This window comes from Arachis hypogaea, chromosome 16 (assembly GCF_003086295.3).
Source record: "Arachis hypogaea cultivar Tifrunner chromosome 16, arahy.Tifrunner.gnm2.J5K5, whole genome shotgun sequence".
NCBI classification, from domain to species: Eukaryota; Viridiplantae; Streptophyta; class Magnoliopsida; order Fabales; family Fabaceae; genus Arachis; species Arachis hypogaea.
Window position 1 is genome coordinate 150776131 of NC_092051.1, and position 60416 is coordinate 150836546.

General features: G+C 35.4%; 5 protein-coding genes and 1 long non-coding RNA gene across 15 annotated transcripts; 2 read left to right on the top strand and 4 right to left on the bottom strand.

Annotated features, from left to right (window-relative positions):
* Positions 1-5471: 5471 nt before the first annotated feature.
* Positions 5472-8493, top strand: LOC140179750 (uncharacterized). Its single transcript, XM_072219494.1, has 6 exons — positions 5472-5862; positions 6353-6495; positions 6616-6792; positions 7025-7123; positions 7504-7749; positions 7997-8493. The coding sequence occupies exons 2-6, from the start codon at positions 6430-6432 to the stop codon at positions 8258-8260; spliced, it is 852 nt and encodes a 283-aa protein (XP_072075595.1). The 5' UTR covers positions 5472-5862; positions 6353-6429; the 3' UTR covers positions 8261-8493.
* A 291-nt stretch (positions 8494-8784) lies between these two features.
* LOC140179749 (uncharacterized protein At1g01500-like) lies at positions 8785-12340 on the bottom strand. 9 transcript variants are annotated; one of them, XM_072219490.1, is made up of 4 exons: positions 12217-12340; positions 11718-11754; positions 10608-11439; positions 8785-9336 (listed from the first exon to the last, which is right to left on the bottom strand). In XM_072219490.1, the coding sequence occupies exons 3-4, from the start codon at positions 11328-11330 to the stop codon at positions 9103-9105; spliced, it is 957 nt and encodes a 318-aa protein (XP_072075591.1). In that variant the 5' UTR covers positions 11331-11439; positions 11718-11754; positions 12217-12340; the 3' UTR covers positions 8785-9102. The 9 variants fall into 9 exon arrangements, with proteins under 9 accessions (XP_072075591.1, XP_072075594.1, XP_072075587.1 ...); XM_072219493.1 differs by having other exon boundaries at positions 10608-11442; positions 12217-12304; XM_072219486.1 differs by having other exon boundaries at positions 11864-12247.
* A 17278-nt stretch (positions 12341-29618) lies between these two features.
* LOC140179751 (uncharacterized) lies at positions 29619-31496 on the top strand. Its single transcript, XR_011873594.1, has 2 exons — positions 29619-30907; positions 31398-31496. It is a non-coding gene; the product is annotated as an uncharacterized lncRNA (long non-coding RNA).
* Positions 31497-42275: 10779 nt separating this feature from the next.
* LOC140179753 (uncharacterized) lies at positions 42276-45566 on the bottom strand. The gene is made up of 3 exons (XM_072219497.1): positions 43918-45566; positions 42783-43841; positions 42276-42685 (listed from the first exon to the last, which is right to left on the bottom strand). The coding sequence occupies exons 1-3, from the start codon at positions 44584-44586 to the stop codon at positions 42407-42409; spliced, it is 2007 nt and encodes a 668-aa protein (XP_072075598.1). The 5' UTR covers positions 44587-45566; the 3' UTR covers positions 42276-42406.
* Positions 45567-48045: 2479 nt separating this feature from the next.
* LOC140179754 (S-adenosyl-L-methionine-dependent tRNA 4-demethylwyosine synthase-like) lies at positions 48046-52089 on the bottom strand. Its single transcript, XM_072219498.1, has 8 exons — positions 50956-52089; positions 50581-50696; positions 49998-50173; positions 49555-49745; positions 49385-49471; positions 48950-49107; positions 48635-48845; positions 48046-48549 (listed from the first exon to the last, which is right to left on the bottom strand). Exons 1-8 carry the CDS (start codon positions 51799-51801, stop codon positions 48394-48396), a joined length of 1941 nt encoding a protein of 646 aa, XP_072075599.1. The 5' UTR covers positions 51802-52089; the 3' UTR covers positions 48046-48393.
* Positions 52090-52207: 118 nt separating this feature from the next.
* On the bottom strand, positions 52208-56908 carry LOC140179752 (probable methyltransferase PMT28). Of its 2 annotated transcripts, XM_072219496.1 has the most exons (9): positions 56539-56838; positions 55270-56385; positions 55035-55184; positions 54462-54732; positions 54268-54360; positions 53961-54135; positions 53625-53867; positions 53191-53391; positions 52208-52813 (listed from the first exon to the last, which is right to left on the bottom strand). In XM_072219496.1, the coding sequence occupies exons 2-9, from the start codon at positions 56134-56136 to the stop codon at positions 52615-52617; spliced, it is 2199 nt and encodes a 732-aa protein (XP_072075597.1). In that variant the 5' UTR covers positions 56137-56385; positions 56539-56838; the 3' UTR covers positions 52208-52614. The 2 variants fall into 2 exon arrangements, with proteins under 2 accessions (XP_072075597.1, XP_072075596.1); XM_072219495.1 differs by having other exon boundaries at positions 55270-56908.
* Positions 56909-60416: the final 3508 nt, after the last annotated feature.

Consider the following 60416-nt stretch of genomic DNA (forward strand, 5'->3'; position numbering starts at 1 on the left):
TATTTGTTTACGTTTTGTAGAGTTCAGTAATTTATGAGTGTTGACATGTATGTGACATCCTACTTCCATTGATACAAACTTAACTAAATCTTTAATATTAATCTATCATACAAATACTCAAATTATATATATGTGTTTGGGGATTTAGAAAATCTCAGTGCAAGCATATTAAAGATGATTTTTAAAACGGATGTCAGTTTGTTACTTCTGTCACATTTGTTGATGCTGAATTGCTGGTTTGTTAGTGCATTTATTATTTCTGTCACATTTATATTTATGCTGTGTTTATTTTTGTTATTATTGTTGTGATTTTCATTTGATATTTCCGGTCGCCTTAGCGTTATTTGAACTCAACATGTTATTTGAACTCAACATACAACCCGATCAATGATACGTGTGATCGAATTTGAAAATAGATTGAAAACATCTCCTACATGCTCATTTTATTGGTGATATAATTCATTTAAAATTGAACGAACTTATCAAATACTGATATAGAATGTCTATACAAAATACATGATATCCTCTTAAATATCTTTTTATAACTTATACATTTTAGATATTCAAAGATAGTGTGAAAAGAACAATAATATCAGACAAGATTTTTACATACAAATTTTACTTATAAAATCTGACTATGATTATATACTTTTAAAAAAATTATATCATTCATTTTAATTTTTTTACTCACTATGACTTATTTTCACTCATTTACAACAGAAAGAGAGATGAGAAGAAGTGGTAAAGACAAAAAAAAAATGATGAGCAATTGATAAAGGCATGTTATTGAAATATGTATGTATGTATGCACAAAAATTAGACCATTAGATTTATATTTTTTATTACATTAGTGGAACCCAACGTTTTAGATTTTCTAATTTAAAAAAGTTTGAAACACCACAATTCAGACTAGAAATGTCAATGGAGTGGGTGTGGGAAATGTCTCTCTGTTTTCTCTGTCTCCGCCTCATTCTCCACCATGGGAGAATAATTGTTTCCATCCTTGTTTTTCGTGGGCTCCATTCTCTATTTTTCTATATTTAACATTCATAAGGAAATTATAATAAAAAATATTAAAAAATATAAAAAAACAAATTACAAGCAAATCATAGCTCAAAAAATAAAATCTTAAATAATAGAGTTAGGTTTTTCAATGAGTGAAATTACTAAAAAATTTTTATATTAGAAATAAAGTAAAGGTTATTAAGTAAGTTAAAAAATTTGGGGAATTATCGGGGATGGGGTGGAAATCTCCGCTTGAGTCCCCGCGCCTGTCTCGAGACGCTCCCTATCTCCATCTTCACGAGAAAAAAATTTTCATCATTAAAGCCCTATTTGGAGCGATCTCTGCAAGAATCTCCGCTTCTTGAACATTTTTGACACCCCTAATTCAGACTAATTGGACATTTGGACTCACTAATTTCTGTATTATGTTAAGATTTAAAATTCTTCTAAAAAAATCGAAGGGCCGTTTTTTTTTTCATTTAACTACCATCAAATTGGACCAACCAATTTGATTATATATAATATAATAAAGTAAAAAAAAAAACCATACCCGAAAAAACAACACATAGGTCCCAATATCCAAAAAAATCAGCCATTGATAGATTGATAGACGTAGAATTCTAACAAAATCAGTCATGATGATTGTAAAGTCCTTAAAAATGCGTATGCAACGGATAAGGGGCACAACCAATTGCACAAAGCTGGTCCTGGTCCTAATTTTTTTAATGCGCTGATTGGAAATTAGAGAAATGTTTAGACTTATATATAACTAACTAACTAAGAATATTAATTTTGTAATATTTCTCAAACGAATAAATCAACATGTTCTTCAATAAATGCGAATTCTAATTGTCAAGATAGCCAATATTTTGGGTGCATGTTGTGGGGGAAGTGGCAGGAGAATGTACTTGAAGCAACCTACTTTAATCTAATTCATTTTATTTACTTTTTTTATTTTCGGGTCAAAGCCGCCTTAGTATTTCTCAAAACGTATTTTTTGGGGTTGAATAAATCAAACGCATTTTCTCAGATTAAATAATTCACCTTTCTAAATTGGAGTATTTTGACTCCGTGCTCAAAGGCAGTAGTCTTCAATTAAAAAACATATTATTCTCCAAAGAAATAAGAAAAATAAAGGTGAATTTTGATTCTTTTAGGATAGTGGTTAGATGACTAATGCCTTAGGTGAATTTTATATAGTACATACCATTCAATATGTCATCATTGTGGGTAATTCAATTGGTCATTGAATATTTATTAAGTGATTTATTTAGTCATTGAAATTAAAAGATGTGGACTAAATTAGTTTTTAAAACAAGTTATCTAGTGTAAATTTAAAGACCAACTTAAGTCATGTACAAAAATATATGAACAAAATATATTGTAACATGTAGTATAAATTAATATTTGAATACTAAAAGGCATGTCATTACTCTATTATATATAGACAAATCATAACGTGATACATGTTATTGAGTGACATAATTAATATGAATCAAGTTGATCAAATCTTAAAAACGCTTTTAGTATTATTGAAATTTTGAATACAATTTTACTATAAAAGACCAAGCATTAGTGGTGGTTAGATATTGCCAATTATGGAATTGATGGAGAATCCGTGATGGTTGAGTCAATTTGTTGATTAATATGGTGGGGTAATAATACAGTTGTAGTACTATATGAACATTCTTTGCGTGTCATTTATTCTTCATTTGTTGGCATGCAAAAGTAGAAGGAAGTAAATCATTTTATAATTATGACAAATGACTCATCAATATGACTACTTTAATTTGTGGTGGAAATTAGAATTGGAATAAGGGAAAGGATGGAAGATTTTTATTTGGTTGGCTTAGATTTTTTCTCATGACTTTGCCACATGTAAGTGGAATCAATGCCCCCATTTACCAGCCACTAAGATAGCAAATTTCACCAAATAATAATAATAATAATAATTGTTAGGGCAAAAACAAGAAAATAGAATTTTATTTTATTTATAATAGAATATTATAAGAATTTAATTTTTATACACTGAGAATGTAAAAATGTTTTACATTACCACTGTTATGTTGAATGACTGTTCACATAATTAATGTAAAAAGTAATTATTTTTGTTAATGTGACGTTAGCGTGCGTTTGGTTAGTGGGTGTGTCTACCCAAGACATAGATATGGAAGCACACGTTTTTCGTTTGGTTAGTTAGACACAAAATTTTGATAGACACGGGAATATACAAAGACACAAAATTTGTGTATAGCAGAAAGGGGTAGAATACTGAACTTGAGACATAGACACACTACTTTTAACATTTAATTTTCATAATTACCCTTCAAATTCTTCTCCTTCCTCAATTCTTTTCATCCATTTTCCCTTCCACTTCCAAAATACAGACTACCATATTTTTTTTGTCACTCTCACCTCTCCGCCCGTCGTACCACTAGTCTGCCGCCGCGTCTCTTCCTCCTTTCCTTTCATCAAAATCACTGCCGCCTTTCTTCCTCTTTTCCTTCCACCGCCTCTCTACCACCCAAACCACCGCCTTTCCTCCCTTTCTTTCACCCAAATCACCGCTACCACCCTATCCCTTCTTCCCTTTTCTCCTCCCTCACTTTTTTTGTCTCTTTACGATTGTCTCTTCGGTCGCCGTCACCTTTTGCGATTGTTGCCTCTGCTTCACTTTTTGTCGAGGACACTGTTCTCTCGTCTTTCACCATTTTTTCAGATCTTTCTCCATTCTTTCGCGCACTGTGTTTCTAGATCTGTATTTTATTACCATGTTCTAGATCTGGCACTATTTTTTTGTATAATTTAATTTTTTTTGTTTGAATTTTTGTTAAATTTTGATAAAATAATCTTGTATTAATTTGTTAGATTGATTTTTTTGTTGATATTTGTTGTATTAAATTTGTTATTTAGTTTTAGATTGTTATTGGTAATTATTTTTTGTTGAGATGGTGGCTGATTGTTAATGGTTTGGTTGAGATAATAGTTGTGTAGTGATAGTACTGGTAACAGATTGCAATAAGGGTAATATTGAAATTTAACAAGATTGTGATTTGTGTCTTGTGTTTTGTATTTATATACCAAACAAGTTTAAAAGATTTGGGTCATATTGTGTCTGTATCTTTAATGTCTATGTCTCTGTGTCTATGTATTAAAGGATACACTAAACAAACGCAGCCTTATGTAATTGAATACATGTGTAAAACGATTTTACGCTGATCGTACATCAAAATTAAATTCATATTATAATACAATAATTGTTATATTAAAAAAAACAATAGAGAAAACAGTAATGAAATATAAATTAAATTATTTTTTGGTAACATATTAAATTAAATTATGAATACTCTTTTTTAATACCCCCTAATAATTTCCTTTGGGTCAAGTAAAAAGAAAAAAAAAAGAATCATACACTAGTACTTGTCGCATTGTCACCTAATATTTCTCTTGGTGTTTTGTGAAGTGGGGGCTACTATTCATTTTTTTTTTTTATAGCAAGAGCAACCCTCTTCTTTGAATAACATTAATCAAAATTGAAAACTGAATATTGTCCAAAGTATCAAATAATTTTCTCAATTCTGAATATTACTTGTATAAACTGTAACTGTTTCAAGAAGCTATTGAAATGGGACAAAATGATGACACTTTCCTCAATCGTACAGCTTTGGGAGGCATAAATTATTAAATTGTGTTTGTTATATAAATGTACTAATACTATTAATTAATACAAATTTAAAAGGTACTATTTTTTTAAAATAAAATATTTTCATTAGCATGTAAACACATATTACATTAAAAATTAAAAGTTCTATTTTAATATCACTTTTAATATTTTTTTAATATTACACAATTAAATAATCAATGGTGTCAATTTTTTTTTCTTTTTTCCTTCAACATTACCATTGAAAAGTATATTTTTAATATTTTAAATTTAAGCAAAAAAAAAATTAATAATTCAATTTTTTAAAATAAATCACTTATTAAACTTGATAATTCTATCAAAAATTTAATTGTCTATTTACAATCTTTTTAAACCTTTTTTTTAATTATAATATTCCAGCTCAAAATTATTAAAAAGGTAACAAGTTTGTTTATTTCTTAAGTAATTACTTTAACAAAATTTAAAATAAATAATTTATTAACCAAGTTTGTAGAACTATATTAATCCAATTTTTAATAAATATAAAATTAACTTATATTTTTCATGGTTCTAAACTTATATTAATGATCACACCTTAATCTTTCATTGTTCATTGAGTAGTTGGTTCATGTCCATTCACTTATTCTGTAATTATTCTGTTTATATAAGTAGTTTTACTAAATTTATAATTATATTATATATTTTTTTAATTAATTTTTTACAAGACTTTTAATTTTATAATTAAGTTATTTTTATATCAAAAATCTTAAAATTAACAAAATATTCCTTTTAAATATTATATAGTCAAAGATCTCATTAAATTTTTAATTATTGATAGTTTTAATATGCGAAAAAATATTCTATTAGCTCTATATTTTTTATTCATTGAGTAGTTGGTTCATGTCCATTCACTTTTTTTTTCCTCTACATTTTATTTCCGTGTCTTTTGTTTTGTTCTTTTAATTTTTGTCATCAAGAATGTTGTTTGTTTTTGTTTGGAGTTTGTGAGAAGAAATCAGAAACAGAAAGAAAGATTCAAAGCTTTAAAACATACACATGTACTTAACACGTACACACTTACTTTTTTCTTTACATACTCACTCTTCTTAATCGGTTGTTGAATTCTGAATAAATAGTGTCTGCTTGCGAGAAAAAGTAGTTGGACTTGGATGCTTCCCAAAACACACTGCAATGAACAACAACTTCAAACCTCAAAGGTTCTCTCTTTTTTCTAGTTTTTGACTTTTTTTCTTCTCATCACTGTGTTTTTTTTTTCTTTGTACTTTTTGTAATTCTTTTCAGTTCAAATTTAACTTCAAGTTTGTAACTTTTTTTATATTGTTTCATACCCCATAATTTGTTTTCCCTTAGAAACTTTATGATCTCTGTTAATGTAAGTTTCAGCTCAAATTTTCATTAAAGTTCGTAACTTTTATTATGTTGTTCCATAACCCAGAATTTGTTTGTTATAAACTCTATGATCTGTATTAATGTTTGTTAGCATATGTGTATATATATGTAATGATATGCATTTTCTTTGCTTTTCATGGATCTGTTGTAGTGACCAGAAAAAAGCTAATAATCCTTATTCAATAGTGATGATGATTATGCAATATATGAACTTCCTAAGATTCCATGTTTTGTCCTTGTTCATGGTTCTTTGACTCTGCATTTGTTTGATTGTTGAATTGTTGCTTTTTTTCTCAGATAGATAGAGTTTGGTTGTAAAAGAAAACAGAAGCACTGGCTGGTTCCCCTTAGTGCATAAATCTACAGTTGCCACCATGTTTCACCGCCGGAGCAATTCTCATCAAGATCACGAAAACAGCGAGGTTTATGCCGAATCCAAGGTACTAATTTTAGTCAAAGTGACATTTATTTTGAAACAGTTAATCTTAACAAAATGCATAATCACCATCTGTGTAACCATTTTAAGGTTTTAATTGTGAGTATTGGAACTCTAAAAACAGGTTAAGGAGCTAAAGGGAGCAATGGGACCGTTATCCGGGCGCAGCTTGAAGTACTGCACAGATGCTTGTTTTAAGAGATATTTGGAAGCTCGGAATTGGAATGTAGACAAGTCCAAGAAGATGTTGGAGGATACACTAAATTGGAGATCAACCTATAAGCCTGAGGAGATTCGCTGGGTAAGGTTTTAAGTTCATCTACTTTAGACCTCAATAGCTTTGTTTAAGAGAAATTGCACTTATGAATTTGTCTGCATTAACTTGTTTTTGTTGCCACCAAGTTTAATGTGAATGTATCTTAGTACAAGGTGTTAGAATTATATGTATGCATGGAATTTTCCCTGTTGTGACTTTGGTGCATTAGTATGGTGACTATGGTTTGAAATACTGCTAATGCAATGTCATTCGACAGCATGAGGTTGCCGTGGAAGGGGAGACAGGGAAACTGTATAGAGCAAATTTTCATGACAGGCAAGGAAGGACTGTTCTTATCTTGAGACCTGGAATGCAGGTACTGTAATTTGGAATTTTAAGATTTTCGGCTTAGTTTCGGGTTAAATAAGTTTTCAGCTGCTGTAAAATTATTGGTTTATGGTTTTAGTATTTGTGAAAGTTTTAGTTGTGGTTTTAGTGAAAAATGTTCAAAAGTAAGTGAAATTACAAATTAGTCTCTATCGTCATCTAAAGTACCAATCAACTTTGCGCCGATGGTTCATCCGTCTCTAAGTTGATTTGTATACAAGAAGATGGTAGGGACTAATTTCGCTTTACCAGAACCATAAATCGTTATTTACAGGGATCAAAACCTTATTTAACTCTGTAGCTTAACTATGATTTGCTTGAGTTATTGATGGAGGTACTGAAATTGGTTATATTTTGATGTGGTTGAAGAACACCAAATCAATGGAGAATCAGATGAAGCACTTGGTGTATCTTTTGGAAAATGCAATGCTTAACCTTCCACCAGGTCAAGAACAAATGGCATGGTTGATAGATTTCACTGGCTGGTCATTGACGAATAGCGTGCCAGTTAAGTTGGCCAGAGACACCATCAACACTCTTCAGAATCACTATCCTGAGAGGCTTGCCATTGCATTTCTTTACAATCCTCCAAGAATTTTTGAAGCTTTTTGGAAGGTTAGTTTGTAATCTAAAAACATGCTACAATTTAGTATATATTTCTTTTCTTGCATCAATGTCCACTACAATTATATTCTGCAGGATCAATTACATTGCACAACTAATTTAATGTTCATTTTATACAAGTTCCAAATTATTATCCAAAATCTTTAGAAGATTAGTTGGAGGTTGCATATCAATTTCATGAATAATTAGGAACAAAGTTATAGTACTCATAATTACAAGTTCTTACTGTTTTATGCAGATAGTCAAGTACTTCTTGGATACAAAGACATTTGAGAAAGTGAAGTTTGTGTATCCCAAAAACAAAGATAGTGTGGAACTCATGAAGTCTTATTTTGATGATGAGAATCTTCCAAAAGAATTAGGAGGAAAAAGCACTATGAAGTATAACCATGAAGAGTTCTCAAGATTAATGGTTCAAGATGATTTGAAATGTGCAGCATTTTGGGGTCCTGAATCAGAAGTAGCTCCAGATCCAGATTACAATGAAGCCACCTCCATTTGAGGCACTTAACCTCTCTGTGAAGATATATAATATATGAATACTAATCAATAATTGTATAGCAATTAGCACCAAGAAAATTAGGACTAAGCATGGCAATGTTGCTCAATAAAAAAGTACTTATTCAACTATATTAAAAATTATCAATTCTAAATTCTAGGTAGAGACAAATGAATTAATTATTTAAGCTTGAAGCATGAATGATATATAGTTACTTAATGTGTGCTTGATTTGAACTTATTTTATTTACAAAAATAGATATATATATATATATATATATATATATATATATATTAAATAAAAAAATTGTTTTACAAAGTAAATAGGCAGACAAATGTCTTGTGTTAAGATAAAACTTCAGTTTTTCAGTTCACCAAAAAAAAAAAAAAAAAAGTGGAGACATGACCAACAATACAATTTTCTTTGTTACTTTCTCTACTGTCTTATAATTTATGTATCTTTTATCCTAAAACATGCATGAAGAATACAGCACAATTAATCATAAACTACGGTGACATTTTCCAAAGTAGGAAAGCATTTGATCATTTACATGAAAATGGAATTTCATACAGCTGTGTTCTTCTGCTTAAAGATACAAAATATTGCAATCATATCACAAATGTCATCCGACCCTAATAACAAAAGTTGAGCATCTACACAAAACAAAAATGTTTCCTTAAAAGCTTGTAAAGGGATACAAAACCTATTCAAAAAGGAAAATTGTGGGTGGAGAGGATATTATTTAGGTGGGGGGGATTATTGTCAGCTAAACAAAGGGAGAAGAACTAGTCACCTTAGAACTATAGAAGCACACAAATCTTTTCAACTAATATAAAAAGAGTTTATCATATGAAACGCCTTTTGAAATTTCTTGTAGTTGTTTGATATGAGCGAACTAATAGGCTGACACCTATGCCAACCCCTACACAGATTCCAAGACCAATTCCAACACCAACTCTAACACCAGCATTGAACCATGATAGTTCACCATCTTCTCCATCTAAATATGCTGTTCTTTGCCAATATAAGTTGTTGTAATCCTCTTCTTGTTCTGGTTTGAAGCTTCTGTATTCAGATACCTACGGCAGGAAATTTGAGGAAAAAATAATTTACACAATGCAAGTATTTCTAAAGATCAACATACATATGCCACATTATTTCTCTATGTAATTTCATGCAAGAATTATGGCCCTTTGACAATTTCTGATTAGCTGGTATTACTTTGTATTTCGTAAAATATGACACCAACATGAAATTGGACAAGCATTAGTATGACAAAATATCTGAAAATAATTCACATGGCACATAAATAAATGCTTCACTTGATTTAAAAAAAAAAGTTTAAATGGAATTCTGATATGGTACTGCATAATATTATTGCCAAGACCAAGAAGTAGTTAATGAAAAAGCATACTATGAATTCAGGTACCAATAATGTGTTCTTTTAGTATTTTGGTCTAATTTGGGTAATTTTATTTTCACTAAATTTCTTCACAAAAGTTTGACAAAATGACAAAATTTTGTAACTATTGATGAAAACAATAACAGGAAATAGACACTGGGAACACCAAACACCACTAAACAAGATTATGGAGATACATCATGCATAAAACAAATGAAGGCCATGCAGCTCCTATCATACACATACAAATGCAGAGTATTGTGCCTCTGCCCATAATACAATGACACTTCCAGGATAGGATTTTATTCAGTTGTTGGGACCAATGAACAAAGACAATAGTAGCAAACATAGAGGGACCAAAACAAAGATTAACTAGTGCAGAATTTATATTGTACTATCCATCAAAGGAAGTTTGAAAACTTTTTTTATTGTAATAATATTAAGTGAGAAATTGACACGTACTATTCTTACAAGAGAGTGCCATATGGGCATATAGTAATGAGGGTGAAAGATGCAAAAGTTATAATTGATATATGAATATACTAAAATAACAAATTTGCTCTAGCATGATACTCTCATGTTAGTCACAAGAATGGGAAGATCCTGACCCTACATCCCTAATGGACTGAAAGATATAAGCATCATAACATCATGCCAAAAAAAAAGGGTAAATTACACTGAACTCTCTTATCGCCAGATGATATTTCACACAACACCTTTCTATTTATAAAAGTAACACCACCTCTTTGAGATTTAGATAATAGGACACTTGAACTATTGTATTTTGTAAAATATGACACTAGCTTCTCTTATGAACGTGACACTAATCTCGACTCTGAAAAAGTGACAAGTAAACTATCATCTAACCTCAAGAACGATCAGTGTAATTTTCCAAATCAAACAGACAATTACTGCCTAAGTTAATGAAAAGTCATTCCTCATTTTTACCTGCAAATCGAGTCCTTGATCAGCCGCATCTTTTTTACACTCAGTACTTTCATATTCTGGAATAGCATCCAACATGCACTTCCTATTATGCTTCTTCCTGCAATTGAGCTGCAGTGTCTTGGTTAAGATTATTGGTTTTCCAGAGAAGCTTCCAGCAACATAAACCTCAATCTCAGGACAAGCTAATTCAGAAATAGCTGCAACATGTTTTCCCTTGAAGAATCCACTGCTAGCATTCATCTGTGTTTCACAACTCATGCTCCATTTCTTTGTGTTGTTCCTTGATTCACCAACAAAACCATTGCTATTAGACATCTCCAAAACCCCAGAGAGAATGCAAAGCTCCTTATCATAGACCTCGAACTTTATGCTTCCCGTCAAACGTATGCTATCTGTGCTCACAAAGATAGCTTCTTCGGATTTCTTATCGACACGGTCTCTACGGAGAACCGAACACACCCCATCAGAGTACATGCTGCTTCTAACACCATTAACCTCTAAAAGGGTGTCAGGGGATAGAGGAATATGATTGAGAGATAAAAATTCTGGGGTGGATTCATCCACCTGAAAGCCACTAACCCTTACATAAAAAACTCTTAGATCGAACCACGGAGATGATAGTTTTATGCAGGGTTTATAGGGAGAATACTTAATGATCTGAAGGGTTCTGTTGGTGACTTCTCCGTTGCAAGATGATGATTCATAAGGTCCTTCCATTTTCATATATATTCCACTCAATCACTCACTGAACCGTCCATCGAATAGATAGAGGGCATGTCCGAAAGTGTAGCCACAAAGTCTACATCAATCAAATTCACCAACGAATTGAAACCTGCTTCAAAATAAACATAGTATAATCTCACACAACCAAAGCAATAAATCTTAAACAAAAACAACAACAATCGATGTAACAGTGTCCTATCATACATCATGCATGTTTAAACCCGCTTCCAACAATAAATCTTACACATCCTAAAAGAATGGAAGAAAATCAGACAAAAAACAAAGGACAAAGAACATACATGTGTTGTGCCCTCCTTTTACCCCAAATCTAAAGAATATTGTGAAACAACATAAAGGGTATATATGATTTGAGATTTGAGAAAAAACCTCAGTTCAAAGTTGAGATTTGAGAAAATGAACAATCCTGAAAGAGGAGAAAAGAAACTCATATAATCAATAATAAATAACAATAATTACAGAAAATTTCAAGAGTTAAGAATGAAAACAGAACAAAGAGATGACTGTATAGTAACCTTTTCACAAAAACCAGTGTGGCAATTTAGCAAACAGAAGACATGCACTCAATAGAAGAAAGAGTTTATAGTACATAACAAGGATCCAAAATCTGTGTTGTGTTGTAGGAAGATGCATAACCACACACAAATTTTCAATCCCAATTTTTCAGGAGATAAACTCTCACCATGAAAAATCCTTACATCCACCAATAACAATAATAATAATATTAATATAAAGATTATATTTATATATGATATGATTATATATGGCAACACAAGTTGGTGTGTTTTTTTTTCTTTCCTCTTATGGTTTAATAGAAACCACAATTATTGTTATGCAATCAAATCAAATTCTGAAAAACCAATGTAACCTTTTTGAGATGATTGGATTGGCCACATAATGACATGCTCCAATCTTTTGATACAAAGCATCAATGTTCCTTGTCACGTGGCCGTTGCAAGCTGGCAATGCCACAAACAACCACTTTGTCTTATAGCAGAAAAAATAACATGATATTATATATATATATAAAGTTATCAAAAGATTCGAATCCGAAATTTTTAGACAAAAATCAAAAGATTATGCCATTTAAATTTTTAAATCAGAAAAAATAATTTGATATTATATATTTATATTATCTATATTTAATATATTTATCTCTATAGAGGTTTTTAGCTGAAAATATGGGAATTAAAATAAGTATATACTCTTAGCATGATTTTTATGTGCCTAATAAAAAATAAAATATTCTATTCATTTTTTTAAGCTATTACAGAATATTTAGATTTATGATAAAAAAAATTAGAATTTATTTTATTTAATATTTATTAATTATTATTAATATTAATAAATACTATAAAATAAATTATAGCTGATTATGACTGATGTTACCATTACACAAGTCACTTTATTATGTATCATGATAATTTGCATAAAAAGAAAAATTCCATTTTAAAGTTATTATTTGAAGTATTAAAGATAACAAAAAATTGTTACGTAGACGTGAAAAATTAATTATTAAACTAGTCATTATGTATTCTTAGACATACTAATTTACATATTTTTTAAAATTAAATAATCAAATCTGTAAAAGACGAGTAAATTAAACTTATTTACAATTAGGGGCCATCTAATGTATAGATGTGCCTGTACAGATTTTTGTCTTTTTGTGGCTAAAAAAGCGTGTCATTAAAAGTGTTGCTTAAAGAGAAAGTGTTACCCTTAATCGTTAACTTGGCTCTGATACCAATTTTTAATTTTTAAAAATGTAAAAATGTAATTTCTTTTTCAAAATTATTAACTCTTCATATTTTGCTTCAAATAAGTTTATAATTTGTATAAATTTGGTTGGTGGTACTTTATAATTTGTAATTTCATAATCAAAAGTATTGAGCATTACTAATTCTGATTTCATTTTTATAGTTTTTCAATCTTGTTTTAGTTTATAATATTGATTATTGTTGTTACGGTAGGTAACCGGAGATTAATAATAAGGATGGCGTTTGGCGGCCCAAGTGTATGATGGAGGAGAACTCCGGAAAGGTCCGCAACTTGGGAAGCTCCGTCCGACTTGTGCTCGCGTGTGAATGGGGGGTGGTACCTGCAAAGACACTCCGATGCCTAAGTTAGCAAGAGTGTAAGCAGGTCTTAGAGAGTATTGGACTTAGAGATACCTGAAGGGGTGTCAGGGTATTTATAGAGGCGAGCCAATAACCACCGTTGGTGTAGTGCCATATCTTTAGGGTGGTAACCGTCCCTATTATCTTGGGGAGGTTAAGATATGGCTTTATGAGACGGTTAGAGAGATTTTAGGGGCGGTTACTCATTTGAATGAGTGTTTATCTGCCAGCTAATCTCGCATCCGACCTCTTCTGACCAAGTCGTGGTTGATACCGACTTCTTATGTGAAGGCCGGTACTTAGCTAGGCTCTAATCCTTTAGATTAGGCCTTTTAGTTGGACCTGGGCCTTTATATTGGGCCAGGGTATGAACAATTGTATATAAAATCTTTTATCTGTTTTTCTTTTTCTTTAATATAATTTTTCAAATCCTCCAAAACTTCTTTTATTTCTATACTTTCTGTTGTTTCTAAATATCTTTTTAATTTTTCAACTTCATTCTCCATTTTTTCTTTCAACAGCTTTAATTCTTTTAAGTCATAATATGGTGTTCCAGGCATTTATAAATTTTTTAAGTTTAGCTCCAACTTGTTTATATTTGTTCTTATTTCTATCCTTTTTATTATAAGGTCATTAATTTCAAACTGAAGATTATTTAATTCCCTTTTATACTCCTTTATTTTACTTTTTAATTTTTTCGCCCTTTTTCTTTTTATTTTGTTTTCTAGTCTTTCGATCTTTGTATACTTCATTATTTATCTTAGAATTTCTGCAAATTCTATCATCGATTCATCACTATTTTCTAGAGATTCTATCAATTTTTCTAACTCTTCAACTTCTCTTTTCAATTTGTCATAGATTATTTTTAGAGCTTCAAATGCTCTTTGATTTATTTTAGAATTTTCTTCTTTAATCTTTAACTTAGATAAACTTAAAGGGCTATTAATTTTGGATTCTCTTATTTGAAAATTCGATGAAACTAATTTTCCTGATGGTTCTTTTAGTAAAAGAACTGGGTTTTCAATAGCTTTATATTTTGGTATTTCTGTTTTTACAATTTTCTGAAATAATTCATCGACATAAATTCTTTCTCTATTTTTAAATATTATACTATGATGACTATTTGTTAAAGCATAATTTATTGCATATGTAATTGAAAATGGTTCATCGTCTTGTTCCATTAGATTCTTTCTGTGAAATTTATAAGCCAAACTTATAGATCTTCCAAGATTTTCAGTTGATAAAGGTATAGCATATCCAAGATGGGCATTGAATTTAACATTTACGTTTGCCAAGTTTCCATGAACAATTCCAATTATTTGATCAATTGGGTCATCAGTAATTCTTTTGTCACAAATTGCTAAGCTTATTGGTGAATTAATTCCTTTCATATATGTAGATTTGATTAAGACTTGTATAGTACTAATATGAATCCATCCAATTTTAGATCTTTTTTGTTGATCCTTAATTTTCTCAATCTGTTTACTCAATTCTTCATCATTTATCAAGGCTATTTCAAGTTCTCCATTAGCAGATTTTATCTTTATAGGGGCTTCAAGTTGAATTTTTCCATAGTATATTATATTTTTTCTATTAAAAACTTCTTTTAAGAGATTTTGTTTATTAAAATTTTTATTTGATTTAAGGTTTAATTCTGTTTTTAGAACAGCCTGTTTTTCATTGTCTAATAAGGCAGATAATCTATAATAATCAGATTCTTCCGTTAATTCTAAACTTTCTAAATAATTCATAACTATGAGATTAAGATAAAGGTGTACCTTTCTGGAGAAAAACTTCCTTTATTTAGAATATTTTACATAAGATGTTTTTGTCTCCAGAGGGGAGATTGTAGATACTAACTCCAGAGGGGAGTTTAGAATTGGTTTTTCCTAAGGGAATTCTTCTTCAAACTATAGAATCGCCTCGGCCGCTTCCTCCTTGCTCTCCTAGCATATGAGTACTCTTAGCCTTCTGCTTTCTATTGTTTGATGCCTTCTACAATTGCCTAAGCAACCTATTTATAATGGTTGGGTCTGATGGACAATTCCCATCCTTACCCTTCTTATGACGTCATTGCTTACGTCATTGTTTATTATCTTGCACCAGCTACATTGTTGGTGCTCTATGACCTAAGCGCTTACGTCATTATGCAATAATGTTGAGAGATGCTTCAGATGTGCTGTCCTCCTCTTTCATCATGTGACCTTCAGATGCGTTGTCTTCTTCCTTTATCATGTGGGTTGATTCCGTTTTATTATTGCTTTCTTCAGATATCTCTGAGACACATAGCTGGCACTTGTGGTCTTCTCTGTCTTTTATTAAATAGCAGAGATTCCTCTTTATCCCTTCGGGGAGCTTTTCTAAGAGTCCAGATAAGTTGTAGAATGCTGATTCAAATTCCACTAAGAGTCTCATCTCTCTTTCTTCAATTTCATTCCTTTTACTGGACACAAGCAAAGTATTTCTGCTTTTATAGTTGATTCTTGTGTGAGATTCCCTTGTTATCTTTTGAGTTCTTTCGAAGACCCTTGCTAGCGTACTGGCTAGTCTTCCTTCATGACTGTAGATTGTTAAATCTTGAACTTGATCAATTGGTTGAAAATTTCCTGGGAAGACGGACATGAAGATCACTTGATGTGCTGGAACCAAGCATTCTTCTTCTTCATTAAAAATAGGTTGACTATTCGTAAATTTTAGGGATATATCCCTTGGATTTACGTTGTCAATCATATTTTTAAATCTCTTTACTGCATCAATAAATCCTGCAGGAAACTCACTAATAATTTTCAAATCATTAAAAATTAAAATTGTATCAATTAATCCATACTGGAAAAACTGATAGGTGTCAGATGGGGAAGCCTCTGGAAATATAACCAGCTTTGTTAGCTGTTCTTTGGCAATAGGATAATATTCCAAGATTGCCCTTTTTTCTTCAGTCCAATTTAGGACTATGTTAAGGGTTTCTCTGAGATTTGATCTACAGACCCTTTTCTTTTCCTTGATTTCGGCCCTTGTAGGAATGTTTCTTATTATTCCTGTTCTCTGGGTTTGAATTGGAGCTTTATCTACTCTTTTTAGGGTTTGCTCTGGATGAAGAGCTTCATATTCCGTGAAAGATTCCTTTGCTTCTTCCAGTGTTAAAAACCCTCCTTTATGAATTATCCTTGATTGATGTGTAAATGGTGCTGCTTTTTCCCAGGCATCATATACTCCTTTCATGGGGCCATTATAAATTACATAATATTTTTTATCTTGGGTGGATTTTTTGATAATTTCAGCAATTGTTTTATTTTCTGGAATTTTTTCTTCACCTGATTTGTCCACCATGCTTAGCTGGCTGAACTCTGATGGTTTTGGTTGTTGTGTTGATTTCATTGTTTCGATGGCCTTTTTGAGGGATTGGATCTGTATCCTTATTTGCTGACAATGCTTGCATTTTTCAAGTTCTTCTTCGTATTTCTGAATTTCTTGATCTAATGCGTTGTAGACGAACTCCATTCTCTTGTTAATGTATCTGCAATAACATTTTTGTCACCTTTAATATATTCAATTTTTATTGGATATTGTAACAAAAATAATTGCCATCTTACCAATCGTCCATGATTATAATCAACTTTTAAATTATATCGTATGAAACCTGTTAGATAACTTGAATCTGTCCTTAATGTAAATTCTCTGGGTAGTAAATCAATTTTCCATTTCTTAAGAGATTTAATCGCTGCTAGAGTTTCCTTTTCATGAGTGGTATATCTCCGTTCTGTTGGAGTAAAAGTCCCTGAAATATACCTGCAAAGTAATTCCTTTGGGGAATGTTTAGAATCTAGTGATTCTTTTTCTTGTTCCAAACTTTTTATAGCTTTCTTAGCTTTTAGACATCCTGACCAGGTTATGTCTGAAGCATCTGTTTCTACTATTAAGTAGTCATTTTCTTCTGGAATATAAAGTTCTGGAAGTTTTTCACATAATTGTTTAATCCTTTGAATTTGCATACTGTCTTTTTCATCCCATTTCCATTCTTTTTTAGTACTTATTTTTGGAAATAAGCTTTTAGTGTATTCTGTTATATTCTTTAAAAATCCTTGATCAGAAATATAATTTATACATCCTAAAAATCTTTGTAATTGTTTTCTATCTTCTATTTTATTAGGGAATAAATTTACCTTTTCTAAGACATTTGGCTGAAGTTTTAGCTTTCCTTGAGTGGATAGAATTAATCCAAGAAACTCTATTTCTTGTTTTGCTATCCTTGCTTTCTTTTTGCTAAGAACTAGTCCTTTTTCCTTGCATCTTTCTAAAACTATTAATAATTTTTGAAGATGATCTTCTTTATCCTGTTTTGTAAAAATTAGTATATCATCAATGTACACTAAAACAAATTCATTTAACTCTTTTAGATTTTCTTCCATAAATCTTTGATAAATACCTGGAGCTTGTTTTAATCCGAATGGTAATACATTCCATTCGTAGAGTAACACACTTGTTGATTCTTTTGTTGGGCAAGTAAAAGCAGTTAATTTCTTTGTTTCTTCGTCTAAACGAAGTTGCCAATATCCTGATTTTGCATCAAGAGATGAAAACCAAGTCGCTCCTTTTATTTTTTCTAAAATAGAATCTTTTCTTGGAAGTTTATGAGCATCACCAATAGTTGCTTCATTCATCTTCTTATAGTTAATAACCATTCTTCGTTTTCCCCTTTTAATTTCATTATTGTTTTCGACATAAAAGGCTGGAGCTGCATGAGGACTTTTACTTAATCTTATAATTCCTTTTTCCAAAAGATCTCTACATTCTAAAGAGAACTCTTCTCTATCTCTTGCAGAATAAGGAATCTTATTTGGAACATTTATCTCTTTTATAGGATCTTTTAATTTAATGCTTACTAATTCGTTATTTGTATTTTTAATATCTAACGGATTTTCAGCACAAATTTTATCCAAAAGTTCCTCTATCTTTATTTCAAGATTATTTTTTGGAATGTTTATCTGAAAGTATAAATTTAAATAACATGTTTCTAATATAGAAAATATTTTAAATTTTAAGATCTTATCTATAGTAGTAGTTGGTATTTTTATACGTTTTGATTTTTGAGTTATTGAAGAATCATGTGGAGCTTTTAAAACTATATATGTTAATTCTTGAATGAATGGATGATATAGTTTTAAAAAATTATTTCCTATGATAAAATCCATTCCAGAATCTAACATATATATAGATGGAACAATGAACCTATAATTTTGAATAAAAATTTCAGTCATCTCTGTTTTTTGGTCAATTTTATGTATTGATTTGTCAGCTATTCTAACTCTTAATGGTTTCTTTAATTTTTTCCAATCAAGTTTTATGTTTGAACTAGCAAAGCATTGTGTTGCTCCAGAATCTATAAAAGCATTTATAAATTTTTCTGTTATTTTTATAGTAATAAATGTGGCATTATTACTCAGTCTCTGAGTCTGTTTCTGAGACATATTCAAAAATATAGTCTAGGTTATCATCAGATTCCTCTAAAGGTTCCATAAAACAAGACTTAGCAATTTCTATTTGTTTAGTAAGATCTTTTTTATCCTTCTTTTTCGGACATTCATTTGCATAATGTCCTTCTTCTTGGCAATACCAGCACTTACAGTTTTCTTTTTTATTTGGGCAATAGTCACTTTTTTGCCTTTTGTTTTTATTATTGTTTCTTGTTCTAAAATACCTCTTTTATTTCCTCTCTTATGCAGCGGTTGCTCCACCAAAATTATTTTCAATTGTCCCTCTATTTATTTCTCTTATAAATCTTCCCATTATAAATTCATTAGCAGGATATGGAAGTTTTGTTATATACATACTAAGATAATGATTTTTATCTTCTTCTTTTAATTTGTAATAATGTATTCTATATTCACATATATAAGATTCCACATTACATAGATCATATATCTGGATATTAGCTAAATGGTTTTTTGCTTCTTGATATTCTTTATTATAGGCTTCTTGTTTATGATCTATAATATTTTTTCCAAAAAATTCTTTATATAGAATCATCATTATATATAATATCTTATCATAAGCTGTTATTTTTGTTGCTAAATCTTCTATTATTTGGTTTTCTATTGATATCATATAATCTCTTATAGTTCCTTTAGTATGAAATCCTATGTAATTCCAAATATCTCTTCCAGACAATTCACTAAACTTTGGATTAGTAAAAGCTTTTAATAAAAAGGAATTCAACCAATTTTCGAAAATTTCCTTTTCATTCTTTTTACAGTCTAAATCAAGCATTCTTTCTCCTTCCATTTCTTGGATTTTAGGAACGTACTTTGATGGTATTTTTGTATATTTTGAATCTTTATTTATAAACCCTTTTTTAAAAGCATAATTATCAAAACCTGTTTTCCATTTATATTGAGATTGATTATCTTTAGATGTTCCAGCTTCATTTTTTACTTGTATTGGAATTGCTGGTTCTTCGTCACTTGAATAATCTAGGATGTGTTCTTCATTTTCTATATTTTCAGAATTTACTAATTCTTCTTCTATTTGAAATCCTTGTTCCATAATATTATTTTCTTGAGCCATTTTTAATTGTTTAAAAAGCATTGTAACTTCTTCTAACTTTTCTTCAATATTCATAATTTTAGTGGTGGTTTTACTTTTAGATCTGTTATGTTGATTATATTTTGAAATTTTTCTTCTTTGGGATTCTCTTTTTCTTTATTTCTTTGAAATTTTATGGATACTAATATTTCTTCAAGCATATCTACTATAGAATTTAATTGTGGGTTAAAAGTATGATAAAGATGTGGGGAATCATTTCCATGATAACATTTCTTAGAAATTCCGTGTGAAAAATAAGTTTTTTCAGGTTTTTGAAGTCCTTCAATAAAACTTATAGTAAAATAAAGATTTTGAGAAAAATCATTTTGTATTGATTTTAAGAATTCGGTGTCATTACAGTTAACATTAGTTAAAATCATTAATTTTTAGTCTATTAATTTTGATAACTTGATTATTTCTTCTCTTAAATCTTCTAATTTACTTTTTTCCATTAGGTGACGCTTTTTTTTTTGTGAAGAATTACGATTTAAAGTGTGGCTTTAGAAAGTGTGGTGTAGCCAAATCTTTAAATCTGTACCAACTTTGATCTGTATATTAAAATTCTCCTTACAATTAACATAATAAATTTTTTATAATATATCAAATATATATTTTTATAAGCAATGTCTAATTGGTAGTTGAAATATTAAAACTTAGAGTAAAGGACAATTTTGTCCCTTACCTTTGTTACTGCGGACATTTTCGTCTCCGAGGATTAGGAAATACTTAAATGTCTCTGACCCCGTTAAAAAGTAGACATTTTGACCCCTCCGTTTGAGTGTCTCCGTTAAGGTTGACGGAAAACGGTGACGTGGCCCCGTGGCGCTGACCTGGCCTTAACGGGCTGCCACGTCGGATGTGGTTTTAAAAAGAGGACAACGTAGTTCCCGGACTCAAAAACGCTGCCGTTTTTCAATCATCCCCAACCTATGAAATCCTGGAGCCCTAATGCTTCGAATGCATTCTGAGGGTGATGTGGGAGAAGGAAGAAAGGGAGCAGTCCGACCATGGCATCCGAAGGTGTGTCCTTAAGCTCGACAAGAGGCCCAGTTCCGACTGCCAAAGATGGAAATGAGTGCGTGTCACCAAAGTGCTTCTGTGGAGAAAATGCAATCTTGTTCATGTCGAGGACGACCAGAAATCCGAAGAGATTGTTTCTGGGATGTCCCTTTTATAAGGTATGCAACGAAAATCTGTGTAACTCTGTTTATGGTAGGGTTTATCCTTAATTCCTGATTTTCTGAACTTTGAGGATTGATTTTGTGTAGGTTAGACAACCATGGTGCAAGTATTTTCTGTGGCTGGACGAGTACATAGCTGGTCTTGGTGTTGGTGTTACAAGGTACCTGGGGCATGAGCAAATTTTGCATGGTGAAGAGCATCACTGGAACAAAGACATGGAAAAGAGGATAAGGTTGCTGGAGAAGAGGATAGAAGGGTTAGAGGTTAAGAAAAATCCAATTGGGTGGAGCATATGTGTGATGTTTGTATTGCTGATATTTGCATTATTTAGTTATAAGAAATAATGTAAGACCGGCCAAATGGTGAAAATGAAATGTATTAATCATTTGTGTATCTGACATATGTTTGGGTCATTTTTGTGATTATGTATGTATGAAAAGAAAGTTGGAAAAGTAGCAGGAAATCAAACTGCCAACCATTAACATGTACATAAAGTTGGCAAAGTTACAAGAGATCAAACTTTCAACCATTAACATCAAAATAAAAGGAAAGTAGTATGTCTTTCTACCATTAACATCTTGTTACTTCATAAGTATTGTTTGAACCAAAATAAAGACCCAAACCAAAAAAAGGAAACAGTATCTAGAATTTCTGGTTATCATTTACATTGGGTCATAGCTAAACCAAAAAAAAAAAGCATAATATCGTCAGCCGTCAGTCATGTTGATTCCTTAGAAATTTGTTCAGTTGTTGTTATTGTTTTGGGGTCTTCCTGAGCTGGTGCTACTTGCGGTGTGCTAGATTGTCCTTGAGTCAGTGGTGCCGGTAGCCTGAAGATCTTCTGCTTTGGTCTGAATTTTGAAGGTTTAGGGCGAGAAGTGTTGTTAACCATCGATGGAACCTTGCCTGGAACTTTACTTGGAGGGGTTGTTGTTGGGGCAGGTGGCCTGAATGGAGTGACTGTTGCTCCCGGAGTTGGTATCACAAGTGTGGATCTAGTAAATCTGGATGGAGCTGGTGCAACATTTGCAGGGTTTGGTGCAGCTGCACTCGTAACCTGCACGCAATAGCAGACCAAAACATGGGGTAAAAATAAAGCACATCAACTGGTTTCAAACAAGTCATATATCTAATTGATCACAAAGACAAGAAACTAAATAGTTACAGTAGTTGGTTGTTGCAGGGGTGTTGTATTGCTTGGTTGGCTACTTGAAGAATCCTGGAGAGTTAATGAACATGATCAATAAGCATGATAATAAGATAGATGAGTCCCCTAGGTTTTCTATACTAAGACATATTGACCCTTGAGGAATTCTATACTAACTCAGCAATTCCACAAGAGTGTGTTATTCAAACCAGAAATAGGGAATGCAAACTTACCCCTGCAGTTGGAGCTGACTGTGACAAAGGAAGTACAACCAGTTGTTGAGAGCTGTCTCCTTCTTTCTTCTTAGGCTTCTTTGTTTTTTGCTTCCAATTGGGGTTTGATGGAGCTCCTTTGCAGGTATTGTAGTTGTGGCCCTTTTCACCACACTTACTGCAAGCCACGGAGAATGACTTCTTCAATTTTCCCCCTTGCATCAATGGCTCAGCAGGATCTTTCTGTCTGTTGTGAACTTTTGGCCGGCCAATAGGCCTCTTGATGATGGGGGGTTCTGGTTGTGAGTATTCAGTCCGGGGCCAGAATTCTGCACTGGGGACTGGTTTGATGCAATGTGAGTAAGTCCTCTTGATTGATTCCATACACAACCAGGGGTGCACGTAATCTTCTGCCCTGTCACGCCTTTTCATTATAGCAGCAAGTGCATGTGTGCATAGCATTCCTACCCAAAAAATGTATTCAGGCTTAACTCAGAGTATAGAATAGGTAAATTACATGTGAACAAACAGTTAACAATCATAGGTGAACAAACAATTACCAGTAAGTTGCCATCGATTGCAGGAGCATGTGTACTTAATCAGGTCCACATCAACCTTGACTCCTTTGCGGCTCACCTGAAACCTTTTTCTTTCATTATCTCCAACCCACTCTGCCACCCACTTTGTGCTAAGAGTCAGTAATTTTTCCATCCGTTTTTGCTGCACTGGTGCTAGTTTACCAGGGTGATTTTTCAACACTCGCTTGTGGTTTACCATCCTCCTCATCAGGTAACACCTGATCTCTTCACACATAGTGAGGATTGGCTTGCAGCGATAGTTAACGATTTTGGCATTGAACACCTCACACATGTTGTTGGTGAGGTTATCAACTTTCGGGCCATGTGAAAAATAAGCCTTGACCCATGTCTCTGGCTCAAACTTGGAGAGGTATTCCCAAGCCCCCTGATTCACTGTCTTCAGCCCTTCCATATAGTCTTTGAACTCTGCAACTGTTGTGCATCTGGCACACTCCCAGATAACCTCTCTTATGTATAGATCTTTGAATCTATTAACGAAGTTCTTCCACATGTGCATCACGCAGTTTCTGTGCCTGGCTTTTGGCATGACTTCCTTTAAGGCAGGGAGTAAACCCTGCATTGAACATGAGCAGCCAACATTTACAACTCAGCAAATATATAGTAAGTGTGCAAGAATGAACCAATAAAACATCAAACCTTTTGTTGATCTGAAATGAAGTTCCAGCCATGGTTTGCGTCGTCTCCTATGTCTGCCTGAAGGTTAGTGAGGAACCATTTCCAGGCATCCTTCGTCTCAGCCCTGACGACCCCATATGCAACCACATAAAATTGGTTGTTTGCGTCTTGGGCAACTGCTGATAGAAGCCACCCCATGTAGTATGTCTTGAGAAAGCATCCATCCAGGTGCAGCAAAGGCCTACACCCTTCCTTGAACCCTCGCTTACAGGCATCTGAGCATATGTATATCTTGTCGAAAACAGGGGGAGCTTCTGGAAGTGTCATAAGTTCCAGCCTTGTAGTAGATCCTGGATTAGAACTTAAAATATGCTCACAATAATCCCTTGTCCTCTTGTATTGTTCCTTCTCGTTTCTCATAATCTTATCCCTGGCCTCAACCACTGCTCTATACACCATTTTAGGATGGGGAGCAAGAGAAAATTCCTCCCTTAGGAACTCAGTTGCCTCCCTAGTAGTCATGTGTGGTTGGGTAGCCATCCTCTTCACAATTTTCCTGCTGATCCAATGCTGGTCTGCTGCGTTACTCCCTAAATCCCTTGCACAACTATGCTCTGGCTGGTAGGTCTTAATTTGGTAACATTGCAGAATTTTGTTATAAGAAAGATGAACCAAGAAATTGCATTCTTCATCCTTGCAGCCCACTCTCACTCTCTCCCTATCATCCTTGATCCACTTAACCTCCCTACCTTCAGCAATGAATGAGTCCTTCACCACATCTTTAAACCGTTCAACACTTGCAAACCTCATCCCTAACTCAAATCTGCCCTGACCATGAGCATAGTCATCGTCAAACTCTGGAAACTTGTGGCCTTCACCTTCATCATCGGATCCCATAGGTGTGTGCAAGTCCTCCGACTCGTACTCAAACATGATTTCCTCAGGCTCTGTGGGGACTTCACTTACATAGTATCTCCATGCATTATCTACTCCTGGCCTATTACCACCACCTCCTCCATCACTAGGCCCAGCAGCAGACCCTAAACCAGCTTCACCAGCTGTCCCCTTTTTCCCCTGACCGCTATCTTCTCCAGTTGGATGCTCCCTTTTACCATCTTGCACCTTCTTTGTGAATTTCTTCTTAGGGGTTATCACCTTCTTTCTTGGCTCCCTTACTCTTTTCCTCTTGCCACCAACAGCCCCTTTACTACTCTCAGAATCACTTCCATCACTCTCCAACCCAGCTGGTGGAGGTTTATATAATACATCTTCGGTGCTCTCATACCCATCATCCGATGAAGAGGATGTCTTCAATTCCTTTAATATTTCATCCACATCCACTTCATCGTCACCATCCTTGCCAGCATCAAATACTTCCTCCGGAGCATCAATGGGGTGGTCAAAGTAAATGTGGAACTCAAGACTCTGTTGGTACTTCACTAAGTTCTCCCGCATTGCATTGATCCCTGCGTCCCCGGTTAACTCGTTCAGCCCAGACTCAAGCAACGCACTTGTTCGATCATACCAGTATACTGCCTTGTAGGACTGGTATCCCAAACCCTTAAATAAGGTTACAAGGTCCCCGAAGTTCACAAAATCTAGGTCCATCTCCGGGAACCTCTCTTCTTTACCATTCTGATAAACAAGAACACCATCACTACCTCTCACGAAGCTACCACCGTGGTGAAAAACTGGCACCACAAAAGCATCCACCATCTGAAAATTACCAAGAAACAACTATGTGTGAGTACTACATTACATTGAAAATTTATTACAAAATCCCCCTTTGCCCTAACACAGTACCTCCTACGACTACTACTAGACACCATGCTCTAAAAACTATTTTTTGCCCTCATTACACCTCTGTTACATACACTGTCAACATGCACGCATGATCACTTCACCCTTACTATAAACTACAGAAACTTCAGGAGTAAGGAGGGCGATCTTACCTTGAAAGGAAGGCGGCGGTGCTAACCTCCACGGTAACCTTCTTTCTTGCCTCCGACCGCTCACTCACCGAACGCCGATTGCTCTTCCACGTAGTGCAATTTTTGGAGGGAGAAACAGGGGGAGAGATTTTGATCGTCTTGGTGTTATGTGTATTGCGTGGGTGAGTTGTGCTTAGTTTCGAAAGGTTGGGGAGAAACGGCTGCGTTTTGGGCTCTGGGGACATATTTGTCCTCTTTTACAAAGCCTAGCCGACGTGGCAACCCGTTAAGGTCAGCTCAGCGCCACGGGGCCACGTCACTGTTTTCCGTCAACCTTAAACGGAGACACTCAAACGGAGAGGTCAAAATGTCTACTTTTTAACGGGGTCAGGGACATTTAAGTATTTCCTAATCCTCGGGGACGAAAATGTCCGCGGTAACAAAGGTCAGGGACGAAATTGTCCTTTACTCTAAACTTATGATTGGATGATAGGATACTACAAATTAATTTGATCTCTTAGATTCAGAGTTTGTTTGGTTGCTATTTTTAAAAAAAAATTTAAATGATATTTTTTATAAAATTTGTTATAAAAATAAAAATAATTTTATATTTGAACATCTCATATAAAAAGATCTTTTTATCTATCAATTATATTTTGGGTAAAATAAGATAAAAGTATTTTTTATTCATTTATATGTGAAAAATATCTTTTTTTTTAAAAAAAAATCTTTAAAAAAAGATGTAAATTATAACTTCTAAAAAAATATTTTTTATTTTTTTAATGCTTTTACTTTTATTATTAAAAATTTGTCAAAACACACTAAAAAATAAATTTTTTTCATTAAAAAATATATTTTTTTTATCGATTTAATGGCGCCAAATAAGCACTAATATTGAAATAGAATACTACTATATAATCAAGTCATTTTATTAATCAAATTTAATTAAGTTAGTCTAATAACTTATTATCATAATAAACATCAATCGAAAAAAATACGCATTAAATATATTAATTAAACTTAGGATAAACTATTAAAAAATATATTTAAATTATTTATCGTAAATAAAAATATCTTTAAATTTTTTTATTAATAAAAATATTTTTACATTATTTAAAAATTTGACAATAATATATATTTGTGAACTAAAACCTTCTATGTTAATAAAAAAATGGTAATGTGACAACATAACTTCTTATGTGATAAATTAGATTTTAACATTGACATGTGAACTATATCACATTTTTTCATTAAGGGAGCAGGTTTTTGTGAAGAACAAAATTCTTTTTTAAATTATATGCGCCAAAATGTTTTTTTGACTAAGAAAATCCATTCTTATCCGATAATGAATTATGAATTTGCATTACGTCTCACGAGGCCGGTGCCTTTAAAAGAAATATCATCACGTTTATGGCATACTTTTTGTGAACAATATTTGAAACAGAAAGAACAATTGTCAATGCAATTAATTAGTAGTATATGGAATTAAATTAGACATAAATTTGTTTATTAATGTTAGGTTAGTTACACGCCATCCACCCTCTAATATGAATTAACTTTATATATAGTTTATACTATATATTCTTCCTTCACTTAAAAGATTTTATGTAATATATATTTATTTAACATTTAAGAACACCTGTATTGAGACAAATAATTGAAATATATATTGTCACAATTGACAGCTTAAGATCATCGTGATCCTAATAAGTCATCAAATTTAAGATTAATTTATCAAATTGATCTTATCATGTTACTATTTGGAGTAAGACAAGATGTTCACAAACGAGAAACTTAGCCACGCAGCCTTCCGTTTATGCCTATACTTTTTCTTCGCATAAGTTTCGATAAACTTAATTTAAAAATATATAAGATAAAATATATTTTTTATTTCTGAGAGTTTAAAAAAATTTAAAATTTTATTTTATTTTAATTTAATCTAAAAATTTTTTATTTGTATTAAATCTATTTTTGATGATTAATTTTTTAAAAACGGTAAGATTAATCTAATAATAATTTTATAAGAACGATTTTGAATACAAATAAATCAAGTATAATTTTTATATATTATTGTTAGATTAATTTTAAATTTTTTAAAAATTTAATCGTCAATGATATATTTAATGTAAATAAAAAAAAATTAGAACAAAATTAAAATAAAATAAAATTTAAAAATATTTTTAAAATTTTTTTCACACTTCGGAATTAAAATATATACTTTCCTAATATATATATATAACTTGTTAAAGAAATGTTTGTATCGATAAAAAAATATTAAAACAAGTTGGAAACAATATTTAAATCTTGCTGGACCCAAATTCAATTTCCATTATGTTCAATTTGTTATGTTTGCAAATCATATACGTATATATGTTGAATGAATAATGTTGTGCATGGGAGTATACACATCTTTAGATTAAAAAAGTGGTAGTTCTTTTTTGTTTTATTTTTTTTACATATGGTATCTTTCGAATAGAATTCAGATTCATAACAAATTAATTTTTGAACGGTCAAATTGAAAAATATGATGAAAAAAAAATTGTTCAATCAACTTGAGAAAGTCGTATTATAAAATTGGAGGAAAGAAAAAATAGAAAAAAAAAAAAACACAAGACAAGGAAAGTAGTGTGAGACCCCTAGTAGTGATTAGAACAACAGCCCAAACCATGGTTGATCCTTTTGGGTCCACCATCCTAACCATATGCTTTAGGGTTTACTTTTATCCACACATTTACCAAATTATTTTTTCAACACTTTTATTTTTATTATTAAAAATTATCAAATACGTTAAAATTAAAAATAAAAATATCTTTTTTATTAAAAAAGATTTTTTTTTATCAAATTATATAATAACACCCAAACAAACATTCAGAATAATACTTTATTTAAAAATAAAATAGAATGTTAACTTCGATTCAAAATAAGACATGCTTTAATTGATAAAATACTTCTTCAAGCACTATATATAAAACAAACTTTCAAGAGCAAAGAGGTTATCAACTTTGTCACAAAATCTCTCTATTAGAGACAAAATTTCAGTTTTTAGTCAATTCCACTCTTACTATGATCTCTAAAACTCATGTATTATTATCTGTTTCAAGTTTAATTTATTCATTATATAAATAAAATTCTGAGTGGCATTGCATGTAGTTAGATCTTAATTATTTTATTAACATGTTATTTTCTCCTCCTTTTGGTGGGAAGAAATAGTGTAATGTGGTGGTGGCAACATATTATAAACTTCAGGTTTTTGGTTTGATTCTTAAAAGAATTAACTTCAATTCAAAGAAAAAGTTAAATATATGCTTAAAAGGGAATAATTAGATTTATTAAAAAAAAATAGAAAAAGACACTTTGAGTTTGAACCTTTTTTACTCTTAAAATCGCAATTTGCAAACTTAATAAATAGAAAATATTTTTAGTGAAGTATAAGAATTGTCTTTGAAAAATATATCCTTAGCAAAAGAGAAAATTATCTTTAAAATAAAAAGAAAAATTACTCATACATCCAAAAGGCTTACTTTACTTAACAAGTGCAGTTCTAAAAATTGGCATTCTAGTCATCGAGATCATATATATTCTCTCATGAATAATTTAAATTTTTATTCTTTTACAGATAAATTTACAGTACTATATATAATCTTTTATAAATAATTTTAATATATTCTTATAATATTTAAAATCAATATTTTAGTAGAGAGTAAAAAAATTAATTAATATCTAATGCAAAGTATAAATAAAAAAAATAAAAAATATTAATTACCTATAATTTTTCTAATAGGCTTTTGTATTTTTTTTTTGGTGTCTAGTTTTTTTGTAGTATTGTCTCAAGCATTTTTAGCTTTTATGATTCTTTATATTTTATTTATTTTAGCACTGTAGTTGAGTAAGGGCCTAAGGGGGGGCCAGGGGTGCTTACTTTTTCAGAATCCTATAGAGTGAGAGAAAGAGAGACAAGTTTTCTTTTTCTTTTGTTTGTATCATCACAAAACCAAGAAGATGCACAGGATTTTGCTGTGCTGAAGAATCAATCTTTGATTATTTGTAAGTCCTTAAACGGATATTATTATTATTATTAAGGGATCTTTATTTATGGCCTTCTTCTTCAATAGGTTTCTTTAGAATATTATTAATTTGTAAAAGAAGGATTTTTTATGATTAATGATTGATGGGTAAGAAGAAACCACAAAAGATTAAGGAAGCTGAAGCAGCATCATCATCAAAAGAAGCAATAATAGAGCAACAAGAAGAACAGCTACCTAGGAAAAGAGGACGACCAAGGAAGATTATTGTGAAAATGGAAGGTGGTGGTGGTGATGATGTGGAAGAGAAAAAAGCACAAGCAAGCATGGATATTATTATTAGCTCATCATCAATGGAACAAGAACAAGGCAAAGAGAACAAAGAAGAAGAAGCAGAAGTTCCTAAAGGAGGGATGGTGGTTCCTTCTAGAAGCAGAGCTAGGAGGAAAAGCAGACCAAGAAAGAGCAGTTAGTTTATGTATTTATAATTTATGATAATTAGTTCTTTTCGATAATTTTTTTTTCTTTTTCTATATTTCTTCTCTTCCTCTCCATAAAAGAATTTGATCCAAAAATAAAAAAGAAAAACAAAACTTATTTTAAGCACACAAAAACTAAATCTATGCTCCTAGACCTTATGTTTATTTGTTGCTCTGCCAGGGGATGACTGCACTAAACAAAATATGTTTAGTTGGGAACCAAAATGTCAGTCTAACATTCTTTAAAGACCAAAATAGATATATACTCTTTTTTTAAATTATAAAATTTAAAATTTGAATAAGATAAAAAAAGCCTCCAATTTATTTTATATTTTAACTTTGCCGCATAAAAAACAAAGAAAGCTGGGATACAATCTAGAATTTACAGATGTATGTCAATGCTTTTAAATTATATGCACCAAAAGGAATGCATGAACTAAGCTTCTAAATTATTGACATCTGATTTAGAAACGCAAGGCTTGGTTGTTCTCACATCAGTGTATCTAGTTTTAGAAACGTGCAATGATTTCAAGAGAATCTGATACATTAGAACTTAATGGAATAAGTGTTGATCCCGATGAAAGTGGTAAAGTAATACCTCTCAGAACAAGCTTCTTTGTGAGGATACACTGTGCTCAAAGCAAGCCGTTGATGAAGGCGGCAGAACAAAAAACATGTGAGTTCAGCGTTTGGGTTTTAAATTGCTGATACAAATTTTCACTATAGTAGTCTTAAACCATTAAAGTTCTCTAGTCACAAAAAAAAAAAACCATTAAAGTTCTCTGCTGTTTTCCCGTTCGCCATTACGAACCATTGTTCACAATAGCTTTTGACATGCGGAATTTGTAATTTCTACATTAGATCAATTACTTGTGTTTCCAAGCTAACTCTTAAGTAAGGGCAAAGTGAAACACAAAAATGGAGGCAAACACCAGACAGCAATGAACACTAAGATCAGAAATGGAGGTAGACCTCCTTACAAATGAAAAACGAAAAAAAAAAAAGTGATTAGTTGTTTGCCCATTAGCTGAGAAAAGACTATTTATGGCCTTCTTCTTCAATATGTTTTCTTAGAATATTATTAATTTGTAATATATATATATATATATATATATATATATGAGAAAAGACTGATTTTTTATGATTAATGATTGATGGGTAAGAAGAAACCGCAAAAGATTAAGCAGCTTTCATCAGTAGAAATAGCTGAAGCAGCATCATCATCAAAAGAAGCAATAATAGAGCAACAAGAAGAACAGCTACCTAGGAAAAGAGGAAGACCAAAGAAGATTATTGTGAAAATGGAAGGTGGTGGTGGTGGTGGTGATGTGGAAGAGAGAAAAGCACAAGCAAGCATGGATATTATTATTAGCTCATCATCAATGGAACAAGAACAAGGTAAAGAGAACAAAGAAGAAGAAGCACAAGTTCCTAAAGGAGGGGTGGTGGTTCCTTCTAGAAGCTGAGCTGAGCTAGGAGGAAAAGCAAACCAAGAAAGAGCAGTTAGCAGTTAGTTTATGTATTATACATGATTATTATTTATAATTTATGATACTTAGTTCTTTTCTTTATTTCAAAAAAAAAAAAAGATTGGTTCAATGGATAGTTATGTTTAGTTTTTTTAGGGATGATATCAAAAAGTGATATTATTATTGGAAATTAAACAAGAAGTTTCAGTTATCAAGACCAAACTCCTCTTCAAATATATATATAGAAGATTAATCTTTATCTATCTTGGAGGGTTCATAAGTATTCTAATCCTTGTTTGAATCATATATTATGTTATAGCCTATGAGTTCATAAATCTTATTAGCTGTAACTTTAATTGAAAACATGAACTTGAATGCTATATTTGAAGTTAACATCAAATTTATTGGGGTGGTGATGTTCCTCAAATGCTTTAATTTGAACTATCAATTACTTTGTGCATATATAATGATATATTGTGGTATATATTTTCTTAAATCTTTCAAACATGTCTTTTTCTTTATATTTATATCTGATTACTACTGTTCCTACCCTGGCCCAAGGATAAAGGCCCAGGTCCAAATAAAAGGCCTAATCCGAAGAATTAAGCCTAGCTAAGCACCGACCTTCATATAAGAAGTCGGTGTTGACCACGACTTACTCTAAAGAAGTCGGACATGAGATTAGCTGGCAGATAAACACTCATTCAAATGAGTAACCGCCCCTAAAATCTCTCTACCCGCTTCATCAAGCCATATCTTAACCTCCCTAAGATAAAGGGACGGTTAACACCCAAAAGATACGGCACTACTCTAACGGTGGTTATTGGCTCACCACTATAAATACACTGACACCCCTCAGGTATCTCTAAGCCCAATACTCTTTAGACCTGCTAACACCCTTGCTAACTTAGGCATCGGAGTGTCTTTGCAGGTACCACCCCCATCCATTCGCGCATACAAGTCGGAAGGAGACTCCAGCATACGAACCAGCTCGGAGACTACCATCCGCGGACGATTGGGCCAACTAGCGCCATCTATTCTATTAATCTCCAGTTACCCACCGTAACATTGGCACCGTTGCCGGGGACCTGAGAGATCATCCATCGATGGCGGACAGATCCCACGAAGAAGGCCATGTGGAGACAGATTCTGAACAAGAGAATCTGGACACAGGCAATAACGATGTGGACCTCGCCCTCCACCAGGAAGTTGACAATCAGCATAGAGAGGGCACCTCCGGGGTAAAAAACCCGAAGGTAAACTCCTCAGAAGGGCGCGAGTAAGAAAAAGGAGGACCATCCCACGTAACTGAACTCATAGGGTTAGTCCACAGCCGCCTGGAACAGTTAGAACAAGAGCGGGAGCGGCAAAAGGAAACTGAAAAGAGCCTAAAAGAGGAGATGGAACGACGAAAAGAGTTGGAAAGAAAACTCTTAAAGTTAGAATCCTCCCTCAAAGGTCGTAACTCCCGTGATGAACAAGAAGAACTACCTTTAGATGGGGAGGATCCTTTTAGCGAGGACATAATGAGAGCAAAGGTTCCGAGGAACTTTAAAAGCCCTGACATGGACCTCTACGATGAAACCACGGATCCAAAGCATCACCTGAGTAACTTCAAAAGTCGGATGTACCTAGCCGATGCTTCCGACGCTACGCGATGCAAAGCTTTTCCGACCACTCTATCAAAAGCAGCAATGAAGTGGTTCGATAGCCTCCCCCCGAGGTCGGTTACTAGCTTTGAAGACCTCTCAAGGAAGTTTCTGATGAGGTTCTCAATCCAGAAAGACAAAGTGAAACATGCACCGAGCCTCCTGGGAATAAAACAGGAAGTCGGAGAACCTCTACGAACCTATATGGAAAGGTTCAACAAAGCATGTTTGGAGATTCAAGACCTGCCCACAGAGGCAGTCATAATGGGGTTAGTCAATGGACTCAGAGAAGGTCCCTTCTCACAGTCCATATCTAAAAGACACCCCGTTTCTCTAAGTGATGTACAAGAAAGAGCTGAAAAGTACATCAATATGGAGGAAAATGCCAAATTAAGAGACCTGAGCTGGCGACCTAGGGCCCCTCCCTCAACAAAAGAGAGGGAAAGGGAAACCAAGAAAAAGGAAGAACTCGGTCTCGAAAGGCCAAGGAAATATCACTCTTATACTCCCCTGAAAGTTTCTATAGTGGATGTATACAGAGAGATTTGCAACACTGAAAGACTGCCACCCCCTAGACCCATTAAAAATAAAAAAGGGGGGAGCCGCAGCGATTACTGCGAGTACCATAAAATATATGGTCACTCCACAAACGACTGCTACGACCTCAAGAATGTGATAGAAAAGCTGGCTAGAGAAGGTCGGCTTGATAGATATCTCATAGAAAGGTCGGACAGTCATGGAAAAAGAAAGCGAGATGATATGGATAGAAGAGACCCACCACCGCAGACTCCAGAGAGGCATATCCACATGATCTCAGGAGGGTTTGCAGGAGGGGGACTTACCAAATCCTCTCGCAAAAGACATCTCAAAAGAGTCTACCAGGTCGGGGAGGAGACACCCGACCTTCCCACCATTTCATTCACAAAAGAAAATGGGCAAGGAATAATCCCTGGACACAATGATCCAGTGGTAATAAATATGATCCTAGCAAATGCCCATCTCCACAGAACCCTAGTAGACCAAGGAAGCTCGGCGGACATTCTTTTCAAGCCTGCTTTCGACAAGCTAGGGTTAGATGAGAGAGAGCTAAGAGCCTATCCCGACACCCTATATGGATTAGGGGACACGCCAATAAAACCACTAGGATTTTTGCCCCTTCACACCACTTTTGGAAAAGGGGAAAAATCAAAGACTCTGAGCATAGACTTCATAGTCATTGATGTGGGGTTAGCTTATAATGCTTTAATCGGCAGAACTACCCTTAATCGGCTCGGAGCGGTGGTATCCACTCCCCACCTCTGCATGAAATTCTCGACCTCAGCGGGAATAGCAACGGTGAGGGGAGATAAAAAATTGGCGAGGAAATGCTACAATGAAAGCCTAAATCTGAGAGGAAAGAACAGAGAAGTTCACACAATAGAGCTCGGCGGTACAAGAGCCAGAGAAGAGCTGCGACCACAACTGGGAGGAAAAACCGAGGAGATACAGGTCGGTAAAGAGGAAGGGAAAAACACTTATATAGGAGCCAACCTAGGGGAAACTCTAAAACAAGAGTTGGCTAAACTCCTAAGAGATAATTCCGACCTCTTCGCCTGGAAGGCCTCTGACATGCCTGGGATTGACCCCGAGCTCATGTCCCACAAGCTCTCGGTTCATCCAGGGTCCCGACCTGTACAACAAAGAAGACGCAAGCTCGGCCCAGAACGAGCCCTAATAGTAGAAGAGCAAGTACAGGCACTCCTGGAAGCCGGCTTTATCAGAGAGGTCAAGTACCCAACATGGCTAGCCAATGTAGTGCTAGTCAAAAAACAGAATGGCAAATGGAGAATGTGTGTCGACTATACCGACCTAAATAAGGCATGTCCTAAGGACCCTTATCCCCTACCAAGTATTGATACCCTAGTGGATTCCAGCTCGGGGTACCAATACTTATCATTCATGGATGCCTACTCGGGATATAATCAAATCCCGATGTATGAGCCAGACCAGGAGAAAACATCATTCATCACACCCAGAGCTAACTTTTGCTACGTGGTCATGCCATTCGGATTGAAGAATGCAGGAGCCACATATCAAAGGTTGATGAATAAAGTGTTTTCCCCTCACCTGGGGAGCCTAATGGAAGTATACGTCGACGACATGCTAGTGAAAACCAAGAAGGAAGTCGACCTCTTGTCTGACCTCTCACAAGTCTTCGACACCATAAGGCTGCATGGGATGAGACTAAATCCCGCAAAGTGCGCCTTCGCGGTGGAGGCAGGAAAATTTCTAGGATTTATGCTAACACAAAGAGGGATTGAGGCCAATCCCAATAAATGTAGAGCCATCCTAGAAATGAAAAGCCCGACTTGTTTGAGAGAAGTCCAGCAGCTCAATGGCCGACTTGCAGCCCTCTCCAGATTTTTGGCAGGATCGGCACTAAAATCCCTTCCACTATTTTCCTTATTAAGAAAGGGATGCCAATTCGAATGGACTCCGGAATGCGAGGAGGTGTTCCAAGAGTTCAAAAAGTTTTTAAGCCAACCTCCTATCATAACCCGACCAGTACCGGGGAAAGACCTCGTTCTGTACTTATTCGTGGCAAACAGGGCTGTCTCGTCAGCCCTGATAAAAGAAGACGAGGTCGGACAACATCCAGTCTACTTTATCAGTAAAGTCCTACAAGGCCCTGAACTAAGGTACCACAAACTAGAAAAGTTTGCCTACTCCTTAGTAATAGCCTCACGAAGGCTACGACCTTACTTTCAAGCTCACACAATAAGAGTCCGTACGAACCAACCCATGAAGCAAATCCTCCAAAAGACGGATGTTGCAGGGAGAATGGTTCAATGGGCAATAGAGCTCTCCGAGTTCGATTTGAGATATGAAACTCGGACAGCAATTAAAGCCCAGTGCCTCGCCGACTTCGTGGCAGAATACGCAGGGGATCAAGAGGAAAAGCCGACTACATGAGAACTCTATGTAGACGGATCCTCCAACAAAACGGGAAGCGGCGCAGGCATAATATTGGTAGATGAAAGAGGAACCCAGATAGAGGTTTCCTTAAAATTTGAATTCCCGGCTTCAAATAATCAGGCAGAATATGAAGCCTTGATCGCCGGACTAAAGTTGGCAGAAGAAGTCGGTGCTACAAAGGTGATGATATACAGCGACTCACAGGTGGTGACCTTCCAGATAAGTGGAGAATATCAGGCAAAGGACCCAAACATGAAGAAGTACTTGGACAAAACTCTGGAACACCTTGGGCGCTTTGCAGAAACCGAGGTCAAATACATAACTCGGGATCTAAACAGTAGATCGGATGCCCTATCCAAATTAGCAAGTACCAAACCAGGAGGGAACAACAGAAGCCTGATTCAAGAAACCCTCCAGGAGCCCTCAGTAGCAAAAATAGAAGACAAACATGAAGTACTTGAGGTAGTCGGTCTAGACCTCGGATGGATGAACTCCCTAGTCGAATACATGAAATTTGACGTCCTCCCTAAAGAGGAAAAAGAAGCTAAAAAGATCCGAAGGGAAGCACAACACTACACCTTGGTAAGAAATATCCTCTACAGAAGGGGGATATCGACACCGTTGTTAAAATGCGTACCGACCTCAAGAACCGCCGAGGTACTGGAGGAAGTACATAGTGGTATCTGCGGAAACCATCTCGGAGCAAGGTCACTAGCCAGGAAAGTAATCCGAGCTGGATTCTACTGGCCGACGTTACAGAAAGATGCCACAGAATTTGTGAAAAAGTGTCAACCATGTCAGATGCATGCAAATTTCCACGTAGCTCCACCAGAAGAGCTCATCAGTATCACTTCTCCATGGCCTTTTGCAAAATGGGGAATGGATTTGTTAGGTCCTTTTCCCCAAGCGCCAGGACAAGTCAAATACCTGATCGTGGGGATAGATTACTTCACAAAGTGGATAGAAGCAGAACCATTGGCCACCATCACCGCTCAAAGAAGTCGCAGGTTTCTCTACAAAAATATCATCACAAGATATGGGATACCTTATTCCATTACTACAGATAACGGAACCCAATTCACCGACGCTACCTTCAGAAGCTTAGTAGCCAGTATGAAAATCAAACATCAGTTCACCTCGGTGGAGCACCCACAAGCCAATGGGCAAGCCGAGGCAGCCAACAAAGTCATACTGGCAGGGCTAAAAAAGAGATTGCAGGAAGCAAAAGGAGCTTGGGCTGAAGAGCTCCCTCAGGTGCTATGGGCTTATAGGACAACTCCCCAGTCCGCCACAGGAGAAACACCTTTTTCGACTAGTTTATGGCGTAGAAGCCATGATACCAATAGAAATCAATGAGCAAAGCCTAAGGGTAATTCTCCATGATGAGGTCGGAAACATACGGGGACACAAAGAGGAGCTCGACTTGCTCCCCGAAGTCCGAGAAGATGCCCGGATAAGAGAAGCAGCATTGAAACAAAGGATGACTACAAGGTACAACAAAAAATTCATTCAAAGAACGTTTGCCCCGGATGACTTGGTCTTAATCAGAAACGACATTGGAGTCAACAAATCAGGAGAAGGAAAGCTCGCCGCAAATTGGAAGGGACCATACAAAGTCAATGAAGTTTTAGGAAAAGGTTATTATAAATTAACCGACCTGAACGGCACTGAATTACCAAGGTCGTGGCATGCTTGTAATATGAAAAGGTACTACAGTTAAAAGCGAACTCTACTCCCTGATGTACTCTTCTCCCAACTTCATGATTTTTTCCCAAAATTAAAGGATTTTTTCTGGAGAAGGGTTTTTAACGAGGCATCATAATAGAAGCTAAGGGAAAATAGGCTATAAAAACCCTTAGTAGCAAGAAGGTACCTCTCCAATAAATAAAGATCTTTTTCATCTACAATATCTCTTATAAAATCCTTTTTATTTTTTTTCTAAGTCTTTCTACGAAACGCGCCGACTTAAGTTCGACAAAACATGAAAATCCCATGAACCGACCTAGATGGTCGTCAGGATAAAACGACGAGGTACAAGTCGGTGTAAAGAGGTTATATGAGTTGATCGTAAAAACTCGGGAACAATCCGACTCATAAGTCGAAATGAGAACCCGAGTAGAAAAGCTCGGAAATACTCCGACCCGAAGATCGGAGCGAAGAACCGAGTAGAAGAAAAACGCATCGCAAAAATAACCTAAGTCATAAGAACTCGCTAAAACAAAGTCGAGTATAGGGGATAACAAAAAGAGATTGGAAAACCTAGGAAAAAGTTTAAAGGCTGTCCCAAAAGTCCTTGAACAAAAAGCTCAGAAAAACAAACAAGCCGAAAGGAAAGGTTTTCAAGAAAAGATCAAGGAGACTTCAAAAAACCAAAAAGCATACACGCATAAGGTAATCTAAACCCTTATCCAAAAAGGGTATCCATTTTGTTAACTTAAAAACCCTTATCAAAAATGATATTTTTTAATATTTTGTTTACGGCCTGGGAAGGCCAAAAGAAATTGTTCAACCAACACCACCAAAAACAAATAAATAAAGAGTTTAAAAACCGGGGGGGGCCCCAGGCCGGACCCCCAAATAGCCATAGATCATTTTTTAGGAAGAAGAGTAGACGGATCACCACCACCGGAGTCAGGAGGAGCGCCACCAGAAGCATCCATGGGAGATGAAGAGGTCGGAGGAACTGCTGAAGAACTCGGAGCGTCTTTAGAACGAGGAGGAGACTCAATAATCCTCTGCCCCCGAGTCTTCAACTCTGACTCAGAAATGACTACGGGGGCAGAGGATCTACAATGGCACCATCAATAACAACTTTGTCAGGATGTAAAGGAGAAAGATCCAAGTCGGGAGCAATAACTCTAACATGCTCCAGAAAGATCCTCCAAGACTCATCGGCGCCATCAACAATAGAGTCCTCCAACTCATCATATGCTTTCCAAGAGTTCAACAGCTCAGTCTTCACAGACACAAGATCTTTGAATAAGCTTTGATAGCTGGCCTGTGCTGTTTTCCTCAGATCCATCTCCATGTTGCATTGGGCCTGCAAAACCTTCCCTTTCTCCCGAAGGGTATCTCTTTCCTCCCTTAGCTTGGCGATTTCCTTCCTCAACTCTCCCTCATGCTCTTGATATGCACGAAGCCTTCCTTCCAGCTCCTCGACCCTCGAGGTCATCCCTAAGGAGCTGAGAGGAGCCTTCTCGAAAATATCTAAGAGCTTGCCACAGAACCCCACCGCTTTAAGACTCTCCTCGATCATAGTGGTAAGGTGGCTCCGAACAGACATATCATCCATGCCTATACGAGCATGAGGATAGATATTCTTTCGGACGAATGCAAGAGCATCCGCCTTAACCTCACCAGAAGAACTAGACTCTAAAGTCTTGCACTTCTTGGGATCAGGGGAAGGTCGGACGACGGGGGGCGGCTGAGAGGGTGCTGAAGAAGAAATCACCATGGGATTGGAAAGAGTCCCAACGTTCCGAGGAGGAGGAGGAGGAGAGATAACCCTGGCACCACCAGCTCGAGCGCGAGACTTAGCTTTAGCCTCCTGGACCCTCTGGAAAGATTCTTGAGCATTTGTCTTTGCCATTTCTGAAAAAGAAAACAATAGCTAAAGAATCAGTCAAGTCGGAATTATCAGTTAACAAGTCGGGAATCTAACAGACGAGAGAAAACTACCTAGCTGTGATTGGATAAAGGCCGAAGACCCTTGGAGAAACTTTTTAGTATCCAAATATGGGGCCCTCCCCCACACTTCTTGGAGGAACCCCACAACGGCAGCCTCTACTTCATCCAGGTCATTCAGACCATATTTCTCACAAGGGGAGGCCTCCAACCAGTATAAGGGAAAGCGAGGAGAAGAATTATCATCTAGAAAAAAGGGGTGATGACCCTCTACAGCTTGCACTTTGAAAAAGAAATTTTTAAAGTCATGAAAAGATTCATCAAAAAGGGTAAAAATCCTCCGACCTTGTATGGCTCGGAAGGAAACCCATTGTTGTTTATTGTTCAGTCCACTAAAAGGCTTGGTCATATGAAAAAGATGGAAAAAGATTTTCAGAGAAGTCGGGAAATCCAGAGCATGGCTAATAAATTGATAAATTTTCAAGAAACCCCAGGAGTTGGGGTGAAGTTGGGTAGGGGCAACCCGACAATACTGCAGAACAGACACCTCAAAATCTGAAAAGGGTAGAAAGACGCCCAGGCGGGTGATCATGCACTCATACATAAAGAAGAAATGGGGAGCCGTTTCGTTGGCTCTCTCATGACAAACTCGGTTCTCTGAACCAGGGACAAGCAATTCATACTTAGGCTCATCCTCATCCGAAGTACAGAGCCGGTGGTGGGTGCGAAGATGAGTAATAAACTCCGCATCAACCAACGGCTCCTCCCCTAGAACAGTAACATCGACCCAGTCTACGGAGGCCATTTTCTTTCTCTAAGGAAAAATGAGGAAACCTACAAAGGAAAAAAGAAAAGAAAAAATAAAAAACAAAGGTCTCTAGAGAGGAGAAAAAGGAACCAAGCCAAAGTCCACAAACCTATTTCTCTACAAAGTAAAGTCATACAAAAAGCGCGAAGAAGAAAAAAGAAACTAACCTCTTTCCGAAAATGAAGGTTGTAAGAAGTAGAAGTCTCCGAACGCAAGAATGCAGCACGATCAAAGAAAGAAGAAGTTTGAAAGATTGCAGAAACGGAAAAATAAAAGAGAGGGAAAGTATTTATAAACATGCTAAGGGGCATAATGGTAAAAACGGAGCAGTCATTAATGAGAGTGCACCGTTACCAAAGCCATCAATCCCTAAATGCACCTATAACGGACACGACGCTTGAATAGACGTAACTGTCAGAAACAAAAGGTCGCAAAAATCACGTCGGTTTAAAAACCCGTGTTTCCTCCAAGAAAGTCGGCTACGAACCCGAGTTAAATACTTAAACCCAAGCCCTAAAGAGATCTTGGGCTCAAGTAGGGGCACTGTTCTTACCCTGGCCCAAGGATAAAGGCCCAGGTCCAAATAAAAGGCCTAATCCGAAGAATTAAGCCTAGCTAAGCACCGACCTTCATATAAGAAGTCGGTGTTGACCACGACTTACTCTAAAGAAGTCGGACATGAGATTAGCTGGTAGATAAACACTCATTCAAATGAGTAACCGCCCCTAAAATCTCTCTACCCGCTTCATCAAGCCATATCTTAACCTCCCTAAGATAAAGGGACGGTTAACACCCAAAAGATACGGCACTACTCCAACGGTGGTTATTGGCTCACCACTATAAATACACTGACACCCCTCAGGTATCTCTAAGCTCAATACTCTTTAGACCTGCTAACACCCTTGCTAACTTAGGCATCGGAGTGTCTTTGCAGGTACCACCCCCCATCCATTCGCGCATACAAGTCGAAAGGAGACTTCAGCATACGAACCAGCTCGGAGACTACCATCCGCGGACGATTGGGCCAACTAGCGCCATCTATTCTATTAATCTCCGGTTACCCACCGTAACAACTACCATGTCTTGGCCTCATTAGTTTGATGTTTGCATACATATTAATAATTGATTATGGGGATTCAATTTGATTGCTACTAGTGTCAATTCTTGGAATCATCTTCAAAATATTTAAATATTACTTATATATATATATAGACACAAAAAGAGACACACACACTTTATGATTGTTTTAGTTTCTTGACTTTGAGGGATGATTGATTACAAAATAATATATATGAGAACTTGAGGAAAGTAGAGAGAAATTATCAATTGAAATTAAAGAAGAGAGAGGATATGAATATATTTTTTTGGTTAGGTAGGGTTGGCTCTATAATATAAAACATGATAATATTTCATTCTATCATAAGTCATATCTATAACAGATAATTTAATTCTCATATAATACAACATTGCATAATATATTATATCCAATAAGGACATATGGTATATGTATTAAGGCTTAAATATATAGTACGAGAAATATGAAAGTAATGAAGAACTCAGAAATTGATTGAAGTTTTAATTGTGTAATTCTCAGTTTATCAATTCTTATGCACATAGGGGTTTGAGAGAAATTTGTAAAGAAAAAACACTGTGCCAACTAAAGCTTTTCTCTACGGTAATGCTACAGTTGTTGTGTCTCCTGCAAGCTCATGTTCTCCAATGCCAAATTTGGTGCCCTCTAAGGTTGCGGCATTGGCCACAAGATTTCCATCTTTAATCTTGACGGGGCTAACCTCAGAGAGAAGGTCTAAGCATGGTGCTGGTATTTCACATACCCCTTGAAGCAGGGAGTGAGCATTAGAATACCCTAAAACAAATTGTTGAGTGACATCACTCGATGGATCATAAGCTAAAGGAGGCCCAGATGTCGACGGATAATAAGCTGAAACCTGCATCATCTCAATCAAACAATTTAACAAATCAAGATTGACATCAATCAATTGTACTAAGAAAAGATCAACTGAAACGGTAGATGATCATACATACAGGATATCCAGATAATGATGGTTCATCAGGTTGGGGAACACGAAACTTCAATTCCAAGTCGAGAAACTGAAAATCTAGGACATGGATGTAGTATCGTGACACGTCAATGGTGCCAGATGCCTTGCGAGACTCAAACATGGCCAGTTGATGGAACCAATACGAAGCATCCTTTAAGGCGTCCATGGCAAGGCGACGGCCTTGGACGGTGGTGAGATCGCAGGAGAGAGCAATGTAGGTGCAGAGGGCTCCCAGGTTGAAGAGAACAGAGGCCTTCTCCAAATGGATGTTATGCTGAGAAGAGTGCTGTTGAGGGTTGATGGCATTGTACCAAACAAAGATAGGTGGGTTGGGTGAGGCATTCATAGGGAAGACAGGCTCAATCATGCAAAGGCATTTGTAATAACGCATGAGGCAGTCACGGCGAAGGGGTAGCGAAAGGTCATCACGCAGCATCTCATTGCGCAATTTGTGTAGCATTTCCAGAAGGCCATCTACTCTCTCTGCCACACTCTCAGAGTATTTGAGGACAAAGTAACTGCGCAGGGACTCATAGAGATTCAAGGGCTCACTCTTCTTCAAAGGAATGAATGCAAGAATATCTGATGACAAAGAAGACAAGGAAGATGAGAGGATTGCCGAATCTGTTGGATAAGGAGGAGGCATGTCCCATGGGTAAGCCACCAGCTTTCCATACTTCATCATCTTGAAAGGATTGTACTCCGAGAGGTTGAGGTCAATGTACCTTTGTTTTCGTGTTCGTTTTCGTTCTCCGTACATCAGCTTGTGTTTCTTCGAGGGCCTGCAGCAAATCCCTCTAACTAATATCTCAGGGATACATTCTGCATCATGATCAAGAGCACAAGATTCGACCTTTGAGTATACTCCAGGTCGCTCGGATTCGGGTAGGATGGATGATTGCCTCTGACGAGCCTCTGCCTGAAAGAATCTCTTCTTCTGGTAAAGATGAGTTACCCAGGTTGGGTCAAAAGAGCGGACATGTTTCCGTGCAGCCGAATCAGTAGGTATCAGTGCATATGCTCTACGATAAAGCTTATAAACCTAAACATCATCATCATCAATTCATCATCATTAGAATGAAGAATAAATGTAAAATCAATCAAGAGTGAAGACTGACCGATATAAACGATAGGGCACATCGGTGTTGTTGGAGAGCGTAACTGGCGTCGTTGTTGTTCAGTTCTTCCCGTAATTCCAGCTCGGAAGCCTGAGCGGAGAAGAGGCGCTGCAGAAACTCCGCGAAGACGAGAGTCAAATCGAGGGTGGCGACCACGTCCTTGGCAAAAACCTGCCAGAGTTGGAGGAAGAAATTGGCGGCAACTTTGAAGGCTTCCATTGCAAGGTGACGGCCAAGGGCGGTGGTACGGTCGCAGGAGGCAGCAATCTGGCTGTAGATGGCTCCGAGGTTGAAGACAACAGCGGCCTTCTCCAATTGGATGGCGCTGCGCTGTGAGGAGACCCCATCCTGATGGTCAGGGTTGAAGGCGTCGTACCAGACAAAGAGAATGGGGTCGGCGTCGGAGGAGAGAGAGGTGAAGAGTGACTCAACCATGGAAAGGCATTTGAAGTAGTGGAGGAGGCAGTCACGTTGCATGGGAAGGGAGAGGTCCGCTCTAGGCTCCACCATGTCCCGGCGGCATTTGTTTAGGGTTTGGAGAACGCTTTCAACTTTTTGTGCATCGCTCTCGGAGTATTTTGAGGCTACCAACTTACGTAACGGCAGGTACAGCTCCACCGGATCAGTCTTCTTCAGTGGGATTGACAGCACCCGATCATTGTTGTTCATGGCGGCGTCGAATTATGATACGATTAGGAATCACTGAAATGGAATTGGATATGGATATGCAAATTCCGCACCCCTCCCGTCCCCCTTTTAACTTTGCCGCATAAAAAAGTGCCTTGTGTTTAGCGTATTTATCTCTTCTAATAAGTTGTTAAGGAGACCTAACCTCCCTCAAATCTGATGAGTGTTGACAAATCAAGTTTGGAATTTAAAGCAAAGTATTAAGGATAAATGATAGGTCGATAATCAATTCCTCTGCATTTCCCCCGTTTTCATTCCATAATCCTTCTGCAGTAAGGTCGTCTGTAAAAAACAAAGAAAGCAGGGATACAATCTAGAGTTTACAGATGTCAATGCTTCTAAATTATATGCACCATGACCACAAATTGCAGTAATAGAGGTACTGATTTAGAAACGCAAGGCTTGGATTCGTGTGGCATTGGTTGTTCAAATGCAATGATTTCTAGTTTTCTACAGAGAATAAGTAATCTTCTGAAGTGGATAAGCAGTTGAGCAAGTATCAATGCCATGAAGCTTGCAAGGATGTTGTCCCGATTCATCAAGTTAGTGAAAATCTAATAAATATCTTCATTCTTCACTCAATTCTATTCTTTACCAAATAAATTTTTGGAAGTGTCACATCCCACAGCATCTATAAAAAGATACATTTGAAAAACCAAAAGCTCATGAGCTTTCATCATTTTTTTTTTTTTTGTGTTTTATAAGTCAAAAGTATTCAAAGAATATGGTAACCTTTTGTTGAGTACTTTAGTCTCTGTTTTATTTTCTTAGTTTTCTACTGTAATAAGATTTACGTTTAATGTGTCGAGCTCTCTTTTTTAAAAAAAAAACAAAAAAAACAAAAAAACAAAAAAACAGAAAAACAAAAAAAAACAAAAACCTTCTCTTAGTTTAAATTAAAAACTTACCTATTTAAATTAGAACATATTCTCTGACCCAAAAATGAAAAAAAAAAAATAAAACACGATTAAATATTTTATGATATATCTTGTAAAAAATAAGTGTCCTATGAGTGGAGTCTTTTCATTAGAAAATATTAACGTATTCAAAATTTCAATTATTTTTTTTTTTGTGTCAAAATTTTCAATTATCTGAACTTATTATAGACCTGATGTAAAAACTTTGTCGTCATATATTATATGTGTTTCAATTCCAAAATTCCCCAACAAAATTCTAGCTTTTTGTCTTATTCTTATTGGCCGGAATATTCTGTGTACCCAATCAAAATCCAAGATAGTCAACCAAATCATACATAGGTAACATAATAACATCTTGTATTCTATTTATTAAATTAGATTAAAGGTCTGATTAAGAGTTCAAATGGAAAAATTAACTCTTGCATCATCTTATTCACAAAATTGAGCATCGTCAGCTAAGAGAGAACCGAATTACTGAGTTGGTAGATCCGTAAAAGAGTTTTAAAATTACAAGTAAGAAGACAGCCCTAGCTCAATTGATAAAACCATATGCTTTTTAATATGCTGCACCTAGGTTCAAATCTTGGTGAATGTGCCAAGTGTTGAATATGAGCCTTTTAGTGTTGTATGGGTGTGTGTAGCGTGAGTGTGTTGTGATACCTAAGATTGGAGGTTATCCAATCTATCTGACCACAAAAAAAAAATAGGTAAGACGGCCTTACTAAAAGACTATTGTCTAGGAACTGCAGTGAAAAATGAAAACCCTAATACTGCAAGTAGAGCAAGAAGTTCTACAAGAATGTGAGCCGGATGCTCAATGATTACTGGCATTTCCAGATTATTATTTACCGCCACGTGTCTAGAAGGAATCAACTCGATATTCCAAAAGGGGCGAGCCATAGCCAAAAGATCGCGTCTAGAAGAAGAGGCACCATAGCCTTGCACCCACAAGTACCTAAGATAAGGCGCATTGCAGCAATGGCTAGTGCACGCTCACTGAAAAAGGAACAGCCTCTCATTTCGGGTTTCTGGAGATTCGGACAGCCCTCTATCAGACTGTCCGACATAGCCAAGTAACATCCATCTGACATTTTGGCTGTATTGCCCAATGTAGCCAGCGACGCTGGTCGGTAAAACCCCGGGTTGGAGAAAAAGAGCAAATCTTCTAAAGCTTGGTTTACTTGTATAGTTTCATGTTACACAAATGCTTAAACCTAGTGTCAATATGATTGCTTGCTACACAAGGTCATGTATTTGGTCCTAGTTTATGGTATCTTTTGCTAGGTTTAGTAAGGTTTGCAATTTCCATGCACTACTTAAACAAATAAATCAGAAATAGACACAATAGATTGTGTTAATAAAGACAAGCATATAACATAGCGTGTGAAAGAGTAGTGACCACTTTTCTATAAATTTTAGATAGAAATGGCCCACCGTGCAATTTGTACATCGAGGGCCATAAATATTGCACTAAAACTTTTCCTCCATCAAGGGTTTATTCTGTCCAATCCATTTCTATATTGTTTTGCTTGTTTTATCACTCTCGATATATTGAGAATGACTAATAAATGAGTTTAAGTATAGACCACCATTTACAAAGACATGCTTCTTAGATTTTGAGTGTTTCAGTCAAAAAAAGAAAAAAAATCTCAATCCTGTGAAAACTAAAAGCAGTATGATTACCAATTGAATCATTTTACACAGTTTTCAAAGAATTTAATTTTGATTGTCTAATAGTATGAAATATTTTTCACAAATCACAGTCATCTAATTTTATCTATTTTTCAAGGATCAAGATCCTCCAAGGTAAAAAATTAGTAAAGTGGTAAAATGAAGAGTTAATCACTCTTAAATTAAGATAGTATGGTACACATTTCATGAAGTTACAAAATCAACGGTGATTAACCCCTAACTTTACTACTTTATCAATTTTCTCACTTTAAAGGATATAAATTTGTTTTTTAATAACTATTTATGTGAAAAATAGTTATTTTTACTAATGTAATATGAAAATCAAATCCTTTTCCAAAATATTAAAGGAAGAAATAAATGGCAACAATGTTTTTTAATCTTATAAAATAACCAATTCTTACTTGGTAGTTAGAAAGATAAATCATTTCCCAATTACCCCCATAAGAATTTAAGTGAAAAGCAAACATGGAGATTACAAATTAGTCTTATAAACAATTCAAAAATTCAAACAACTCAAACATGGGAAGAGAGCTTGTGCTCGTGAATTTACTGCCCTTAATTGGGGAGGGTAGTTATTGTTATGAGTACTAAAAAAGACAAAATAATTTATATTCGTAGCTAATTACAAAAATAACCTTGATTTATGTAGGTTAGCACACAAATCAGACAAAGTGGTCCTAACACTTGTCTTGAGCTAAAGGTTAAGATGGCAGATTAATTAAATTATTGATAGGGACTACTAAGGAAAATTCCCAGAAAAGATGGTGCAATGTGAAGGCATGTTTTAGCGAGAAAAAGGTAAATCTGACTTCTAACATACGGCACTTGCAAATAATTGAAAAAGCATTCTATACCACTGTGGTTTCAAAGAATACAAAGTGGTAAAATTTGGATACAAGACATAAACACAGTCATTAACTGCAAGTGATATAGCTTACCACTAATATGTGATAATAGTAATATATCAAAACTAAAAACATCACTTATGAAATTGGAATCTAAGAAAATGATTGAGTGGAGAAAATCAAAAGGGGCAAAAATGGGAAAGCTCAACATATCATTCCAATCTCAATTTCAAAAACATCACTAGTGCAGGACTCTATATTGTGACATTTAAGGTATTAAGGCTAAATACACTGCCAAGGTTGTTTAACCTATGTATACGGGCTCCCCGAATTTTCTAACCTGATTGATTGCGACTTGATTTATGATGTCGTCTCTCTTTCCTATATCTTGATTGTTCAGGATCGAAACCACCTTCCTGTGCTCCATAGACAGCCCATGAAGGTGTAGCAGTCATGTAATCTGTGCTGTCAAAAGTTCTTCCAGACGCCACCTGATTTTAAATGAAGTTTCATAAATAAAATAACAACTCAAAGTCGGTTCAGCATAGCAGGAAAGCCAGGAAAACAGACACCTACCAGGTCATGAAATTTATCGTAGTCTATCCATGTATACCACTTGTCATCAATCTTGAACTTCTTAGTCTTTGCTAAGAGAACACAACATGAATGAGCATGTTCACAAGCAACTTCATACTCCCCTTGGCTTTTCAGAGCAAGGGCCTCTGAAAAAGCTTTCACATCAGCATGCCAAGGCACATTTTCCATCGTCAATTTTGATGTGGCAGAGCTGCAAAAGAAAATCAAGAGATAATTGTCACTGAATGGTGCTTTTGACAAACGAGAAGATATCTTGAGCAAAGAGGGTGCACAGAAGAGAAGGAAGAAGCATACGAGCCACAATATGTAACTCCCTTGATTTCAACAAAGTCAGGTTCTCCAATACTAAAGAGCTTGTAATAAGCATCAACATCTTCAGTGTTCCAACCTTTCACCAATGTCAAGCGGTATACAGTTCTTTGATGTTTTTCCTTCAGGGCTGTCAAGGAATCCTGGCACATAATAGACCAGTTGATCAAGAGAACATAGAATATATCAAATGGCAACATAAAATAAACTGATATAGGATAAAGGACCATATACTAAGGATCCTCAATTTGAATCCAAACCAGAGCTTGGCAACATCAGGCAGGAAAACTACATCTCTATAAAACTGTAAGTGAAATTACACATTTCACATCCTATGCTTATTGTTATTGATTACTGTGATGATTTGTTATCAGAATATAATTTCACACAGTTTTTCACTGTCAATTAAAATGGACTCACAATGAATCGTTCCCAGAAATCTCCAAAGAGTGGCCTATCAATTGCCTTCAAGGAGTCTTTTGTTGCAGCATCTACACTGACATATAACTGCAAGACACAAACAAGAAAATTAAGTTTGGCTCGTATACAAGCATGTTTTAAGATGTGAAACTCTGGAAGCTACACAAAACCTGGGTGAGAGGCTTCATTGACTTTATTTTATCTGGAAACTGTGCATTTGTCACCAGAAAAGTGGAAATTCTCCTTTTGTGCAGTTCATCCACAAGTGTATTTATCTCTGGATACATAATAGGTTCCCCAACAAGAGATAATGCACAATGTCGTGGTGTAAGACCTTCGTTTAGTCGCTCCAGGGTAACTCCTACGATAAAGTTAGAGTGGATCAATTAAAGTGATGACAAAGATATTGATTATCCCACCACAACAGCACACATGCATATATTTGGAGGTGAGTCCTAAAACTGAAGTCATTACATGCATAAAAGTGCAACCCCTAGCAAAATATTGAAATAGGAAACTTTTTTGTCAGCTCTATTGTCTAACTGTGTGGGTTCATCAATCAGCAACATAGCTTCATACTATGAAATTATCAAGCATAAAAACATAAATTTACCAGGAACTCCTTTCATTTGTTTAATCATATTTGAATGCATCTCTATTGCAGAATTTACAATCTCTATTGGATCATCCATCTTCCATTGCCAACTTTTTCCCACTGGATTTGTGTGATGTCTCCAACAAAAAACACATTTATTTGCACAGGCCAGGCTAGGGGTTGCCTCCATGCACCTATTCATTCAAAAAAAAAAAAAGGGGGAAAACCAAAAGCAAATGTTTAGTGAAAATGATTCCAAAATACCAATGACTGGATAATAAAATTAAGGCTACTACAGTATGCCAAAGTAACAATAATATACCACATGTTTTTCTTCCATATATTTATTTATTACCTTCTCTTCCTTTTCTGTTAATTTTTTTAAAATTATTGATACACTACAATGTGATGAGATTTACTCTTACATTACAGAGTGCAGTATTATAAAAACTATGAAGGTCAGGCATAATGAAACTAACGTAGTGAATAAATATCTATAGTTGCCATCTAAAAGAAATCTAAAAGTTGTAGCACCTCAAGCATAATGAAACTAACAGTACCTAAAACAAATAAAAGAGCACAGTAAGGCAAGTTACTTTACCTATGGCTCTCAATACCATAGAATGAATGCTTGTAGCAACCACCCCGTCCTCGAAGCTGTGACTTGGTCCATCTACAAATCTTAACACCGCTATGCGAACCAATAATTTTATACCCCTGCAAATTGACAGTGAACATCAATAAACCAATATATGAAACTCTAAAGTCTAATATGCTTGCTTCTCTAAACCAATAATTTGCAAATAGCAAATTTCTGCACGGCATTATATCCATAGATGTCATTATATAAAGCACAACCTAATGGTTTTTAGATCACATTCCGCAATTTTTAGCAATTGTAGTAGTTACAATACCATAGCAACACCAACTGTATCTGCAATTTGAAACCAATACTATTACAATGATGATATTATACCTGCTTCTCTAAATTAGCTCTAATAACTGGAGTCACCATTTCCCTTTGGCCATTCACTTTTCCATTTCCATTACCATTACTCTCAGCTGCCGCTGCCGTCTTCTTCCTTGGTGGCACCTTCCCAGCAATGTCCTCAAGATCAACAATTTCCTCTTCCTCCAAATCACTCTCTCCTTCAGATTCCTCCTCAGAATCATAAACCCCACACTCCAAATTACCATTAACCCCATTTTCCAAAACCTTGCCTTTCAAAAAACCAACAACCTTCTCACACCACTTCTCAAAATCCAAATCCAATTCACCACCATCAACATCACCTTCCCCTAAAGGCACAACCTCACTCCCACCCAAATCCCTAATCTGCTTCACAAAACCCTTAGCCACCGCATTGAACCTCTCTCCATAAGCTCTACTCCCCACACCAAACACCCCGAACCTACAACCCTTCAGAAGCAACGCCCCAACCCTAAAATCCTTCACGCTCTCCGCGAGCCACGTGGCAAAAAACCGTGCTCCAGAAGGTGGATTCCCATCTTCCCAAGTCGAAGCAACGATGAGAACTAGGGTTTCTTTCGGTAAGTCTTCGGGCTCGTAGCTCTGAGCATCTACGAGGTCGAAAACGACGCCCTTTGAGGCTAAGAGATTGTGGAGGCGCTGTGCTAGGTTTTTGGAAGTTCCGGTTTGTGAAACGAATAGGATTTTGCCACGTGTAGTGTGTTTTGAAGAGAGAGTGAGGGTTTTGAGGTGGCGCAAGCGGCGAGACTTGTAGAGGAAGTAGAAGGTTGTGGCGGAGAAGAGAGCGAGTAGCGTCACACGCGCTGGGAAAGAAGACAATGCAGAGGGCATTTTAGGTATTTCCTTTTTCTCTTGCAGCACTGAAACAAAGGAATGGGGAAGAAGACGACGACGTCATAAACGAATCGTATGATTAATGGGCTTTAATTTAAACATGATAGCCCAATACATTATGGGCTCCTCTTTAATGGGCTCATTGCTTTTTGGGACTTGTGTTTTGGGCTCAGTTTACCATAAACAAAATCAAATACCAACAAAAAAAATTCTGTCAAAAAGAAAAAAAATTAAATTAAATTACCATGAGATTATTTGTTCCTATAAATCTACTTCCTCTTTGTTAGTGTCCAATTTTATTTTCTTAATATAAATTTCTTTATATATTAATTATTTTCCTTTAAGAAAATATCATAAAATAATCTTATGGTTTATAAGATTTAAACTGGCTTACAAATTGGTATACACTACAAAGCTTGAAGATAACATTAAGCCAATAATAACTACAACTATTACAAAATCTAATATACAAATGGAGGTTGGAAAATGTAAAAATAAAAACAGGTATAGAATCATTTGAATTTGTTAGATGAAGAATGACTATGGAAAAACTCCCTCGTCAATTTTAGTAATTATTCACATGCAGTTGTCTTTATATGAAGATAATAGTATCATCTAACAATTTTTAACTTGTCATCTTCACACAAAAATAAATGCACGTGAATTTTCACCGTCAAATTTTCACTCTTTAATTTGAATGAATGAAGGTCTTGATGATTTAAGCCGAATTGGCTATTTTTGTGATTTATATGGTGTGGTAGAAGGAAGAAACTTTGATGCATGATGCATATAAGGAAGAAGATTAATAATTTAAGGCCTCCATATAGTTTTCTGTGCACATAAGATACCCTCTTTGTCTTGAGCAAAGGTCATTCTTATCTCCCATTTCATGCTTCTAAGTATTTCTTCCAATGGATTAAGAATTTCAACTTTGTCACGTATGATACTCCATCCTCCAGGCCTTAACATTCGATCCATCTCAACAACAATAGATACAGGTTGCTTGCACCTGCAAAACTCAATCCTTAAATTTATTATTATTTTTCTTTTAATATGAATGCTGCAAACAAAAAAATACGATAGAATTACTCGTATTATATCAATTATAATATGGTATCAGAGTCTATCCTATGATAGTTATTGAGTGGTATGCAGATGTTCGGTCGATTCTAATAATGTCATGAACCATCACTATCTCAAAACTTAATCTAACTTTGAATTCTAAAAGCTCTAATACCATATCATAAGTTAGTATTTTGTGACATATAATTCTAGGTGAAAACTCACAATAATTCTAACTTCACTATGAACAAGAAGTGAAACTAAAATTGATGTCATGGAATAACACTTGGAAACTGAAACTTTAGGAAAATTGCATATTGATACCTGTTTTTGAGCCGTGAGAATAAATGATCAGCATGCAAAAGATCATATGTTCTTGGGTAAGTACCAAATGACTCGCACCAATCATGGTAGACACCAATTAGGCCGCGTTCAAAAATGATGGGAAGTGTGTCCGGCGCGTGAACAGGTACTACATTCATCACCCAGACATTCGGTTGAGACCGAGAGAGGGCAGCAGCGAATCTGTGTTTTTGCAGCAGAACAAATTATCATCAACCATGTTTCTAGCATATTTTCATGTGCATTCAAATATGTATCAGAGAAAAAAAATATGCAGCTCCTTAAGTATATTTAGTGCATGTATGAATGAGAATTTAAATGTGCTATAGGAGCATAGATAGCATACAAGTATTTCTGTACTACAAGCTCTATGACTTTCACATCAAGTAAAAAATCGAGTTGTTTCGCAGGCCTACCCTCCATAGATGGTTTTCATGTCCATTACATTTCGGATGCTCGGCCAGTTAATGCCCAATCCATTGAGATAGGACCTGTTAACAACAGCATTCCAGTGGTTCATGTCAGCAACCAATTTCTCTTTGCTGCTTATCCAATCAGGATATGATTCAAGCCTCTTTGGCCATTGCTCGGGCCACTCTGCTCCATGTTGTTCAATTCCAATTGGAATGCTGTGCAAACAACTCTTCATTCGAACATACCTATTTAGATAATAAGGTAAGTCATATGATGTAGAAAGCCAAGTTGGATAAATCATGAAGCAGTTTTGGCAAAATAATGTAACAGAAGCATACCATGCTGCATCAGGATTTTCACTCTCTTTGCAAAGTGGTGGAATTTTCTTCCTCCTCAATTCATATATCTCATTTCCTTCAGGCTTTTGATATATTTTAACTCCAACTTCACCAACGTCGTCACTTTTATGTGCCAGAACATTCCAACAAATAGATGCTGTCAATGAAGTCATGGCTGCAAAAGAAAAAGATGCATCAATGTTACTTGTATAGCAATGCAAGAATGTACCACAAAAAAAGAGAAGATGGGGGTGAAGAAAATAATGAACTGCAAGAAACAGTTTGATTTAAAGTGAGACTGACCAACCTTCTTCTTCTTCAATGCTGTCATGTTTAGTCGACATAATAAAGTATCCACTCGGTCTTAGAATCCGATTCATCTCGAACAGAAGCTTACCCCCTAAAACAGGGAGAAAAATTGAGTTATTGTTGTAATATGATAAGTAGAATTTGGAGAACAGAACCATTACTTCAAAAAGGTGCAAAGAAATGGACACAAACCATTCGAATGCCAAGGGATGCTGCAACCCCCACAATGAATAGCATCAAAAGCTTGACTTGGAAAAGGAAGCCTTCTTCTACCAAAAGGGCTAACTACTGCCGGAAAGCCACGTTCGAGTGCCACCTGAGCTAAGTCCACTAGATCATGCTTCAAGCCTAGGGTCAATGTTAAAACATCTCTATCAAGAAGCGCAGCCACGAAACTTGAATCTGAACACCCAATTTCAAGGACAACACGAATGTTTTTTCCCCACTCAATGTCTGGTACCATCTGTAATATTCAGAACAGTATTCAAAACGTTTCCAAAATAATCATGTTGTTAAAGGCACAGATGCATTTCTATCCTATTGTTCCTAAAGAGAGCACCTTTGTGAATGTGAAAATATCACTGATCAATGAGTGTGCTTGTGTAAACAATAAGTGGAAACATATTTAAGATGCAACATAAACACCAAGCTTGAAACTAGATGCTTCCTAGGAAAATGCAAAACGCATGTCCTCAAATTACTAACAATATATCATGTTTGTGAAATAAAACTCTAGCTGTTGCAACACCCTAATAGAACACTTACCTCTTCAATTGACTCAAGATAGTGCTGAATCCCACCTTTGAACTCAGACTGGTTTTGAGGAAAAGTAAGATACTCGCCGGACTCCACCAACCAACTATGCTTCTTCATGTAAGCAGCGAGTCTCGGGTGTGCAACATTCTTGAACAATATCTGCACTGACACAAGATGTTTATACCATTAAGGAAGATACACTTCAACTCACCAACACTTAATCTAACTTTTTCAGTTCATGTACCTTTGATTTGCTCTCAGGCCATGGTTGCGAATACCCGTATCCACCATGAGGAAGAGGAACCAAACACATTACTGGCGCCCTTGGACAACTCCTCTCAGTATGACGGTAACTCTGAACCTTTCCACCACCAACTTCAATATCAATACAAGGAATATAGTTATGCTTGCTCCGAGTACTACACGATTTCCACTTATAGCTAGCATTTGGATCAAACAATGGCCCTTTAAACTGTCCCTTGCTTGTTCCCACACCTCCATCTTCAAACAGTTTAGAATCCTGATCCAGAGATTCAGCTAAACCACTGTCACCACCATCATCCATTTCAAAATCCACACCCACTTCACCATCACGATCAGACCCTTCTTTTTCACCTTCCAACTCTCCTTCACTCTCCTCTTTCTCTTCCTTATCATCTGATTCATCATTACCATCAGATTCAGACACTTCATTTGCTCTCACTTTATCTTTATCTCTATCATTCTTATGCACCCTTTTATGTGGTGCCACCCCTTTGTCATGTTCTGGAGGTACGGTGGCAGAACTATTACCCTTCTTTTCATCCTCCCCCAACACATCCTTCTCCTTATTCGACACGCCACCAAAATTTTGCTTTTCCTCTGCCTTAGTCTCCTCCTTCTTGTGTGGTAGTTGTGTTTGTGTTTGAACCCCTTTAGAAGAAGTAGAAGAGGAGGAAGAAGGTTCTATAATGTCTTCAAAGCTTTCCCTTTGTGTGGTAATAGACGAAGACGAATTCGAGAACACCCCCCACACAAAGATGAAGCACAAACCCAACATTGTCACAGCTGTCATCTTCACCCATAACCCATATGGGCGTTTCACTTTCCTAGCCAACTTTGCAATGGCCATCAATCACTCACTCTAAATTCACCACTATCCCAAAATCCTCTAGAATTCAACTAATCTTGCACGAATCGAATCGAATCGAATCAGACCGAGTCAAGCCACTATATCTAAAATCACAAATCCACATCCACTACACTCTAGCTAATCTAATTGGGGCAAAATCAGCTAACAATGAAGTAAATTTCTCAGTTCTCACACACCCTTAATCTAAAAATCTGAAGTTCAGCACAAGCTAGCTTTATTCATCTACATCTAAGTAAAAGATTAAGAAAATGTTGAGAACAAACATAGCAATATTCACTCACAACCTAATAGGCACCAAGCTAGATTTATCATATATGAATCTAATAGGCACTTTATAGTGAAATTTTAAATGAAATTCTCAAATCTGAGAAGGCACCGTACCTGATGAAAGTGAAGATAGTTAAGGTGTTACTGTTGATAGGAGAAGTGTCAGTTTCAAAGTGACTCAAGAAGAAAAGAATAGAAATAAATGAGATTTTGGCAAAAATAGAAAATGGGTGTTTGAGTTATTGGAGGTGGAAATCAAGAAGAGATTAAAAAGATGATTTTTTTTTCCCCTTCCTTTTTTCGTGCTAATATCAGTTTGAGATTCGATTGAGGAATGAAGAGAAGTACAGAGACAACTACTGTTTAGTCAGCGCTTTCAACTGTAAGAAAGCAAAAGCATCAACTTTGGTGGGTTTTTTTTTTTTTTGTCAATGGAAGTCTTTTACTCCAAGTATTAGATATTTTTTTTTTGGGTGTTTACATCTGTTGTAAATTTTCTTCTCTTTTCAATAAATGAATAAAAATAAAATAAAAAATATTGTTGGGTTTGTGTCATTGTGTGAATGTTTTACTCTCTATAAAAATTAATGATATTTTTAATTATTAATGTAATTTTATATAAGATTAAAAATACTATCTTTTATTGTTAAATATATTTACTGTGAGATAAATAATATTAATGTTTTAAAGAAGAAGAATGTATCTTTATTGTGATATAAATTCACAGGGAAAATTAGTGCATATGCCACAATGCTTAAGAGGATTTAATTTACAATAATACACTTAGCTAAAGAAAGTTTGAGCAAATATTCTTCACACTTTTAAATTCTAATTCCTCAAAAAATTGTAACACCCCGTTTATCATTTCATTGACCTACAAGGAGGGGTGTGGTACAAATAAGCAATTGCTAGTGCACATAATTTAGCACCACCATGTTGTTTGATTGCTTGAGCATGGGGGTGATGACAATGTGTCAAACATACCAAAAGTCCAAAAGGATCCAACCAATGTTCTGTACAAATAACATTACTCTTGGTAATGTGGCTTTGACTTGCTAATAACAAGCAATTGCTATGGTACAAACAATTATCAATCTCATACAATTAAAGAATAGGCAAATTCATCACTTCCTTTTTGCCTCATCTTCCCCCACCAATCTCCACATCTTGTGTTTCCAATGGTTTAGGGAAAACTTCATTTTAAACATATATTATTCATAAAATATTCACTAAATAATAACTCATGAATAAAATAAAATGTAACAAATTAAATTATAAGTTAAATTTTAAATTTAATAATTAAATAATAATAAATAATATAATATATGATTTTTTATAAAAAATTTCAATGAAAAGATAGTCTTAATGTACTATGATTATTTATAACAAGTTGTGTGTAAAACAATGCACGTTTGTGCTTAACTTTAAAGAAATATTAGAGATTAATATTTTGAGCTGATATTTTTTTTATATTATTAAAATTTTATAATGAAATTAATACTTAATGTTTAAAGTGTAAGCCAAATAGTCACCAAAAAAAAGTGTAAGCTAAATATTAAAAAAATAATAAATTTTATTGGTTATTGTTTCTGTCCAGGAATCTGAGTCGAGGTATAACTCTTTCTAGTGCCGAGATATAACTCCTTCTTCCGTGTGTATGGAGTTTTCTGTCCTAAGAGCACATATGCCGAGCTATACTTCAGCCCGTCAAGGAATACCAGAGGAGGTTGGGACCTGCAAAGAGACTCCAACGCTCAAGTTAGTAAGAGTATAAGATAAATATCAAATGACTCAGAATGAATAGTGTTGTGTACCTAAGATTGGAGGTGGACGTATTTATAGAATTGTTGTAGTACGATTACTCTAATATTGTGGAGTTGTTACTTAGTGGGATAATTATGTGATAACTGCTCTAGTGAGTTTGTTTAGAGAGATTTGTGGAGAGATTCCTGTGCCATCTGGGTTGGCACGTAGTTATTTGATTGTATATGATAAGTTCGTTAGGAGAGCAAAACACGTACTCTCCACGTACTCCTCCATGTGTGTATTTAGTTTTAACCAAGAGAAAAGTATACGTTACCAAGAGAGAGTCTGCCAACTATTACCAACATGTGATAAATTAGGATTAAACCATGATTAACTTAGATGTGGCTTTATTTAGTAGATAGGCTTCATGTCCAGTCCAACTCAGTTGGCAGATTTTGGCAGATAAAAAGTTGGTAACGTAACACTACTGATATATAAAATTGTCTCTAACAGTTTTTTGCTAGTATGACATAAAAGCTACTTATTTCCTAGTGTATTAAACTAAACGGCACCATCTAGAATTCCTCACAATTTCACATTCACTCTCAACTCTCAAGTCAAAAAATATCCACGGTTCGTCGTTGCTCTCAACCCAGGCGCTACTCAAGGTATGAAATTTTTTTCGTAACCTGATCCGTCCGTTGGCTATAATTTGGCTCACAACTATAAATCGAAATCAATCTGATTAAAACTAAATACACACGTGCAGGCTCAAAACTATAAATCGGAATCAATCTGGTTAAAACTAAATACACACATGGAGGAGTACGTGGAGAGTACGTATTTTGCTCTCCTAACGAACTTATCATATACAATCAAATAACTACGTACCAATCCAAATGGCACAGGAATCTCTCCACAAATCTCTCTAAACAAACTCACTAGAGCAGTTATCACATAATTATCCCACTAAGTAATAAATCCACAATATTAGAGTAATCGTACTACAACAATTCTATAAATACGTCCACCTCCAATCTTAGGTACACAACACTATTCATTCTGAGTCATTTGATATTTATCTTATACTCTTATTAACTTGACCGTTGAAGTCTCTTTGCAGGTCCCAACCTCCTCCGGTGTTCCTTGACGGCTGAAGTATAGCTCGGCATCTGTGCTCTTAGGACAGAAAACTCCATACACACGGAAGAAGGAGTTATATCTCGGCACTAGAAGGAGTTATACCTCGGCTCAGATTAATGGACAGGAACATAACCTATATCCTATAATTAATTGCAAGAGAGAATGAGATTCTTCTAGTTGTATTTTGTGGTTTATGGTTTAGCATTATTTTAGGAATTTGGTTAGGGTTCAAGAACTGTCATCAGTGGAGGTAAACATGAATTAATCTATGGAGTGTATTGTATAATGTCTCCATCAATTAGTTGCTTGAGTTTAGGTTAGTCCATTTTGGTTTCCAGGCTTCCATTTTTTTAATCTGTGATGAATCTTGTTCCCCTTTTCTTTCTAATAATGTAAATCTTGTTATTTATTGCATCTTGTGTTGTCTGTTGATTAAGCATGCAAAATGAATGCTGTGTCTTGATATGTGATTTTGTTTAGCAAATTTCTAATAGAGAAAGTAAAAGCATTGGAAATTATGTTTGAGAATAGAATTTACATCTTTTTTACGAAGATTTTTTTTATTCAAAATGCAAAATGCAAGGGTGGAAATGCTGGTTATCATAGATCATGACGCATATACTGCTCGGTACATGGTCCGCCCACATCTAACTGTGGGCCATGTAAGATTTATTATGTCGGAACTCCGCGGACTCGACCAAGAAGATATATATGATATATATGGTGGCAGAGATCCGGAATGCAAATGACGAGCTGTTTTTAACGCCACATGTCAACTATCCAATATTGTTTCATGCCATATTGAGGCATGAGCTCCACTTCCGCCGGCGTGTCCCCCCAGCCGCCAACGACAATCATGATGGTGATTCGGATGCTGGGAGTAGTGGGGTGATCCAGGCTTCCGGAACTGAGAGTTCGAGTTCGGATGAAGGTTTGGAGCTGTATTTAGCTTTGGCACACTGATATACCAGAGCTTCAACCCACAGCTATCACACAGTGCATGTTAGATGAAGTTTTAATGAGTTTCAAGTTTTGTACCTTCAATTTTTCTTGAACTGCGTCACACAATTCTGGTAGTTGTTTTGTACCTTCAATTTTTCTTG

Bases quoted from the DNA above. Each gene is read 5' to 3' on its own strand.
- LOC140179754 (XM_072219498.1), bottom strand. From the start codon at position 51,801: ATGCCCTCTGCATTGTCTTCTTTCCCAGCGCGTGTGACGCTACTCGCT. The intron at 50,174-50,580 runs GTAAAGTAACTT...TTGAATGAATAG, and splicing joins TATGGTATTGAGAGCCATAG to GTGCATGGAGGCAACCCCTA. The intron at 49,472-49,554 runs GTTTTGTGTAGC...TGTGTCTTGCAG, and splicing joins CAATGAAGCCTCTCACCCAG to TTATATGTCAGTGTAGATGC.
- LOC140179749 (XM_072219490.1), bottom strand. From the start codon at position 11,330: ATGAAAATGGAAGGACCTTATGAATCATCATCTTGCAACGGAGAAGTC. The intron at 9,337-10,607 runs GTAAAAATGAGG...TTCCTGCCGTAG, and splicing joins ATCAAGGACTCGATTTGCAG to GTATCTGAATACAGAAGCTT.
- LOC140179750 (XM_072219494.1), top strand. From the start codon at position 6,430: ATGTTTCACCGCCGGAGCAATTCTCATCAAGATCACGAAAACAGCGAG. The intron at 6,793-7,024 runs GTAAGGTTTTAA...GTCATTCGACAG, and splicing joins AGCCTGAGGAGATTCGCTGG to CATGAGGTTGCCGTGGAAGG. The intron at 7,124-7,503 runs GTACTGTAATTT...ATGTGGTTGAAG, and splicing joins TCTTGAGACCTGGAATGCAG to AACACCAAATCAATGGAGAA.
- LOC140179753 (XM_072219497.1), bottom strand. From the start codon at position 44,586: ATGAACAACAATGATCGGGTGCTGTCAATCCCACTGAAGAAGACTGAT. The intron at 43,842-43,917 runs GTCAGTCTTCAC...GATGATGTTTAG, and splicing joins GTGCCCTATCGTTTATATCG to GTTTATAAGCTTTATCGTAG. The intron at 42,686-42,782 runs GTATGTATGATC...GAGATGATGCAG, and splicing joins CATCATTATCTGGATATCCT to GTTTCAGCTTATTATCCGTC.
- LOC140179752 (XM_072219495.1), bottom strand. From the start codon at position 56,136: ATGGCCATTGCAAAGTTGGCTAGGAAAGTGAAACGCCCATATGGGTTA. The intron at 55,185-55,269 runs GTACATGAACTG...GTGTCAGTGCAG, and splicing joins GGCCTGAGAGCAAATCAAAG to ATATTGTTCAAGAATGTTGC. The intron at 53,868-53,960 runs GTATGCTTCTGT...TTATCTAAATAG, and splicing joins GAAAATCCTGATGCAGCATG to GTATGTTCGAATGAAGAGTT.